Consider the following 68,106-nt stretch of genomic DNA (forward strand, 5'->3'; position numbering starts at 1 on the left):
AGCAGGGCATGAGCAAATTAACTGAGCTGGTGGCCAAATACTCCCAGGGATTTAGGGTCTGGATGGGTCCCATCACCCCCATCATCGTTTTCTGCCATCCTGACTTGATCCGGATCGTCGCCAATGCTTCAGGTACCCAGGCAGAGCTTGTGGTGGTGGGTGCCATGACACCCCTCTGGGCTTCCAGCCCCTCCCTGCCAAGCTTCCATGTGGCCCGTACAGGACCCCAACCCCCTCCCCTCCTCTCTCTGCCATCTTCCTCTTTCCTTCATGTATCCATCATCCCCATCTCACAGCCTCCTCCTTCCTCCCTTCTCCCATCGCCGTTTACACCCCACCCTGGTGTCCTGGGTGAAAGACACCCCCAAACGTAAAGACTCAGATTAGGGCAGAGAGATCTGTGACCTGGTGTGGTCAGGAATTGGCCAGAGGGAGATGAGCTGCGCAAATGCAGAGAAGAAGCAAGGTTCTCTGCTGGGGGATGCTGGAAGGCTTCCTGGAGGAGGAGTTGCAGAAACTGGATCTGGAACAATGAGCAACAATTTTTAAAGCGGAGGATAGAATTATGCAGTGGGCATCCATAACATTCCAGGCCCCCTGCCAGGCATGTCCTCACTCCCACCCATCCCCAGACTGAGAGCAATGAAGGCCTGTGGCTGGTGGAAGATCTGGGTTGCTATTTCCATGGCTATTTACCTCTCTGGTGCGTCGGTTTCTTTGAGCCTATCCTAGGGCTTGCACACTTCTAGTTCGGTGTCCTCCTTCTCCAGTCCCCAGAAATCTTCCTGAGGAGACTTCACCCCACCCTTGCCCCCTTCCCTTGCCCTCTGCCCCTCCCATCCACAGACAGATCAGGCAAGCAGGGCAGCAAGCAGCGTGTGACAGAGACCTGGGTTCAGACACCAGCATGCTGGGTGAGCCCAGGAAGGGCCCATCCTCTCTCTGCCTGCCAACACCTCCTTTAGCTGTTAATGGTGGAAATGCAACCCTACATGATCTATCAAGAGAAAGAAAATCAACTGGTTGTAAAATCCCAGGTGGGTGTCTTCAAGTCCAGGTGGACCCAGGTCTTAAACAGTCCATCAGAGATAGATAATCTGAAGACAAAGAAATCTTTCTCCATCATTTAGTTCCGTGTTCATCCGTGACAGCATCACTTTCATTCTGGTAAAGATGAAACCCAGAAGTTTCATCTTCTGGGTTCAACCTTCATGGAACAGTGAGCTCATTCACAACACTTCCAGGAAAAGATACAGTGTTCCCTTTCATTTCTTTTGCCTGGGTCATAGGACCAATTCCTGCATCTCTGAAACTCTGAATTCCATGTCTTGGGGGCACAGTGTCCTCTGAGCTACTATTTTGGAGCTAAGAATGCAGGCCCTGAATTAAACAGTCCTAGACTAGTGTCTCAGATTTATTATCTGTAAGAATGTGGGTAAGTGACTCCATCACTCAGAGCATCAGTTCTTATCTGGAATAAGGAAATGGAAGAGAAATCAGGGGCACATGGTGTTTGGAATCCAAATGGGGCAAGGCCATTTCTTTCCCCCCACCCAAGGGGCCCCAACGGTCATATATGGAGGATAAGGGGAAGGAGACTGCAGGAGGCTGAGGACTAAGGAGTTGCTGTTGAAGGTAATGCATAGGCTCAAGTCGGGATCACTTTCCTACAGGTGCTCCCCTCTGGCAGCCTAGAAGAGTGTGAATTGGGTCCTATTTGTTCCTCTCCAGATTCAGAGCTGGGAGGAAGGTCTCCTGTACACACAGGGCCTGGCCAGCACCACCAGTGCTGCTGGTGGGTGGGGCCCTGGCACATGATCATCTGCACCTTCCACTCCACCCTCATCAAGCCTGTGCTCTTTGCTCCAGGTAGATCCTTGGCCACAGCTTGTAACCTGTCATACTTTCTGTGTTGCCTCTGGTGTTCAAGTGACCAGGATGCAGGCGGCGGGCATGGCAAAGATGCCACTGTCTCCCACTGCAGAATGCCACCTGCCTGACCTCCAGGCATGTCTGTGCAATATCTGCTGAATGGCCACATCTGGTCACATTCATGTTTCTACCTTGATTCTGGTTACAGCTGATATGTATTATACCTGGTGACACCTGCTGTATTTTATAACTGAGCTCAGAGATGGTCTCAGTCACCTCTGGGGCTCAGCTGTGGCCAAAGACATTTGAGGCATCTTGGAGTCTCTCTGGTTCTTGTCTGTGATGCCATTAGAGACCGTCTGGTTCTCCTGCTGGCCCCTCCTGGGGCACATTTCGGATTTATCTGCAGTCGGGGGCTCAAACCCACTCTGAGGAATGCCTGAGACCTTCTGTGAGTCTTGCCTGATGCAGGTCTTAGGGTGGGTCTGGGTCTTGCCTGGTTCAGGTCTGTATCATCAGTGTATTCAGGCCACACTCAGGTCAGGTCAGATGGTCCTCAGGTCCACGGCAGAGCTGCTGTGTCCTGTCAGGATGTGTCACACACTTTGGGGCTGTGTCCGGGCATGTTAACACATGGAGCCATGTCAGACGTCTCAGGAGGGGTCACTGCTGGGGCAAGTGTGGGGTCCTTGGTCCCCATAATGATGTTTTGTAGAGTGCTGGGTTATGCTTGGGTGTTCAGAAGATGCCATGTCAAGGAATGCTGGGCACGTTGCGTCGTGCTGGGATGTATCTAAGCACATAGAGTTGTGTCTGTGGGCTCTGCCTTTGCTCTATTCCATGCTGTAGCCTGTCTGGCTCCCCCCTCCCCTCACACCCCTTCCACATTTCCTGTGCTCTTGGCCCCATTCTGCTATGGCTGGCTTGGAGGGGGAACGCAGATTCTGGGTTGGGATCCTCCACTGCCCAACAAAAGCCCCTTCCCTCCCCCTCTCCTTGGGGAGAGGACCCTAATGGTTCTCATTCATGTCAGCTGCCGTCGCACCAAAGGACGTGATCTTCTATGAAGTTCTAAAGCCCTGGCTGGGTGAGTAACTATTTGCAAAGAGGGTTGGAGATGACCTTGGGGACCCAGGGGAAAGTTCTGCCTTTTGCCCACTCCCCGTGCCTGTCTCTGCTAGGGGATGGGCTCCTCCTGAGTGCTGGTGACAAGTGGAGCAGGCACCGTCGCCTGCTGACGCCCGCCTTCCACTTCAACATCCTGAAGCCCTATATGAAGATTTTCACCAAGAGCACAGACATCATGCACGTGAGTCACTTGAACCCAGGGTCCCAGCTGGAGTCTGGGGGACACGGAGACTCATAGGCATCTTGTCTATAATTCTGGCTGTTGTAAGTGACTTTGAGTCCATTGTTCTTCCTTTCTGAGCCTCAGTTGCTTTGGCTATAAAATTAGTATAATGTGATCCCTGCTCACAGTCAGTAGAGATAACATATTGGAACCAGGTCCCTGGCACATAGTAGGTGCTCAGAAGGCATTAGTTTCTATTCTACTTTGACAGAAGGCTTGGAATCTTGAGGCATGCTTGATAATAATAATGAACATTGGGCTAGTTATTTCTAAGTAATAAATCACTTGAAAACAAGAAGGATTTTAGTGTTGACAACAAAGGTCAGCCCAGATGGCTCAGCAGTAAAGAAGCCTCCTGCTAGTGCATTAGCCACAGGAGACACAGGGTTGATCCCTAGGAAGATCCCCAGGAGGAGGAAAGGGCACCCCACTCCCATATTCTTTGGGGGATAATCCCTTAGATGGAGGAGCCTGGGGTCACAGAGAGTTGGACATGACTGAGCACACAGGTGCGCTGACAGCAAACCTATGAGTCAGTTGTTTGGTTCTTCTAGATGGAGACGGGGTCACTCATGTGTCTGTGATCAGCTGTGGGTCTGATGGTGCTGCTCTGCACCCTGCAGGCCTGCAAGCCACAGAACTGAAGCAGGAGCTGGAGTAAGACAGAGACATCAGTGCTTTAATGGATACGGGGATCTTGCATGTTTGAAGCAAGGTCCTGGAGTGATACCCCACCATGTGCAGCAGACAGCAGGAAGGGCATGGCAGAAGTCTTCCCTACCAGGGTGGAGAGTGGGAGGTAACCAGCTGTGGGGGAACTGATGTCAGGTTGTTTCACAAGTTACCAAGAAAACTAGTAGAGGAGCCCGCCCCCTTACTACTGCTTTAATAAGCTATTGTGATGGAAATACTTTGATATAAAGATGAGAGCAATCACTATCTGGGGCTGAAGACAAGTATGTAGAATTTACTCATTAGGCTCCATGATTAAGAGGAAAGGTCTGTCATGTGAATAGTGTGTAGGTGAAGCAGGGACTGGTCAAGCCTGGGATGTACAGAGAACAAGAGGATAGCTGTCTTGGGTGGCCTGACCAAAGAGATAGGAAGCATTGCTGGTCTGGGTCAGTCCTCTCACAGGTTTGAAGCTTGGTTGGCTGTAAGCTGATCTAGCATGACCTCAGGTAGGGTAAATAGACTTGCTTTCATGTGATTCTCTGCCTTCAAAGGGCATCTCAGGCTGGTTCAAATGGCAGAGGCAGGGTTTGAGAAGACTGAGAGGAAGCTGCAATGTGCCTTGGGGTCTAGGTTTGGGTTGGTCATCTCATCATTTTCACCACAGTCTGTTGGCCAAAGCAAGTCCAAGGCCAGCTCAGGATCAAAGGATGCTGAAACAGGCTCCACCTCCAGGTAGAGTTATTGAAAAATTACATTGCAAAAAGTTTGGATACATACATAGGGAAGTGAAGAATTAGAGGTCAGGCTTTTGTGAAGTGCCTGTAATTTCTCCATGCTTGCGAGCTGACAAGGGAGCTTGTTACTGTTTCCTGGATTCTGCCAGAATATGTGAGACTCCTGGGTCACAGGCAAAGGTTAGCCCAGCAAACAACACGTGCTTCTTATGGGTTTGCTTTCTTCATCCAAGCCGCCAAATCTCATGCAAGTGACATAGGTGGGCTTCTATGGATGTCTGCTCATGTAGCATGCTTTATCACAGGGGAGGGAGTACTAGGTTTAGGGACTCTACGACTTTTATAGCCAATAGAAACAATCCTGATATTTGTCCAGGAGGAGTCACTACCTCACTTCTCAAGCCTGTCTGCTACAAACACAACTCTGAGAAATGGGCCAGGTAAAGAACATCAGGGCCTTCCAATTTTTTGGCCTACCCAGCAAAAAAGTACATGGATATTCTGGGCCTATGAAAGATGAACTCTTCTAACATAGGGAACATCTTCCTAATCGATTTATAACAATGAAGATGATAAAACCTAACATTTGTTGTTGTTGGTTGGTCAGTCACTAAGTCCTGTCTGACTTTTTGCAACCCCATGGACTACAACACGCCAGGCTTCCCTGTCCTTTGCTAGCTCCCAGAGTTTTCTCAAACTCATGTCCATTGAGTCAGTGATGCCATCTAACCATCTCATTCTCTGTCATCCCCTCCTCCTCATGCCCTCAATCTCTCCAAGCATCTGGGACTTTTCCAATGAGTCCACTCTTCACATCAGGTGGTCCAAGTATTGGAGCTTAAGCTTCAGCATCAGTCCTTCCAATGAATATTCAGAGTTGATTTCCTTTAGGATTGATTGGTTTGATCTCTTTGCTGTCCAAGTGATTCTCAAGAGTCTTCTCCAGCACCAAAATTTGAAGCATCAATTCTTCAGTGCTCAGCCTTCTTTATGGTCCAACTCTCACAGCCATACATGACTACTGGAAAAGCTATAGCTTTGACTATAAGCACCTTTGTAGGCAAGGTGATGTCTCTGCTTTTTAATACACTGTCTAGGTTTGCCATAGCTTTTCTTTCAAGGAGTAAGTGTCTTTTAATTTCATGGCTGCAGTCACTGAATAACAATTGTTAGCACTTAACTTTATTGAGAGTTTACCAATGATATATAAGTATCGAGCACATAGCCAGGATTCACAAACCCAGATCTCCTGGCTCCCAGCCATGGAGACTTCATATACTAATAGTAACACAAGCCCAGTCTTCCCTGGGGCTGGGTGCCTGGGACCAGGAGACAGAGTCTGGGGGAGTGCATCTTGGTGTTTGGGATTAGGGAGGGGCACCAGGGAGGCAGTTCTCAGCCTCAGCTGTGTCTTCTTCTCTGTTCAGGCCAAGTGGCAGCGCCTGATCAAAGAGGGCCACACCCATCTGGACATGTTTGAACACATCAGCCTCATGACCCTGGACAGTCTGCAGAAATGCGTCTTCAGTTACGACAGCAATTGCCAGGAGTGAGTCTCAGCCCAGGACCTGGGAACATAGACCCACGAGAGTAGATGAGAGAGGGAGGACTACCAGGGTAATCAGAAGAGTCTTCCTGGAGGAGGTGGCTCAGAGCTGGATGTTGAAGGACAGGGAAGGGGAAGAGAAGGAGCTATTCCTGCAAGTAGGTAGAACTGTTTGATAAAGGCCAGGTGGTTATAATGAACAAAGTGTGTGCAATAGTGACGAGACACTTTGGAAATGAGGTTGGAGGAGTGGGCAGGTTATATCTTAAGGGCATTTGAAGCCAGACAAAGAGGATATGAACTTTATCCTGAGGTTTCCAGGAAGCTATGAAAAGTGTTTCAGAAGATGAGAGTCATGGTCAAATCTGAGTTCTGACAGCTGACTCAAGAGAAGACTGACTATAATATAGACCCTGGATGGTGTTGACAATGGATCTAAGGAGAATAGGGAGGTGAGAAAGTGAAAGTGAAGTCATTCAGTTGTGTCTGGCTCTCTGTGACCCCATGGACTCCTCTGTCCATGGGATTTTCCAGGCAAGAGTACTGGAGTGGGTTGCCATTTCCTTCTCCAATTGACCCACTAGCAGAAGATCTGAGCTGAGTGGACAGTTTTGGAGAAAAAGGGCAGATACTGGGTAAGAGAGAGAGGAGAAGCTGTGCTCTGGCTGCCTGGGGTATGAAGGCAGCTCCCAGAGATGGGGAGTGGGTTGAGAAGAGTCTGGAGCATCACTCTCCTGGATCATCACCATACTGGAAGCTATGGGCCCACCTGTTCTTGGAGCCTCAGTTTCCTGAAGGGAGGTAGCCTTCGACTTCTGGGCTGCAGGTGTTTTAAGTTGTTGCCTCCCTTCATGATCTCATTCTGCAGGAAGCCCAGTGAATATATCGCTGCCATCTTGGAGCTCAGTGCCCTTGTTGCAAAACGACACCAGGAGGTTTTTTTGCACATGGATTTCCTGTACTATCTCACCCCAGATGGGCGGCGCTTCCGCAGGGCCTGCCGCCTGGTGCATGACTTCACAGATGCCGTCATCCAGGAGCGGCACCGCACCCTCCCCAGTGAGGGTATTGATGACTTCCTCAAGGCCAAAGCGAAGACCAAGACTTTGGACTTCATTGACGTACTCCTGTTGACCAAGGTGGGCTCCTCTGGTTTCTTATTTAAGAAGTAAAATAGACCTTGGGAACTTGATTTGATCAAAGAGCTTGGACTGGATGCAGAGGGCACTGGGGAGCCATGTGAGATGCTCATGGAAGGGAGGGGTGGGTTAGGATAAGTTTTAAAGATGACCAATATGGAATACTGCCTGCAGGAGGGCTGCTAAATCTGAAATTGTGAGGGGCCTAAGATTTCACTCTATTTTCAAGTTAATAAGACAGGTTATGTGCATATACATGTGTGTGAGCTCAGTCACGTCTGACTCTTTGCAACCTCATGGATTGCTCTGTCCATGGGATTTTACAGGCAAGAATGCTAGATTGGCTTGCCATTTCTTCCTCTAGGGAACTTTCCCGACCCAGGGATCACACCCACATTTCCTTGTATCTCCTGCACTGGCAAGCAGATTCTTTACCACTGAGCCACCTGGGAAGCCCCACATGTCTGTATACTTGCATATGTATAAATACTTGTATGTATATACACAGAACCCTAGATAAGTGCAACCTATGTATTATTTATAACAGTAACAGTAGTCAGAGTAGAATTGTAGCCCTGGTTTCCCATCCCCAAATTCCTTTGAGGGCACCATGATGCTTCTATCTTTACATGCACCCATGCTTTCATGGAGGGGAAGTACTGCCAAGTTTTGAATTCTAGAACTCTTTTTTTTTTTTTTTTTTTTTGACCACCCCATTTGGCATGCTGGATCTTAGTTCCCCAACCAGGGATGGAACCTGTGTTCCCTGCAGTGAAAGTGTGGAGTCTTAACCATCATACTGCCACTGACATTCTGAACTGTAGAACTAATGCAAGATATATGCTCCCTTCTCCCCTTCAGGGGTGGTCAGGGAGAGGGAAAGAGAGAAAGAAAAGAAGACGGGAGCAGTGAGGAGGGAAGGAGGGGAGAGGAGTGGAGAAGAGATGAAACAATATGAGACAAGAGTAGAAAAGACAGACATTGCTCTGGAGTTTAAACAAATCCTCACTGGAAAGAAATTGAAGTCTATAGATCCACAGGTTTATAACCCATTCCTTATCTTCAGGAGAGAAAAGGAATCTCTGAATTTACTGGGTTGCCAAAAACCCAAACAAACTTTTTGGCCAACCCAATACAATTATACAAAGTGAGCAAATGGCACTGGGGCAATGCTCAATCTCTAGTTTATAAGTTAATTTTCCATTCAGTCATCCTTTAACCCAGGTTGCATCATGTAGAAACATGAAAACATTTATGGATCTTTGATACCATTCACCAGGGACAATTTAAGAGGCAAAGTGGTCAAGAGGAAGTCTGTGTGGTGGACCCTCTAGTGATAGTGTCCAGGAATTCAGGATGGTCTTGGGTTTCTAGATGGATGATGGAGATGTTCAAAGATTGTCTCAGGTTAGACTCAGGTGCCTTCAGAGCTGGTGTGATTCTGGGGATCTTGCTTTCTCTCCAGGATGAAGATGGGAAGGGATTGTCAGATGAAGATATCCGAGCTGAAGCTGACACCTTCATGTTTGAAGGTGAGAGTCCCAGTGTGGGACTACAGAAGGGGAAAGACCTTGCTGAATGAACCCTGGGCCACCCTATCCCTCCCCATCCTCTCCATGGGCCTTAATGTGAGGGAGCTGTCCATGCTCTGGTGCTGAAGTAACCCAGAGACCCAAGCCTGTCTGGCTGCCCCTCAGGCCATGACACCACAGCCAGTGGTCTCTCCTGGATTCTGTACAACCTTGCCAAGCACCCAGAATACCAGGAGCGCTGCCGGCAGGAGGTGCAGAAGCTCCTGAAGGATCGTGAACCTAAAAACATTGAATGGTAAGTCCAAGTCTCCTGGTCTATTTCTGAGCCCCTCTCATTGGCTCTGTAGAGAAGAGAGGGTTAGTTGGTTCTGTCATTGTTGCTTAGTAGGAATACAATCAGAGACTTGGCAGGATCTAGTACTCAGCATGGATAGTATGGCAAAGTTTGTTGGCTTTTTGGACACAGTCCTGGATTTCTGAGATAATTAACAGCAAGTGATACAACTTAGCACATATTCAGAAAGTGAAGTTCCCCTCCACTCTCTTATTTTTCTCTCAAAATAACATATCTTCAAAAACCTTCATTCCCTGAGTGTTTGCTCATCTCCTGCCCCATAATTCCTCATGTTGTGTAGTCCAGGATTCACAGGGAACTTTTAGGGACTAAACCCATTCAACTCCTGTCCAGAAACACCTGGATCTTCATCCATCCAGTCCCCATTTAGGAAACACTGCCAAACTGCCATCCTATCCCCAGTTCTATGCCATCTCCAATTCATCTCAGCCCCATTCTGTATCCTGGAGACTCAGGAAGGACCAGAACCAGTCTTTATCTTTCAGGAACTCCCATTCTGGTGGAGGAATAGTATCAGGTCAGAACACTTCCAGTGTACACAGGCAAGGCTGGGATGTGGAGCAAGAGAGGAAAAGTTGAGAATGGACAAGAGTGCCCCAGATGAAACCCTGAAAGATGATGAGTAGACATTTGGGTGCATTTGAAGTGCAGTTAAGTCAAGAAGACAGTCAGGTAAAAATTAAATAATGTGGGGAAAAGGAGAGAGAGACAGGGAGAGGGAAGAGAGTGAGGGAGTAGGTTTAATTGAATGTATGATTTGCTTGTGGAAAAGAGATTACATCATAATATTAACATACACTATCCTAGAGTGTGGAATGAATATCCATTTTTGCATATTCACATTAGCCTTTTAAAAGGCGTAGCCAAAAAAAATAAAATAAAAGGCATATCCATTAGCATTTTAATAGTCTAAAACTTTAGTATAAAGATCTTATGCAACATTTGCTAAATTAATCCTTAAGTACTCTTGTTGCTATAGTGAATCATATACTCTAGTTGGACTGAGAACTTTAAGTTCATTTGGAATACTGACATTCACATGTCTTGCTAATTCTAATGCATATATTTTATATCATCATCTTTTCTTACATAATCTATTCTGTATTTCAAATTTTAAAAATTAATAATTTATGGATGTAAATTTCTTGCCCAGTGAACATAGCACTCAGCTAAACCTGGAGTCTCACACCAATAGGAAATATAAAGATTATTTGATAAAAATCTGGAACATGTAGGGAGCTCCATGGAAAAAGTGAATTCAACCTGCTCTTATGTCTTATACGAAAATAACATCTACATGAATCAAAGATTTTAAATATATAATTAAGGAGTCTCAAGGTGGATGGAGGAGCCTGGTAGGTTGCAGTCCCTGGGGTCGCTGAATGAGCGGCTTTGCTTTCACTTTTCACTTTCATGCATTGGAGAAGGAATTGGCAACCCACTCCAGTGTTCTTGCCTGGAGAATCCCAGGGATGGGGGAGCCTGGTGGGCTGCCGTCTATGGGGTCGCACAGAGTCGGACACGACTGAAGCGACTTAGCAGCAGCAGCAGCAGCAGCAAGGACTCTAGAGAAAATAATGGGCAATTATTTTATAGATCCAGAGTAGGAAATGCCCTATTTTTGACACAGGTCCCAAGAGATGTACAAGAGATTGATATGCAGTTACATGAAAAAGGTACAGAGCAATGTGTATAGTTTATAGTATGCTACTATATAATTTTTAATGCAAAACAGTACCCATGGAAGAATACATAAAAAATAACTATTAGTCTTTCCCATTCTATTGTTTTCCTCTATTTCTTTGCACTGATCACTGAGAAAGGCTTTCTTGTCTCTCTGTGCTATTCTTTGGAACTCTGCATTCAGATGCTTATATCTTTCCTTTTCTCCTTTGCCTTTAGCTTCTCTTCTTTTCTCAGCTATTTGTAAGGCTTCCTCAGACAACCATTTTGCCTTTTTGCATTTTTTTTCTTGGGGATGGTCTTGATCACTGCCTCCTATACAATGTCACAAACCTCTGTCCATAGTTCTTCAGGCACTCTATCAGATCTAATCCCTTAAGTCTATGTTAAGAATTTATCATATAGTATCGATACTATGTATAAAATAGATAACTAATAAGAACCTACTGTATAGCATAAGGAAACTATTCAGTGCTCTGTGGTGACAGAATGGGAAGGAAATAAAAAATGAGGGGATACATTCACTTTCCTGTACAGTAGAAATAAATAAAATGTTGTAAACCAACTATACTCCAATAAAAACTTTTTACAAAGGAATTTAAATCACCACCCAAAATGAAGGGGATTAAAGAAAAAGAATTCAGTCTCCTTACTGAATCTTCAATGTCTATAAAAGTTTTCCAGTGAATTCTCTTGTTTACTAAGTATAAAATCACTGTCTGCCAAAAATGACATATTCACCCCCATTTCAAATGGCATTATGCTCCTTTATCCCATCTAATTGCATTAGCTAGTGTCTCTAGTGCTGTAATAGATAAGAGTAAACATTGAATTTGATCTTTTACTCATTTGCCTTTTGACTTTGTTGTCTTGCCATAAATAATATTTTGTTTTCATACAAATTTGTAAATGTGTTTCTGATTGGCTCTTCAACGTTTTGCAAAATATCTCACTAAACTTTTTCTGGTATTTCTATGACATTGCTTTTTTTTCTTTATTTTTAAGAACCATTTTTTTGATGTATGATGGACAAAGAAAAAGCTGTACATAAATAATGTATACAACCTAATGTGTTTGGAGATATTTAAACCAACAATCCAGTTTTGTTATAGATAGAGAGGGTCTTATGAGGCACAAGGAGGGCTGGTTTTGTGTCTCTATTTTTGCTCCCTGGATAACTGTCATGGGGTTTCCTAGGGACGACCTGGCCCAGTTGCCCTTCCTGACCATGTGCATCAAGGAGAGTCTGCGGTTGCACCCCCCTGTCACGGTCATCTCCCGCCGCTGTACCCAGGACACTGTACTTCCAGACGGCCGGGTCATCCCCAAAGGTGCCCACAATGACTAGGAGAGGAGGTTCCTGGTGAGAAAGAGAGGCCAGTCAGGCAGGTGGGGCCTAGACCTGACGGCCCTTCCTCTTCCACAGGTGTTATCTGCCTCATCAGTATTTTTGGGACCCACCACAACCCAACTGTGTGGCCAGACCCTGAGGTGATACCTCCCCCACCCCCCACCTCCCTTATCCTTGTCCACTCCCCTCAGGGGACCCAGGGGAGGGTGCAGGGTTCTGACTTCTGACAAATCAGCCATCACCTCCCCCTACTATACAAACATCTGCCAAGTAACCCTGTCTTTTCTTGCCCCCAGGTCTTTGATCCCTTCCGCTTCGACCCAGAAAACATCAAAGGGAGGTCGCCTGTGGCTTTTGTTCCCTTCTCTGCAGGGCCCAGGTGAAGACAGCGGCCATCTGAGATGGGGGTGGAGAGGTGGGGGTAGGGGACTGGGGGTGAAATTCCAGGTTAACTGTGGGGGCCAGGAAGGGGGAAAACTTTAAGATGGTCGCTTTCTCGCCCCTCCCCCCAGGCATTATGGTAAGGGTCTGGGGAATGGTGGTGGGCTCAAGGAAGGGTTCATGGTGTGCTGAGGGGACCCGCTCCCCTGTCTACTGGTCTGAGTTCAGCACTGGAGAGTGGACTAGGGTCTGGAGATATGCAAACCCACATAGGGTTCCAGGCATGGTTAGCTTCTTTATACTATGGGTGGAAATGGGGGTTGTGGGCCAGATACCAGGCGCTTTGGGGTCCGGGTGAGGGTTCCAGGTGCAGTCAAAGCCCCCACTCCCGCCCACAGGAACTGTATTGGGCAGACATTCGCCATGACTGAGATGAAGGTGGTCCTAGCGCTCACGCTACTGCGGTTCCGCGTCCTGCCAGACAAGGAGGAGCCTCGCAGGAAGCCAGAGCTGATCCTGCGCGCGGAGGGTGGACTTTGGCTGCGGGTGGAGCCACTGAGCGCAGGCCAGCAATGACCCATCACCTTCTTGCCTGGGATCCATCGTGATCCTAGACACCTCCAGATTCCCAGGAATAAAACTGTGCTTGTCATTTCTGTTCCAGTCGCATTGATAGCCAGCAGGGGCGCCTGGGGCTTGGGAGGATCCAGGAGGGTGGGCGTGGCTGTGAACCTGGGAAGTGGGGGAAGGAGGGAGGGGAGGGGGAATGGGGGCAGGTATAGTTATGAAAGCTGGAGCTCCATCTTGGATCATGAGGACAAGACTACTCCTTAGGGAAGGTGGAGCAGATAGCTAGATGTAGTCAGGATCAGATGTCCCTGGACCCACCATTCCATCCCTACAAAAGTCACCATTCCAGTCTGCCATTTACTAGCTGTTTGGTTTGGGGAAAATCATATCACTCTCTAAGCCTCAGTGTCTTTATTACATAACAGTAGCCACTTCATTGCCGTGTTGTGAAGATTTATAAACAAGAGTGTGCAAATGACTGACAATATCTGGTAAGCATCCTCAATAAGTGTTCATTTCCTCCCTTTGTTTTGCATCATTTTCTCAAACTTAACATGTTTTAAAGTTACATTTAAGTTTTCGGACTTATGAGAACCTGCTGTTGAAGAAAACTGTCATTAGAAGATTCAGTAAATTCAGAATCTCCATAATTACATGTTACATAGTTACAAGCTGCTTTGATGTGACACTAGTCTGAAGCTAGGAGACGAAAAAAAATTTCCCCTCAGGGGAGCATGACCCAGGATTTCGTGTTCATCTAGAAGTTCTAGGAAGTGGGGGTCAAGAGGGTCCACACAGCACAACAGTGAGAGGTGGTGGAGGGGGCAGGCGTGGGGCCGTTTCCTTCAGCATCTGGGACAGCGGCTGCTCCAGGACTGGCCCCCCTCAGGCTGTCAGGTGTCCTGGGATAGGGTCAGTGTCAGACCCTTTCAGGGGCTAGAAGATTCACTGATTGCAAAATAAGAAAGAAATATTGTAAAAATGATACAAGTAAGTATTTAACACACTCTAAGCTGAAAGTTGCATATATTTTTCTTTTTCTTGTGTTCTTTAAAACGTTTTTCTTTTCCCACAAATGATACCCTGTCATAGAAGAAACTATAGATAAGAAAAAGTAACAAATAAAAATCATATCCATAATCTAAACATGTCAAAGTAATCTCCATTCATATTCTCTCACATATTCTGCTAAATTTAAAATTCTATGTAATCCTTGTTTTTGCTGTTCGGTTGCCCAGCTGTGTCCAGCTCTTTGTGACCACATGGGCCGCAGCACATGTAATCCTTATAGCAGTAAAAATTTGACCTTGTATCTAAATGTATTACATTTACGTGTAATCTCCTTCTTTTTTAAACTTCTTCTTAATAATGCTATTTTACTGACTAAGAGGGCTTCTTCAGTGGCTCAACAGTAAAAAATCCACCTGCCAATGCAGGAGACACAGGTGTGATCCCTGGAGGAGGGCGTGGCAACCCACTCTAGTATTCTTGCCTGAAAAATCCCATGGACGGAGGAGCCTGACAGATTAAGTCCCTGGGGGTCTCAAAAAGTCAGATATGACTGAAGCAACTGAACATGGCCCAGCACTAAGAAGCACATGGAAATGTACCCAACATCATTAATTGTTAGGGAAATGCAAATCAATGCAACAATGTGATATCAGGTCGCACTCACTAGGATGACAAGACTATAAAACAATGGAAAATAACAAGTGTTGGTGAGGATGTGGTCATTGGAATCCTCATACATTGATGCTGAGAATGCAAAATAGTGTGGTAACTGTGGAAAATTATCTGGTGTTTTTCCTCAATAAATTAAACCTCTTGTCCAACTCTTTGTGACCCCATGGACTGTATCTCACCAGGGTCATCTGTCCATGGAATTCTCCAGGCAAGTATACTGGAGTGGGTTGCAATTTCCTTCTCCAGGTGATCTTTCTGACCCAGGGATTGAACTCAGATCTCCTGCATCGCAGGCATACTCTTTACTGACTAAGCTACAGAGAAGACCTCAAATTAAACCTAGAATTACCAACTGACCCTGCCATCCTACACCTAGGAATGTACCCCCAAAGAATTGAAAACAGGTGTTTAAACAAAATGTTGTACACAACTCTTCACAGTGGCACCATCCACAGTTGCTGAAAGTTCAACTTTGGGAAGCAATTCAAATTTCCATTAACAGAAAAATGAATAAATAAAATGAGATATATCCATAACAAGAAATATTATTGGGTCATAAAAAGAAATGAAGCAAAGATTTCCTTGGCAGCCCAGTGGTTAAGACTCCGTGCTTCCAATGCAGGGGGTGTGAGATTGATCCCTGGTTGGGAAACTAAGCTGTGTGCCATGGCCAAAAAAATTGTTTTAAAAAAAGGAATGAAAAACTACAATGCGAATGATCTTTGAAAACAGGCTAAGTGAAAGAAGTCAGACGCAAAAGGTCACATATTGTGTGATTCCTTTTATATGAAGTGTACTGAGTAGGTTAATCCATAGAGATAGATCTAGGAGCTGGAGGAGGAAGCAGAGAGTGTCTGCTAATGGGTACAGGTCTCATTTTCAGATGACAAAAATACCTTGGAACTAGATAGAGGAGAGCTGGTGGTTGCACAACACGGTGAATGTACTAGAGGCATGGATTTGAACATTTCTAATGTTATGAATTTTGTGAGTATATGAATTTTATGTAAGTTTACCTCAACCAAAAGTGTTATTTTATCTTCCATTTTTCTTGTAATCTGGATTTTTCATATACTAATATATCATGAACATCTTTCCACAATAGACAGTCATCATCTTGGCGGTCTTTAAAATCTTTAAATGTTAAATATTCAAGCCACTCTTTATTTTTGATCTCTTTATGAATTCTCTTTATGCACTTTGATGGCTTGACATATCACTACCAGCTGTAAATTGAGTTACTCTTAATCACATAGCTTTTGGTGTAGAAATTTTATTTCTATAGTAATATTTGCACATATATTCATGTAAGATGTGGATGTGTTTAAGCACTCTTCATACAGCATGTAAGGCTTGGTGACTCCACAGACATTGATGTTTTTGGTCCTATTAAAGAAGTAGACCACAGGAAGGCAGAAGGCAGTGACACTTCAACTCCCCCAGGTAAACATCAATTTCACCTCACATCAGTCTTATGGATTGGAGAGACTGAATCAGTAGCTCAAGGTCATTCAGTTGATGAGTGACTCTGTAAGTGAGGGGTCAGTTCAGTCAGCTTGGCTTCAAATGTCATGCCTCACCTCCCAAGGAAGTAATTTTCAAGGTGTGTCTCAGCTCCACATGCATCAGGTCACCTGGAGAACACCTGTAGGCCTATCAGATGAGATTCTGCTGGGTGGTGCCTAACTTTTTTAATGCAATATTATTGACAGGGAATTCATTCACTCGTGTAGAAAATAAGATGCTCAGTGAAATACATTGATCTTCCATATGGTGTTCATTTTCCCAGTTTTTTCATCTATACTTTTTGTATAGTACCTTTTTCACAGTGTCGTGCATGCATGCTCAGCCGCTTTAGTCATGTCCAATTCTTTCCAACCCCCAGGAATGTAGCTACCAGGCTCCTCTGTCCCTGGGATTTTCCAGGCAAGAATGGGTTGCCATTTCCTCCTCCAGGGCGTCTTCCCAACCCAGGGATTGAACCCAAGTCTCCTGCATTGGCAAGCAGATTCTTTACTCACTGAGCCACCTGGAAAGCCCATCATTTCACAGTATATTTATGCAAATAATATATACGCTTAGTTACCCTCAGTTTCTCTTAAAATTGTATGTAAATTTACAAAATTTACAAAAAGTAAAGTTTGCTCTATTTGGTATACAGTTTTGAGTTCTGAAGTGTCTAGAGTCCTATAACCACCACTAATACGGTTAAAAATCTTTTCACCCAAACTCCTGCCAAATATGTAGGACAATCTGGGAGCCATGTCCAGTCATGTTGGGGCATATTGTGTCATGTTGGGGTGTGTCTAAGCTCACAAGGTGGTATCTGTGGGCTCTGCCTTTGCTTTATTCTGTCCTGCAGCCTGGTCTGGGAAGACCAGGTCTGGTCCTCCCTCCTCCCATTACCCCTCCTTTTAGCTTCCAGTGCTCTTAACCCCATTCCTGCCATGCTGGGCTTGGAGGGGAAATGCAGATTCCTGGCTGGGAGCCTCCAATCCGCACCAAAATTCCCTTCCCGCCCGCCCCCCCTCCCCGGCCCTTGATGGTCTTCATGTCAGCTGCCATCCCACCAAAGGACATGCTTTTCTACAATACTCTGAAGCCCTGGCTGGATGAGTAATTGTGAGTGAAGAGGGTTGGGATGACCCAGTGCATCCAGGGAAAGGTCTTCCTTTGCCCACTCCCCGTGGCTGTCTCTGCTAGGGGATGGGCTCCTGCTGAGTGCTGGTGACAAGTGGAGCAAGCACCATCGCATGCTGACACCCACCTTCCACTTCAACATCCTGAAGCCCTATATGAAGATTTTCACCAAGAGCGCAGAGATCATGCACGTGAGTCTCTTGAACTCAGGGTTCCAGCTGGAGTCTTGGGGATAACAGGGACACAACAACATCTTGTCTGGAATCTGACTCTTGTGGGTGACTTTAAGGCCATGGCTCTTTCTTTCTGAGCCTTGGTTTCCACAATTGAAAAATGAGGATTATGTGATCCCCACTTTGTAGGGTGGCCAAGATGATGTAATGGAGTCATGTTCCTGGCACATGGTGGGTGCTCAGAAGGTGTTAGTTTCTATGTTTCCTTCACAGAAGGCTTGAAATCTTGAGACATGGTTGATGATAATGATGAATATCATGTAGTCATTATTCCAGAGTAACAAATCACTTGAAAACAATAAGTGCTTAGCATTGACAAGTTTGTGAGTCAGTAGGCTGGTTCTTCTGGACATGGATGGGGCCACTCACGTATCTGTGATGAGCTGGGGTGATCGGGTGGTCTGCCGGAGGTCAGATAGGAAGACTTACTGATCTGAGGTCAGTCCTCTCTCATCTTTGTGGCTTGGCTGACTGCAGATTGATCTCGGATGACCTCAGGTGAGACAACTGGATGTCCTTTCATATGATTCTCCCCCTTTAGGCTTGCTCACATGGCAGAAGCAAGGTTCCAACAGACTGAAAGTAAGCTGCAATTCTCCCTGGGGTCTAGGTTTGGGATGACTACTTCATCATTTTCACCAGTCTATTGGCCAAACCAGCTCTGAATCCAAGGATTGTGAAAGAGGCCCCACCTCCTAAGAGAAGCTACTGAAAAATTGCACTGCAAAGGGTTTGGGTATATATGTGGGAATGAAGAACTGGAGGTCAGGCTTTTGTGAAGTGCCTGGGATTTTTTACCATACTTGCAAGCTGACAAGAGAGCTTGTTACTGTTTCATGGATTCTGTCAGGAGACATGAAACTCCTGGGTGAGAGACAGAGGACAATTTATTACCCTCAGAAGGCGACAACATGTGTTTCTCATTGGTTTGCATTCGTCTTCCAAGTCACTATATCTCATGCAGGTTACACAGGTGGGCTTTGATATATGCCTACTCAAGTAGTATGCTGATGTATATGCCTGCTCTGTTGTATTATGGTGGGGGGCAGGGGGAGTTAAGAGAAATTGTGACTTTCATATCAATTAAAAGCAATTCCCCCTAATACCTGTCCAGGAGGAGACATTACCTCACTCCTCAAGGTTGTTTGCTAAAAACACAACTCTGAAATTGTCCAGGTAAAGAATATCAGAGTCTTGCTTTTTTTCTTTTTTTTTTTTTGGCATACGAAGCAAGAAAGTACAAATGTACACAGGACCCATGGAGGACTACCTCTTTCAACATAGGGGACCTTTCCCTTCTAACAATGAAGATGATGAGGTCTGACATTTGCTGTGCAGTTACTTTACGCAGTAAGCTGACCAACAGTGCACAAAATGTAGTGGGAGGAACCAAAGTTATATTAATAGCAGGTCTCCTGATTCCCAGGCTGGGCACTTCATGCCTTAATGTAACAACTTCCACTCCCACTCAAGGCTGGTCATCTGTGAAGATCGGAGCCTAGGACCAGCAGGCAGGGTCTGGAGAGTGCGTCTGGTGTCTGGGGTTAGGGAGGAGGCAGTTTCCAACCTCAGCCATGTCCCCTTCTCTGTCCAGCCCAAGTGATAGCACCTGATTAAAAAGGGCCACACCCATCTGGACATGTTTGAACACACCAGCCTCATGACCCTGGACAGTCTGCAGAAAGGCGTCTTCAGTTTCGACAGCAATTGCCAGGAGGGAGTGCTCGGCCCAGGGCCTGGGAATATGAGCCCTGGACCCAAAGGAGTAAATGAATGAGAATGAGGTGGACAATCAGAAAAGCCCTCCTGGAGGAGATGGGTCAAACTGGACATTGAAAGACAGGAAAAGGGAAAGAGAAACAGCAAACCTTACAGGTAGGTAGAAGTGTTTAATAAATGCTAGGAGGTTAGAATGAGCAAAGTAAGTGCAACAGTAAGGAGACAAATTGGGTATGAGGTGGAAGGAATGTCTTAAGGACATTCTGAAGTAGACAGAGGATATGAACTATATCTGAGGTTTCCTAGGAGCCGTAGAAGGTGTATGAGCAGATGAGGATCGAGGTCAAACCTGAACTTGGACATCTGACTGGAGAGAAGACTGACCACAATGCAGACACTGGATGATGTTGACAACTGGAGGTAAGGAGACTAGGGAAGGCATTATCCGCATTGATCAGCTGGGAGAGGATAAGGTCTGAGCCAAGTGGACAGTATGGGGAAGGAAACTGGGTGAGAGAGAAAGGAGAGAAGCCTGATGTCTAAGCTGTGCTCTGGGTGCCTGGGGCATGGAGGCAGCTCACGGAGATGGGATGTGGGTTGAGAAGAGTCTGAAGAGTCACATCTCCTGGCTCATCCCCACACTGTATCTGTGAACCATCTGTTCTTGGAGCCTCAGTTTCCTGATGGGAGGTAGCCCCCAGCTTCTGGGCTTCCGGTGTTTTAAGTGGTGGCTTCCCTTCCTGCTCTCATCCTTCAGGAAGCCCAGTGAATATATTGCCACCTTCTTGGAGCTCAGTGCACTTGTGGCTAAACTGCACTGGCAGATCTTCCTGCACATGGACTTCCCGGGCTTCCTCACCCCAGATGGGCAGCACTTCCTCAGGACTTGCCCTTGTGCATGGCTGCACAGATGCAGTCACCCAGGAGCAGTGCCAGCCCCTCCTCAGGGACAGTATTGATGACTTCCTCAAGGTCAAGGTGAAGACCAAGACTTTGGACTTCACTGATGTGCTCCTGCTGACCAAGGTAGGCTACTGTGGGATCTGAGTTCAAGAAGTAGAATGAACTTTGATCTGATCAGAGATCTTGGATGGGATGCATAGGGTACTGGGGAGCCACAGGAGGTGCTTGAGGAAGGGAGAAATGGGTCATGGATAAGTTTTAGACATGACCATGTGAAACTGGTCTGCAGGGGAGTGCTAAGTCTGAAACTGTGAAGGTCTGAGATTTTACTCTACTCCCAAGCTAATAAGTTATCTACCACAGAGGTAGACTGTATATATACATGTACAAATACATGCATACATGGGCTTCCCACATGGCTCAGTGGTAAAGAATCCACCTGCAATGCAGGAGCTGCAGGAGGCGTGGCTTCAATCCCTGGGTTGGGAAGATCCCCTGGAGGAGGAAATGGCAACCCACTCCAGTATTCTTGCCAGGATAATCCCATGGACAGAGGAGCCTGGTGGGCTACAGTGCATGGGGTCACAAAGAGTTGAACAGGACTGTGTGACTGAGCATGCATGCATACATATATATACACATATATGTGTATGTGTATACACACACACACACAGAGAAGGAAGCCTGGATCAGAGCAGCACATTTATTTCTCATAGTAGAAACAGTAGTCAGAGTAGAGTTGTAGCTCAGGTTCCCCATCCCCAAATTCCTTTGAGGGCACCATGATGCTTTTACCTGTACATGCAACCATGGTTGCATCACAGAACAGGATTTTGAAATTTGGACCTTATATAGGACAGCTGATATATCTTCTTCTTCCCTTCTTCCCCTTTCCGTTCACCCTAGTGGGTGCTCAGCTGGCCAAGAATCTGCCTGCAATGAGGGAGACCTGGGTTTGATCCCTGGGTTGGGAAGTTCCCCTGGAGAGGGGAAAGGCTATCCACTCCAGTATTCTGGCCTAGAGAATTCCATGGACTATTTGCGACCCCATGGACTATACAGTCCATGGGGTCGCAAGGAGTTGGACACAACTGAGTGACTTTCACTTTCTCTTTAGAGAGTGAGGGGAAAGGAAATAGAGAAAGGGGAGAGAGAGATGGAGAGAGAGAAATAGGGGAAAGGAAGGGAGGGAGAGAGGTTGTTCTGGAACTTAAATCCTTTTCAGTGAGAAAGCAGTTTATAGGTTCTATAGGTTTCTAATCCATTTCTTCCCTCCAGGAGACTAAAGAATCTCTGGATTTACTATCCTAGCCTGTAAGCAAAAGGCTTTGGGACAATGTTTAAACTCTAGCTTCCGTGGCAAGTTGTCATTTAATTATCCTGTAACCTAGGTTGCATCATGTATAAACATGAAAATTTCTATGAATGTTTGATTCTCTTTACCATGGATGGCATAGTAGGCAAGGTGGTCAAGGAGGAGATCTCTGGATGGGGCCTCTGGTGATAGAGTACCCAGGAGGTTTAGGATTTCAGAGTGGGCTTGAGTTTCTAGATGGATAATGGAATTTCAGAGATTGTCTCAGTTTAAGCTTAGGGGCCCTCAGAGTTAGTGTGAATCTGGGGATCTTGCTTTCTCTCCAAGATGAAGATGGGAAAGGATTGTCAGATGAAGATATCTGAGCTGAAGCTGACACCTTCATGTTTGAGGGTGGGGGTCCCAGTGTGGGACTACAGAGGGGATCACGGGACCCTCCATTGCAGGAACTAGGTGTGTGGACCCTGAACTATCCCCCATGCCTCTCCATCCTCCCCTTGGTCCTTTCTGTTAAGGTGCTGTCCACCCTCTGGTGCTGAAGTAGCCCAGCGACCCAAGCGTGTCTGGCTACCCCTCAGGCCTTGACACCATAGCCAGCGGCCTCTCCTGAATCCTGTACAACCTTGCAAAGTGCCCAGAACGTCAGGAGCATTGCTGGCAGGAGGTACAAGAGTTCCTGAAGGACCGTGAGCCTAAAGAGACTGAACGGTGAATGCAAGTCCTCATGGCACTTTTCCGAGTCCCTCTCACTGGCTCTGTTCCCTGGCTGGGAAAGAGAAAAATCTTTTTGTGGACTCTGTTATTATTTCTTAGTGGGAAGACCCAGAGACAAGGTCTGGTGCACAGCAGGTATAGTAGGGGGAAGTTTGCAGGCTTTTGAGACAGAAAGACTTGGATTTCTGAGATAATCAGTGACAATGTGTGAGGGTAGATGATACCACTTAGCACATATTCAGTAAGTGAAATTTCCCTCTACTCTCTTACTTTTCTCTCTGAAATTACATATTTTCCAACATCTTCACTCCTTGAGTGTTTCCTCATATCCTGCTCCTTAATTCCTCGTATTAATTAGTCCAGAATTCACATGGAACTCTTAGGAACTAAAGTCATTCAACATCTGTCCAGGTATACCTGCATCTTCCTCCATCCAGCCCCCATTCAACAAACACTGGAACACTTCTTCCCTCTTCTCAGTTCTATGACATCTCCAATTCTTCTCAGCCATTCTGTGTTGCAGAGACTCAGAAAGAACCTAGACCCAGCCTTTGCCTTCCTAGTCTCATGGAAGAATAGTCAAGAAACTCCCTGTATACATGGGCAGAGCTACAGTTTAGAGTAAGATAGACAAAGTAGAAGGTGGGAAAAAGTGCCTCATCTCAGACCCTGAAAGTTGATCAGTAGAGAGGTGGGTGCATTTGAGGTAAGGTCAACAAGGTAGCTGGTCAAAAATGAAGAGATGGAGGCAGAGGGGCAGAGAGAGGGAGAGAGAAAGGAGGAAAGGAGGGGGTTGATATATGATTGACCTGTGGAGCATAGATTACATCATAATATTAACACACTGTCCCAGAGTGTGGAGCAGATATCCAATTCTGGATATTAAAATAATACTTGGTCTTTTAGTAGAGTCTACAATTCCAGCATAGAGATCTTGAGCAGCTTTTGCTAAATAAACCCTTAGGTACTCTTGTTGCTATGGTGAATATAGTCTATCTGGATTGAGAAACATTTACAAGTTCATTTTGAATACAGACATTCACATTTCTTGTTAAATTTGATCCACATATTTTATATCATCATCTTTTCTAGTTTTTCTAATAAAAAAGTTAATAATTTATGGATATCAATTTCTTGCTCAGTGAACTTGGTAACTGCTAAATATGGAGTCCCATATCAGTAGGAAAAATAAATATCATTTTAATAATAAAAACTTTTGAAACAACAGGGAAACTACATGGAAAAAATAGCTAATTCAACCTGATTATCATGTCTGGCAAGAAAATAACATCTACATGAATCAAAGATTTAAAACATATAAGGGAGTCTTAAAGGCTCTAGGGGAAACTATGGGAAGTTATATTACAGCTCCACAGTAAGAAGGCTGTATCGTGACATAAGTCCCAGAGGGTGTACGATAAGACACTGATATGCTATTACATGATATAGATACAGAGCAGTAGGTATAGTACAGAGTATGCTATTATATAATTTTTAATGAAACAAAACCTTTAATGTGTACAATGGAGCATTACTCAGCCATTAAAAAGAGTGAAAAATGCCATTTGCAGCCACATGGATGGACCTAGAAATTGTCATACTGAGTGAAGTAAGTCAAACAGAAAGAGAAATATATGACATCCTTTATATGTGGATCTAAAAAGAAATTATACAAGTGAATTTAATTACAAAACAAAAACAGACCCACAGACTTAAAGGATGACCTTATGGTTGCCAGGGGGAAGGATAGGGGAAAGGACAGTTAGGGAGCTTGAGATGGGCAGGTATACACCACCATGTTTAAGATGGATAATACACAAGGACCTACTGTGTAACACATGGAACCCACCTCAATGCTACGTGGCAGCCTGGATGGGAGGAGAATTTGGGGGAGAACTGGTGCATGAATATGTGTGGTTGAGTCCCTTTGCTGTCCACCTGAAACCATCACAACATTGTTCACGGCTGTGAGCAATACAAAATAAATACAAAATTTAAAGTTTTTTTTAAAAAATGCCTCTAGGACGATACATAAAAATAACCACTAGGCAAACTGTGAGGAGAAATGAGTGCTGTTGGGCCATAGGGGTGATGGTTGCATTGTTCCAACTTTGAACTATGTTAACTGTATCATCTATTAAGAATTTAAATCAAAAAAAAAAAAAAAACTTAAATCACCACACAAAAAGAAAGAACTTTTTCAAAAAAAAGAATTCAGCCCCATTACTGGATCTTACCTTCAATGTTTATGAAAGTTTTCCAGTGATTTCTCTTCTTTTCTAAGTATAACATCACTATGTGCAAAAAATGATACATTTTCCCCCATGTTTCAAATGGCATTACTCTTTTTCCCCGTCTAATTGCATTAGCTAGTATCTCTAGTGCCATAACAAATAAGAGTAAATATTGAATTTGCTTTTCTTGTTTCTTATGCATTGCCTTTTGATTTTGCAGACTTTCCACAAAGAATGTTTTGATTTTATACAATATTGTAAATATTTTTATTGTTGGCTTTTTGTAGTTTTTCTCAGAAAGTCTTCTAAAAATATGTGAGTATATTTTGTCTGGTACTTCTATGGCACTACTTTTCTTTCAAGAACCATTTTATTGAAGTGTGATAGACAAAGAAAAGCTGTCCATGTATACAACATGATGAGTTTGGAGCTATTTGATCTGTCTGTGATTTTATTATAGGCAGAGGGGATCTTACAGGGTAGTAGGAGGGTTGGAGGGTCTCTGTTTTTGCTCCCTGGATGTCATATGGTTTCCTTAGGGATGACCTTGCCCAGTTGCCCTTCCTGACCATGTGCATCAAGGACAGTCTGTGACTGCATCCCCCAGTCATGATCATCTCCTGCTGCTGGACCCAGGACATTGTGCTTCCAGATGGCCAGGTCATCCCCAGAGGTACCCATAACGACTAGGGGAGGAGGTTCCTGGTGAGAAAGAGGGACTCATCAGTAGGTTGGACTTAGTCCTGACTGGCCCCTCTTCTTCCACAGGTGTTATCTGTTTCATCAATATTTTCAGGACCCACCATAACCCATCTGTGTGGCCAGACCCTGAGGTGCTGCCCCCCTCCCCTTGGGGGATGCAAGGAAGGGCAAAGAGTTCTGACTTGCATAGCAGACATCACCTCCCTCCGTTATATACACATCTGCCTCTCTAAGGATGGACATCCTGAGAGATCCCAGGCAGTAGCCCTGTCTTGTCTTGTCCCCAGGTCTATGACTCCTGCTTCAAGCCAGAAAACACCTAGGGGAGGTCACCTCTGGCCTTTGGTCCCTTCTTTTCGGGGCCCAGGTGAGGGTAGTGGGCTTCTGAGGTAGGGATGGGGGGTGGGGCCTGGGACTTAGATTCCTGGCATAACTGTGGGGCAGAGGAATGGGGAAAACAAAGATAGAGTTCTGGCTCTCCCGCTTCCACTCTCCAAGACATAATGGGTAAGAGTCTGGGAATGGCAGTGGACCCAAAGAGAGTGTGCTGAGAGCCCCATTTCCATCTGCTGGTGTAAGCTCAGGACTGGAGCAGGGGCCAGGTTCAGGGAATATTCAAGCCCACAAAGGGATCCCAGGCACAATTAGCCTCCACCTCTGCTGTCACGGGTGGGGGCTGCAGGCCAGATTCCGGGTGCAATGAGGCCAGAATGATGGTGCATTCCCACTCTTACCCACAGGAACTGCATCGGGCAGACACTCACCACGACCGAGATGAGGGTGGTCCTGGCGCTCACCCTGCTGTGAGTCACTCAGGAAGCCAGAGCTGATCATGCCTGCTGAGGGTGGACTTTGGCTGTGGTCAGAGCCGCTGAGCACAAGTCAGTGGTGACCCACCCTCTTCTGGCCTGGTATCCAACAAAGGATATAGGGAGACCAATATTTTTTTTTTCATTTATTTTTATTAGTTGAAGGCTAATTACTTTACAATATTGTAGTGGGTTTTGTCACCAATATTTTTCATTGAGCATCTTATTTTCTATGTGAGTGAATGAATTCCCTGTCAAAAATATTAAACTTAAAAATTTAGACACCACTCATCAAAGAGTCTCATCTTGTAAGCCTGCACATGTTCTCCAGGTAATATGACACAACTGGGGCTGAGACACACACTAAAAATCACTTCACTTCCTTAGAAGGTTAGGCATGACCACTGAAGCCAAGCTGATAAAATTTACCCCCATTCCGCCACTCATCAATTGAGTGACCTTGAGCAAGTGAGTTAATTTCTCCAATCCATAGACTGGTGAGAGGATGAAATCAGTGTTTACCTGGGGGAACTGAAGTGTCATCACCTTCTTCCTTCCAGTGGTCTGCCTCTGTTAATAGGACCAAAAACCTCAGTGTCTGTAGAGTTATCAAGCCCTATGTGTTGCATAAAAAGTGTTTAACCACACCCACATAAATGTATGTGTATCTATTGCTAAAAAATAAAATTTCTACACTCAAAATTATGTGATTAAGAGTAACTCAATATGTAATTGGTAGTGATATTTCAAGTCATCAAGGTGCATAAAGAGAATCCTTATAAAGTAAGACAAATTAAATTATTTTCTAACATAATGCCATTTACAAAAATAAACAGTGGCTTGAACACTTAACACTTAAAGATTCTAAAGATCCCCAAGATGATGACTGCATGTTGTGGAAGGATGTTCACAATATATTATTATATGAAAAATCCAGATTAACAAGAGAAATGTATGGTAAAATAGCAATTTTTTCTTGTGGCAAAATTCACACAGCATAAAATTTACCATTGTGACCATTATAAAGCTTTCGAGTCCATGCATCTAGTACATTCACAACGTGGTGCAGTCAACACTTCTACTAGTTCCAAGATATTTTCATCATCTGAAAAAGAAACTTTATACCTAGTAGCAGTCACTCTCCATTCTCTCCTCCACCCTCCAGCTCCTGGATCTATCTCTATGGATTTACCCATTCTTCACATTTCATATACATGGAATTATACAATATATGACATTTTGTATCCAGTTCCTGTCACTTAGCATAATGTTTTCAAAGTTCATTCATGTTGTAACATGTATCAGTGCTTCATTCCTTTTTATGACCCAATAATATTCCTTGTTATGGATATACCTCGTTTATTTATTCATTCATCTGTTAATGGATACTTGAGTTGTTTCCCAAATATCCAACTTTTGGCAATTGTGGATAGTGCCACTACAGACAGTCATGTAGAAGTTCTTTGTTTGAACACATATTTTCAAGTCTTTGTGCATACCTAGGCATGAGATGGCTGAATCATATGATACTTGTAGGTTTAATTTACTTAGGAAATACCAGGCTGTTTTCCACAGTGGTTGCACCATTTTACATTCCCAGCAACAATGTATGAGGATTCCAATTACCCCGCATCTTCACCAACACTTGTCCTCCATTTTTTTTTATATTCTTACCATCCTATTAGGACTCGCCTGGTAGCTCAGATGGTAAAGAATCTGCCTTCAATGCAGGAGACCCTGGTCCAATCCCTGGACCAGGAAGATCCTCTGGGAAAGGTTATGGCAACCCACTCCAGTATTCTTGCCTGGGAAATTCCATGAACAGAGGTTACAGACCATGGGGTCACAAAGAATCAGACACAACTGAGTGACTAACGCTTTTACTTTCACCATTCTATTGGGTGTGAAGTGGTATCCCATTGTAGCATTGACTTGCATTTCCCTAATGACTAATGATGCATAACATATTTCCATGTGCTTGTTAGTCAGTAAAATAGCTTTTTAAAAGGATATTACATGTAAATGTAATACACTTATATGTAAAATCAAATTTTACTTGTATAATTATTACATATAAAACTAAATTTGGCAGTATATGTGAGAGAATATAAATGGTGATAACTTTGACATGTTTGAATTATAGATAAGATTTTTAATTCTTATTTTTTATTTTCTTCAATGACAAGGTATCATTTGGGGGGAAAGAAAAACATTTTAAATAAGAACTCTGAAGGCAAAGAAAAATGTATGCAGTTTTCAGCTTAGGATATATTAAATATTTACTCATTCCATGTTACAGGACTTCTTTCTTATTTTGCCACCAGTAAGTCGTCTGGTCCCTGAAAGACTCTGAGAGTAGGACTCTATCCCAGAAACCCCTGCAGCCTCGGTGGGGCAAGTCTGGGGCAGCCACTGTCCCAGGTGCTGAATTAAGTGGCCCCACTCCTGCCCCCTCCACCTCCTCTTATTATTGAGGACCCTCTTGATCTCTATTTCCTAGAACATTTAGGTGAAAATGAAGTCCTGGATCATACCTCTTAGAGGGAAAAAAATTTTTTTGGGTTCCTAGCTTCAGACCAGCTTAACATCAGAGCCCCTTGTAATTACATAATAGATGTAACTATGGAGACTTTGAATTTACTGCATCTTTTAATGACAGTTTTCTTCAGCAGTATTTCCACATGTCTGAAGTGTTAAATATACCTTTTATGACTTTAAAACACTTTGAACTTGAGAAAGTGATGCAAAAAGAAGAGAGGAAATGAACCCTTATTGAGTACTGATGCTTACCGAATATTGTCAGTCATTTCACACATACTCGCTTACAAATCTCCACAACATCGCAATTAAGAGGCTACTATTATGTAATAAATGAGATGGTTGGATGGCATCACCGACTCAATGGACATGGGACTGGGTGGACTCCGGGAGTTGGTGAGAGACAGGTAGGCCTGGTGTGCTGCGGTTCATGGGATCGCAAAGAGTCGGACAGGACTGAGCGACTGAACTGAACTGAACTGAACTATTATGTAGTAAAGGAAAATAAACGATTTTCCCCAAACCAAACAACTAGTAAATAGCAGACTAGGACGGCGACTTCTGCAGTGGGACAGTGGTGGATCAGTGGGTCATCTGACCCTGATTGCATCTATCTCTCTGCTCCACACTTAGCTAAAGAGTAGTCTTGTCCTCATGATCCAAGATGGAGCTCCAGATATCATACCAATATCCGCCGCCAAGCCCCCTCCCTCACCTTCCGTCCCGCCTCCCACATTCACAGCCACGCCCACCCGCCTGGGTTCTCCCAGGGCCCAAGCGCCCCCTGCTGGCTCTTGATGAGACTGGGACAGACTTAACAGCACAGTTTTATTCCTGGGAATCTGCAGTGAGGTGTCTGTGGTCAGGGTGAACCCCAGGACAGAAGGTAGCGGGTCATTACTGGCCGGTGTTCAGTGGCTCCACCCGCAGCCAAAGTCCGCCCTCCGCGCGCAGGATCAGCTCTGGCTTCCGGCGTGGCTCCTCCTCATCCGGCAGGATGCGGAACCGCAGTAGCGTGAGCGCCAGCGCCACCTTCATCTCGTTCATGGCAAACGTCTGCCCAATGCAGTTCCTATAGGCATAAGTGAGGGCTCCGACTCTGCTGGGAAACCCTATCATGTTCGATCGTGCCCAGAAACTAACTGGGACACCCCTCCCCTCTGCAGGGATGGACAGGGAGGCTAACGGTGTCTGAGACACTTCTTCCACGTGGGCTTGCATGTTCCCTGAGCCCCAGCACCATCCTCAAACAATCCCCACCTCACACACCAGCTGGCCTTACCTGGGCCCTGCCGAAAAAGGAATGAAAGCCAGAGGTGATCTCTTCTGGGGAGCTTCTGGATCAAAGCGGAAGGGGTTGAATACCTGGAGGGCAGAGAGAGGCAGGGCTACTGGGTGGGACATCTCAGGATACCTGGACACCCCCAGATGTGAATAGAGTGGAGGAGTGTCTGATTTTCCCAGTGGAAGGCAGCACCTCAGGGTCTGCCCAGACCGATGGGTTGTGATGAATCCCGAAGATGCTGATGACACAGATGTTCCCTATGACAGAGGAGAGGGTGGTCAGGTCAAGGTCTCAGCTGATGGGACCACCAGCCTCCCTCACCCCCATTGTTTTGAGCACCTTTGGGGATGACTCTGCCATCTGGGAGCACAACATCTTGGGTACAGCGGCGGGAGATGACAGCAACAGGGGGATGCAAACGCAGACTCTCCTTGATGCACATGGTCAGGAAGGGCAACTGGGCCAGGTCGTCCCTAAGGAACCCCCAGACAATTATCCCGGGAGTAAAAACAGAGACACACCCCCAGCCCTCTTGCTGCCCTAAAGACCCTCTTTCCACCTCCCTCTGACTCTCATGGGGCTCCCCTGATAGCTCAGATGGTAAAGCGTCTGCCTACAATGCAGGAGACCTGGGTTCGATCCCTGGGTCAGGAAGAACCCCTGGAGAAGGAAATGGCAACCCACTCCAGTATTCTTGCCTGGAAAATCCCTTGGACTGAGGTTCCTGGTAGGCTACAGTCCATGGGGTCGCAAAGAGTCGGACATGACTGAGTGAATTCACTTTCACTTTTCTGACTTTCACTGCTATAACAAAATTAATTCCAGATGAACCAAAGATTTAAGAATTAGGATATCAATATCTCAAGTTACTATTAATAGAAGAAAACAGCCTGGTATTTTTAGAAGAATATCTGAGCAAAACACAACACTCCCAACATACTCTTTAAAGTGTTAACCCTTTAAAGTGTTAATAATTTAAAGCTTTTTGAATTATATATCAGCTTACAATGCAAAAAAAAGTCTCTATAATGGACATATAAGTTTATTTGAGTAAGTAAGTTTATTCTACTCCACACTGTATAGTGAGACAACCTAATATTATTAAGGTGTCAATACTTTCTAAATTAATGAGCATATTCAATGTAATTAAATAAAAATCTAGTTGGTTGGGGGAGGGGGGGACTTGGTAATCTTCAATTTGAAAGAATTGGAATTCATCAAAGCTAGGTCAGTTTGAAAACAGAAGATTGATACAGGATCTAGGGGGCTTCCCAGGTGGCTCTAGTGATAAAGAACCCTCCTGCCAATGCAGGAGACATAAGAGACTCTGGTTCGATCCCTGGGTCTGGAAGATCCTCTGGAGGAGGGCCTGGAAACCCACTCCAGTATTCATGCCTGGAGAATCCCATGGACAGAGGAGCCTGGTGGGCTACAGTCCAAAGGGTCGCAAAGAGCCAGACACGACCTAAGTGACTTAGCATGCACGCATGCATGGGGTCTAGAAAAATGGTACTGATGAGCCTATTTGTAGGGCCGGAATAGAGATGCAGATGTAGGGGACGGACTTGTAGACACAGTGGGGCAAGGAGAGGATGGGAAGATTTGAGAGAGTAGCACTGACACATATACAGTACCATGGGTAAAATAGACAGCCAGTGGGAAGCTGCTGTGTAACACAAGGAGTCCAGCTTGGCCCTCTGTGATGCCCTAGGAGGGGTGGGATGGGGGTGGGATGGGGGTGGGATGGGGGTGGGGGTGGGAGGGAGGGAGGGGATGTGTGTGTATATATATATATATATATATATATATATATATATATAGCTGATTCACATTGTAAGGAAGAAACCAACACAACATTGTAAAACAACTATCCTCCAATTTAAAAAAAAAATTTTTTTTAGAGAAGAAAATAAAAGATAATAGAAGACTGCAAGGTTTCCCAGGGGGTGCTAATGGTAAATAACCTGTCTGCCAGTAAAGGAAATGTAACAGACGTGGGTTCAATGCCTAGGTTGGGAAGATCCCCTAGAGGCAGATCTGGCAATCCACTTCAGAATTCCTGCCTGGAGAATCCCATGGACAGAGGAGGCTGGTGGGCCACAGTCCATAGAGTTGCAAAGAGTCAGACGTGACTGAAGCAACTGAACAGACACAGGAGAACCCAACCTACCAGATGTTAAGGCCTATTACCAAAGTGTAGTAATTTTTAAAAAGCGTGGTACTGTTGCAAGAACAGTAAGACAGACTCATGGAACAGAATAGAGAACTTGGAGATCAAACATGAATTGGTGAAAACCGCATCTGGAAAGGAGGCCCTGTAAACCACTGAGCAGTAGATGGATCACTGGTTGAAGGTATTCAGACAAGCGGTGATGTAGGAACAGAGCTAAATCCTCGGGAACTTCCTGGCAGTGTCGTGGTTAGGACTCTGCACTTGCACTGCAGGGGGCCTGAGTTCAAACCCTGGTCCAGGAACTGAGATCCCACAAGCCCTGTGACTCTACCAAAAAAAAAAAAAAATGTTTAAAAGAACTAAATCCGCATCTATTCAATATACAGAGTGGGGACTTCCCTGGTGGTCCAGTGGCTAAGAACCCACTTTGCAATGCAGGGGGTGTGGGTTCAATCCCTAATTGGAGAACTAAGATTCTGTGTGCTGAAACTAAGACCCAACACAGCCAAACAAATAAATAAATTTTTAAATATATACATATACACAGAATATAATCTCCTCTTATATGTGAAAGATAAAGCCATAATATTAGAAGACAATATAGGAGATATCTTCATGATCTAGGTGTAGGAAAGAATTCTTAAAATCCCAAAAGTACAAACTGGAAGGCAAAAAGAAATGGATAAATATGCACAGAATTAAGGAGATCTTCTAGTTAATAAAAGATACCAGGGGACTAAATTAACATTTATTACAGATGAGATAGCTGCAATAAATATATAGGTCTAGAAAAATACCTTGAATATACACGGAATTCCCACAAATCGACAAGAGAGGTAGCATGGCTCTGGGAGAAAAGTAAGCAGAGGACATGATCTAGGAATTCAGGGAACTGCAAACACTGAGATTTCAAATATGAAGAGATGTTCAGAATAACTGGTATCAGAAAAGGGGCAATTACATGGCAAATAGATGTTCAGTTCAGTTCAGTTGCTCAGTCGTGTCTGACTCTTTGTGACCCCATGGACTGCAGCACACCAGGCCTCCCTGTCCAGCACCAGCTCCTGGAGTTTACTCAAACTCATGTCCATCGAGTCAGTGATGCCATCCAACCATTTCATCCTCTGCCATCCTCTTCTCCTTCTGCCTTCAATCTTTCCCAGCATCAGGGTCTTTTCAAATGAGTCAGTTCTTTGCATCAGGTGGCTGAAGTATTGGAGTTTCAGCTTCAGCATCAATCCTTCCAATGAATATTCAGGATTTATTTCCTTTAGGATGGACTGGTTGGATCTCCTTGCTGTCCAAGGGACTCTCAAGAGTCTTATCCAACACCACTTTCAAAAGCATCAATTCTTAGGCACTGAGCTTTCCTCACATCCATACATGACTACTGGAAAAACCATAGCTTGGACTAGACCTTTTTTGGCAAAGTAATGTCTTTGCTTTTTAATATACTGTCTAGGTTGGTCATAACTTTTCTTCCAAGGAGCAAGCACCTTTTAATGTCATACTTCACATCTATTTGAGGCAAGAATTAATAGGGTGGATAATGGTAAGGAGTGGTTGAGGTTGTGCAGGTAGAGTGCTGGGTGCTGAAATGTGGAGGTGTGGACAGGGACCAAGCAGAGGGCATCAGCATTGTCAAGAAAAGGCAACATGTCTTTTACAGCCCAGCAAGCTGGCTCCTGGGTAGATTCAGAGAGCTTCTAGGACAGGTAAATAAAGACACATACACAAAGATGTTCATTGGGTGATGTGATGGGAGCTTCCTGGATAGCCAGTACTAAGGGATTGGAGAGGGAAGTACAAAGGGCTATTCTGGCCAACTGTGTTAACCAGATCTTCATTGCTTTGAAATGCCACGAAGTAAGGAATATTTGTATTCTCACATGTGCATTTTAGAGATTTTTGTTAGTTATATAAAAAATAAATGTATTGTTTGATATATTTGGTTGATAAATATTAATATGAAGTTTTTCATGTTCTTTGCTATTTTGAGTTCCATTATAGTTTCACGAATAAAGTCATTAGCAGAGGGAGCAAAAAATAAATAAATAAACGTAGGTACAGACTGAACAATGTTTGGAAGGGCACAGAAAACCATTGAAGGAAGAAATGGGGTTGGGACACTGGCATATGACAGAGGTTTATATGAGGTGGTGGATGTGTCAACTATCCTTATTGTAATCATTTTGCAATGTATACATATATCAGGTCATGTTGTACACCTAAAATGTACATAATGTTATACATTGATTATGTCTCAATAAAGCTAGGGTGGGGCTGATGGGAGGCTTAAGTTCATTGTAAATCCTTTCATGCCTTCTGTTTGGATTTTAACCAAGTGCATAATTTTTTGAAGTTTGGGGAAGCACAAAAACATTTTTCCATCTTACAGGACTGCTATGCTGAGCAAAACCGTGAAGTTGAGGGCATGGCCTCCTTTCTCTAGTCTTATATTTCCTCTCTATCCTTCAGTCTTTGGCCCAGAATCTTCCCCTGGACTCCCAGACTACAGCTCACTTCCTCCAGTTTGCCCCTGTATCTGCAAAGAGATATTTCTTTCTTTTTTAAAAAGAAAATGTATTTTATTTATTTTTGGCTGCATTGGCCTCGTGTCACGTGGGATCTTAGTTCCCTGACCAGGGATCAAACTCACATCCCTTGTATTGGAAGGTAGAGTCTTATCCACCAGACCACCAGGAAAGTCCCTGCTAAGAGATATTTCTAATACTCATATCTGACCTGCCCCTCCCCTGCTCAAATATCTCCCAAGGCTCCCCATTGCCCTCCTGCACTAGTCATGGATCTCCCTTCAAGAAAGAACCTGCTGGAGGGCTACAAGAAGAGCTGTCAGCTGACAGCCTCCAGCTATAGGGTCTCTGGGCTCTGCTGCAGGATTCAAGCCAAGTCCACACTTTCCCAGGCAGCTCACAGTCAATGACTGAGCACACTACTGCCTGACCATTTCTGCCCAACTTCACTTTTCCTTAATGGTGGCACACCTGCCCGTTTCTCTCTTTTATCCAATATTGGCTCCCTAAAGGACTTGAACTGATATATTTAAAAATTCTTAACATGACTTTCAAAACATTTAAAGAAGAGCTTCCATTACAAGTTCCAGCCTTACTGGGAGCCCCTCTGATACTCACACTGTATATTTCACAACTATCCAGCCACTTTTACTTCCAAACTCAGGCTCACTCCTGGCCTTTGCACAAGATATCCCCTTAGCCTGGACACTGTCCACTACCTACACCCAGAGCGGTGAATTCATATTCACTGTTTTACTATCAAGCCTTACCTACTTTCTTCTCCGCCCCAGCGGAAAAATCCCTGGACTAAGATGGCGGAGGAACAGGATGGGGAGACCACTTTCTCCCCCACAAATTCATCAAAAGGACATTTGAACGCTGAACAAATTCCACAAAATAACTTCTGAACGCTGGCAGAGGACACCAGGTGCCCAGAAAGGCAGCCCATTGTCTTTGAAAGGAGGTAGGACAAAATATAGAAGATAAAAAGAGAGACAAAAGAATTAGGGATGGAGATCCTTCCTAGGGAAGGAGTCATAAAAGAGGAGAAGTTTCCAAACACCAGGAAACCCTCTCACTGGCAGGTCTGTGGGGAGTTTTGGAATCTCAGAGGACGACATAACTGGGAGGAAAAATAAATAAATAAAACCCACAGATTATGTGCCTAATGGCAACTTCCAGTAGAGAAGTAGCCCAGACACTCACATCCGCCACTAGCAAGCGGGTGCTGAACAGGGAGGTGCAAGCTGCATTGCTTAGGGTAAGGACGGAGCCTGAATGCCCCGAGGGCAATCTGAGGGAGCTTACGTGAGATAGAAACCTAAACTGTGGGATAGCCAGAGAGAGAGAAAGAGAGAGAGAGAGAGAGAGAGAGAGAGAGAGAGAGAGAGAGAGAGAGAGAACTTTCCCGCGAAAAACCCTAAGCTAAAACTCCTTATTGCCAAATTCAGACTTAAACTGAAGAGAGTAGGGATAACCACTAGACCATTCAGGTATGATCTAAATTAAATCCCTTATGACCATACAGTGGAAGTGAGAAATAGATTTAAGGGACTAGATCTGATAGACAGAGAGCCTGATGAAATATGGGCAGAGGTTCGTGACATTGTACAGGACACAGGGATCAAGATCATCCCCATGGAAAAGAAATGCAAAAAGGCAAAATGGTTTTCTGAGGAGGCCTTACAAAAAGCTGTGAAAAGAAGAGAAGCAAAAAACAAAGGAGAAAAGGAAAGATATTCCCATTTGAATGCAGAGTTCCAAAGAATAGCCAGAAGAGATAAGAAAGCCTTCCTCAGAAATCAATACAAAGAAATAGAGGAAAACAACAGAATGGGAAAGACTAGAGATCTCTTCAAGAAACTTAGAGATACCAAGGGAACATATCATGCAAAGATGGATTTGATAAAGGACAGAAATGGTATGGACCTAACAGAAGCAGAAGATATTAAGAAGAGGTGGCAAGAATACACAGAAGAACTGTACAAAAAAGATCTTCACGAACCAGACAATCACAATGGTGTGATCACTCACCTAGAGCCAGACATCCTGGAATGTGAAATCAAGTGGGCCTTAGAAAGCATCACTATGAACAAAGCTAGTGGAGGTGATGGAATTCCAGTTGAGCTATTTCAAATCCTGAAAGATGATGCTGTGAAAGTGCTGCACTCAATGTGCCAGCAAATTTGGAAGACTCAGCAGTGGCCACAGGACTGGAAAAGGTCAGTTTTCATTCCAATCCCTAAGAAAGGCAACCCCAAAGAATGCTCAAACTACCGCACAATTGCACTCATCTCACACGCTAGTAAAGTAATGCTCAAAATTCTCCAAGCCAGGCTTCAGCAATACGTGAACAGAGAACTTCCAGATGTTCAAGCTGGTTTTAGAAAAGGCAGAGGAACCAGAGATGAAATTGCCAATATCCGATGGATCATCGGAAAAGCAAGAGAGTTCCAGAAAAACATCTATTTCTGCTTTATTGACTATGCCAAAGCCTTCGACTGTGTGGATCACAATAAACTGTGGAAAATTCTGAAAGAGATGGGAATACCAGACCACCTGACCTGCCTCTTGAGAAACCTGTATGCAGGTCAGGAAGCAACAGTTAGAACTGGACATGGAACAACAGACTGGTTCCAAATAGGAAAAGGAGTATGTCAAGGCTGTATATTGTCACCTTGCTTATTTAACTTATATGCAGAGTACATCATGAGAAACGCTGGGCTGGAGGAAGCACAAGCTGGAATCAAGATTGCCGGGAGAAATATCAATAACCTCAGATATGCAGATGACCCTTATGGCAGAGAGTGAAGAGGAACTAAAAAGCCTCTTGATGAAAGTGAAAGAGGAGAGTGAAAAAGTTGGCTTAAAGCTTAACATTCAGAAAACTAAGATCATGGCATCTGGTCCCATCACCTCATGGGAAATAGATGGGGAGACAGTGGAAACAGTGTCAGACTTTATTTTTTTTGGAATCCAAAATCACTGCAGATGGTGATTGCAGCCATGAAATTAAAAGACGCTTACTCCTTGGAAGAAAGTTATGACCAACCTAGATAGCATATTAAAAAGCAAAGACATTATTTTGCCAACAAAGGTCCTTCTGGTCAAGGCTAAGGTTTTTCCAGTGGTCTTGTATGGATGTGAAAGTTGGACTGTGAAGAAAGCTGAGCACCAAAAAATTGATGCCTTTGAACTGTGGTGTTGGAGAAGACTCTTGAGAGTCCCTTGGACTGCAAGGAGATCCAACCAGTCCCTCCTAAAGGAGATCAGTCCTGGGTGTTCATTGGAAGGACTGATGCTGAAGCTGAAACTCCAGTACTTTGGCCACCTCATGCGAAGAGTTGACTCATTGGAAAAGACCCTGATGCTTGGAGGGATAGGGGGCAGGAGGAGGAGGGGACAGCAGAGGATGAGATGGCTGGATGGCATCACCGACTTGATGGGCATGAGCTTGAATAAACTCCAGGAGTTGGTGATGGACTGACAGGGAGGCCTGGCGTGCTGCAGTTCATGGGGTCACAAAGAGTCAGACATGACTGAGTGACTGAACTGAACTGAATTGAAGGCACTGCTGGGCCAATCACAGAACAAAGGACTGAGCAAATACCAGAGGAGAGCTAGTGGGCACTGGACCGGCCCATCCCCCTCTGGAGGCAGGGAGGCAGGTGGACGGCAGCCAGAGCCAGAAAGGGGCAATCTGGGCCCCTAGACGGCATCCTCTCCCAAACTGTGAGCAGGCTCCCACTTGCCAGCCAAGTCTTCCTGGGATCCTGGACAGTTGACATCCATCAGGAGGGTCGCAGCCAGAGATCAGTGCCCCAGAAGAGACACAAGGCACACCTGAGACAGCGCTCCCACTGTGCACCCAGGAAACCAAACGGCTGGGACGGGGGAGGTGATAAGATTCCCAGCCCACCTGGGGAGAGTGTGCTCACCAAGCACCTGGTCACCCGAGCTGCTCGGACCTGGGAAGGGCACAAAACGCAGGCCTTTGTGGAGTACCCGAGAACCTGAACCTGAGCAGCTTAGACCTGGGAAGTGCACGCAACCCAGGGTCCACTTTAGACAGTTCCCCTGCAGAGCAACCTGGAGCCTGAGCAGTGTAGACAATGAAAGCACACACAACGTGAACGGGGGCAAACCCAGTGTGGCCCAGACACTGCGAGCAATCCCCACACAAGCCAGTGATATTTGTTTGCAGTGCTCCTCCCTCCCAACAGCACGACTGAACAAGTGAGCCTAGATAAGAGACCACCTTTGCCCCCTTGTGTCGGGGTGGAAATTAGACACTGAAGAGACTTGCAAACAGAAGAAGCCAAAATAAACATAGGGAACCACTTTGGAAGTGACATGTGCAACAGATTAAAACCCTGTAGTTAGCACAGACTACATTGGAAGGGGCCTATAGGTCTTGAGAAGTATAAGCAGAAACAAGGAACTATCTGAAACTGAACTTATCCTACACTGACCGACTCCAGAGAAATTCCTAGATCTATTTTTACTATTATCATTTTTTAATTTTTTTTAATTTTTAAGCCCTCTATTACTCCTTTAATTTTCATTTTTATAACCTACTACTACCTTACCAAAAAAAGACCCTATTTTTAAAGCAAACTTCTTATATATTTTTTATAATCTTTGTGATTTTGTTTTGTTTGCTTTTTTTTTTTTTTTTTTTTTTTGCTTTTTTAATATTGTGTTTTTGAGAGACTAACCTCTCTAGATTTTTAATTTTTGATTTTTGGTGTTTGTTATCAATTTTGTGCCTTTAAGAACCCAATCTTCAGTACCCATTTTTACTTAGGAGTGTGATTACTGGCTTGATTTACCTCTCACCCTTTTGACTCTCTTTTTTCTCCCCAGGTCACCTCTATCTCCTCCCTCCCCCTTCTCTTCTCTACCCAACTCTGTGAATCTCTTTGGCTATTCCTGGCTGTGGAGAACACTTAGGGAACTGATTACTGGCTAGATCTGTCTCACTCCTTTTGACCACCCCCACTCCCTTCTCCTCCTGGTCACCTCTATCTCCTTCCTCCCTCTTCTCTTCTCTATGTATCTCCATGAACCTCTCTGGCTGTTCCAGGCTGTGAATAGCACATAGGGATTTGATTACTGGCTAGATTGCTCTCTCCCCCTTTTGATCCCCACTCTTCTCCTCCTGGTCACCTCTATCTCCCTCCTCCCTCTTCTCTTCTCCATGTAACTCTGTATATCTCTCTGGGTGTTCCTCACTGTGGAGAATCTTTTCTCCATTAACCTAAATGTTTTATCATCAGTGCTGTATGGATGGAGAAGTCTTCAGGCTAGTGTAAGAATAAGACTGAAAACCAGAGGCAGGAGGCTTAAGTCCAAATCCTGAGAACACCAGAGAACTCCTGACTCCAGGGAACATTAATCAATAAGAGCTCATCCAGAAGCCTCCATACCTACACTGAAACCAAGCTCCACCCAAGAGCAAACAAGTTCCAGAGAAAGATACATCACACTAATTCTCCAGCAAAGCAGGAACATAGCCCTGAGCTTTAATATACAGGCTGCCCAAAGTCACTCCAAACCCATAGACATCTCAAAACCCACTACCGGACACTTCATTGCACTCCATAGAGAAGAAATCCAGCTCCACCAACCAGAACACCAATGCAAGCTTCCCTAATCAGGAAACCTTGACAAGCTACTCATCCAACCCCACCCACAGGGAGGAACCTCCACAATAAAGAGGAACCACAAACTGCCATAATACAGAAAGGCCACCCCAAATGAAGCAATCTAAACAACATGAAAAGGCAGAGAAATACTCAGCACGTAAAGGAACATGATAAATGCCCACCAAACCAAACAAAAGAAGTGGAGATAGGGAGTCTACCTGAGAAAGAATTCAGAATAATGATAGGAAAAATGATGCAAAATCATGAAAACAAAATGTAGTTACAGATAAATAGCCTAGAGACAAGGATTGAGAAGATGCAAGAAATGTTTAACAAGGACCTAGAAGAAATAAAAAGAGTCAATTAATAATGAATAATGCAATAACTGAGTTCAAAAGCACTCTGGAGGGAACGAACAGTAGAATAACTGAGGCAGAAGATAGGATAAGTGAGGTAGAAGATAGAATGGTGGAAATAAATTAAGCAGAGAGGAAAAAAGAAAAGAGAATTAAAAGAAATGAACAAACTAGTACAGGCACTATGGAAAACAGTGTGGAGATTTCTTAAAAAACTGGAAACAGAACTGCCATATGACCCAGCAATACCACTTCTGGGCATACACACTGAGGAAACCAGATCTGAAAGAGACATGTGCACCCCAATGTTCATCGCAGCACTGTTTATAATTGCCAGGATATGGAAGCAACCTAGATGCCCATCAGCAGATGAATGGATAAGGAAGCTGTGGTACATATACACCATGGAATATTACTCAGCCGTTAAAAAGAATTCATTTAAATCAGTCCTAATGAGATGGATGAAACTGGAGCCCCTTATACAGAGTGAAGTAAGCCAGAAAGATAAAGAACATTACAGCATACTAACACATATATATGGAATTTAGAAAGATGGTAACGATAACCCTATATGCAAAACAGAAAAAGAGACACAGAAATACAGAACAGACTTTTGAACTCTGTGGGAGAAGGTGAGGGTGGGATGTTTCAAAAGAACAGCATGTATACCATCTATGGTGAAACAGATCACCAGCCCAGGTGGGATGCATGAGACAAGTGCTCAGGCCTGGTGCACTGGGAAGACCCAGAGGAATCGGGTGGAGAGGGAGGTGGGAGGGGGGATCGGGATGGGGAATACATGTAAATCTATGGCTGATTCATATCAATGTATGACAAAACCCACTGAAATGTTGTGAAGTAATTAGCCTCCAACTAATAAAAAAAATAAAAAAATAAAAAATAATTTTTTTAATTTAAAAAAGAAAAAAAAAAGAAATGAGGACAACCTCAGAGACCTCTGGGACAATGTCAAACACCCCAACACTTGAATCATAGGAGTCCCAGAAGAAGAAGATGAAAGGCCATGAGAAAAGACTTGAGGAGATAATAGTTGAAAACTTCCCTAAAATGGGGAAGTAAATAGCCACCCAAGTCCAAGAAACCCAGAGTCCCAAAAAGGATAAACCCAAGGCAAAACACCCCAAGACACAAATTATTCAAATTAGCAAAGATCAAACACAAAGAACAAATATTAAAAGCAGCAAGGGAAAAACAACAAATAACACATAAGAAGATTTCCAAAAGGATAACAGCTGATCTTTTAACAGAAACTCTTTAGGCCAAAAGGGATTGGCAGGACATACTTAAAGTGATGAAAGAGGAAAACCTACAACCCAGATTACTGTACCCAGAAAAGATCTTATTCAAATATGAAGGAGAAATCAAAAGTTTTACAGACAAGCAAAAGCTGAGAGAATTCAGCACCACCAAACCAGCTCTTCAACAAATGCTAAAGGATTTTCTCTAGACAGGAAACACAGAAAAGGTGTATAAACTAGAACCCAAAACAACCAGTAAATGGCAACAGGATTATACTTATCAATAAGTACCTTAAATGTAAATTGGTTGAATGCCCCAACCGAAAGACAAAGACTGGCAGAATGGATATGAAAACAAGACCCCTATATATGCTGTCTACAAGAGACCCACCTCAAAACAAGGGACACATACAGACTGGAAGTGAAGGGCTGGAAAAAGATATTTCACACAAATGGAGAACAAAAGAAAGCAGGAGTAGCAATACTCATATCAGATAAAATAGACGTTGAAATAAAGGCTGTGAAAAGAGACAAAGGACACTACATAAGGATCAAAGGATCAATCCAAGAAGAAGATATAATAATTATAAATATATATGCACCCAACATAGGAGCACCACAATATGTAAGGCAAATGCTAACAAGTATGAAAGGGGAAATTAACAATAACACAATAATAGTGGGAGACTTTAATACCCCCACTCACACCTATGGAGAGATCAACTAAACAGAAAATTAGCAAGGAAACACAAACTTTAAATGATACAATGGGCCAGTTAGACCTAATTGATATCTATAGGACATTTCACCCCAAAACAATAATTTCACCTTTTTCTCAAGTGCACACGGAACCCTCTCCAGGACAGATCACATCCTGGGCCTTGGTAAATTCAAAAAATTTGAAATCATTCCAAGTATCTTCTCTGATCACAACGCAGTAAGATTAGATGTCAATTACAGGGGAAAAAACTACTAACAATTCCAACATATGGAGGCTAAACGACATGTTTCTGAATGACCAACAAATCATAGAAGAAATAAAAAAAGAAAGCAAAATATGCATAGAAACTGGTGAAAATGAAAACACAACAACCCAAAACCTATGGGACACTGTAAAATCAGTGCTAAGGGGAAGGTTCATAGCAATACAGGCTTACCTCAAGGAACAAGAAAAAAAGTCAAATAAATAACCTAACTCTACACCTAAAGCAACTAGAAAAGGAAGAAATGAAGAACCCCAGGGCTAGTAGAAGGAAAGAAATTATAAAAATTAGGGCAGAAATAAATGCAAAAGAAACAAAAGAGACCATACCAAAAATCAACAAAGTTAAAAGCTTGCTCTTTGAGAAGATAAATAAAATTGACAAACCATTAGCCAGACTCATCAAGATAAAAAGGGAGAAGAATCAAATCAACAAAATTAGAAATGAAAATGGAGAAATCACAACAGACAACACAGAAATACAAAGGATCATAAGAGACTATTATCAGCCATTATATGCCAATAAAATGGACAACTTGGAAGAAAGAGACAAATTCTTAGAAAAGCATAACTTTCCAAAACTGAACCAGGAAGAAATAGAAAATCTTATCAGACTGATCACAAGCATGGAAATCAAAACTGTAATCAGAAATCTTCCAGAAAACAAAAGCCCAGGACCAGGTGGCTTCAAAGTTGAATTCTACCAAAAATTTAAAGGAAAGCTATAAAAAAAAAATAAAAATAAAAAATTTTTAAAAAAATTAAAAAATAAAATAAATAAATAAATAAATAAAGGAAAGCTAACACCTATCCTACTCAAACTCTTCCAGAAAATTGCAGGAGAAGGCAAACTTCCAAACACATTCTATGAGGCCACCATCACTCTAATACCAAAACCAGACAAATATGCCACAAAAAAAACAAAACTACAGGCCTATATCACTGCTGAACATAGATGCAAAAATCCTTAACAAAATTCTAGCAAACAGAATCCAACCACATATTAACAATATCATACATCATGACCAAGTGGGCTTTATCCCAGGGATGCAAGGATTCTTCAATATCAGCAAATCAATCAATGTAATACACCACATTAACAAATTGAAAGATAAAAATCATATGATTATCTCAATAGATGCAGAGAAAGCCTTTGACAAAATTCAACATCCATTTATGATAAAAAAAAAAAACCCTCCAGAAAGCAGACATAGAAGGAACATACCTCAACATAATAAAAGCTATATATGACAAACCCTCAGCAAACATTATCCTCAATGGTGAAAAATTGAAAGCATTTCTCCTAAAGTCAGGAACAAGACAGGGGTGCCCACTCTCACCACTGCTATTCAACATAGTTTTGCAAGTTTTGGCCACAGCAATCAGAGCAGAAAAAGAAATAAAAGGAATCCAGATTGGAAAAGAAGAAGTAAAACTTTACCGTTTTCAGATGGTATGATCCTCTACGTAGAAAACCCTAAAGACTCTACCAGAAAATTACTAGAGCTAATCAATGAATATAGTAAAGTTGCAGGATATAAAATTAACACAGAGAAATCCCTTGCATTCCTATACATGAACAATGAGAAAACAGAGAAATTAAGGAAACAATCCCATTCACCATTGCAACGAAAAGAATAACATACTTAGGAATAAATCTACCTAAAGAAACAAAAGACCTATATATAGAAAACTATAAAATACTGATGAAAGAAATCAAAAAGGACACAAATAGATGGAGAAATATACCATGTTCATGGATTGGAAGAATCAATATAGTGAAAATAAGTATACTACCCAAAGCAATCTATAGATTCAATGCAATCCCTATCAAGCTACCAAAGGTATTTCTCACAGAACTAGAACAAATAATTTCACAATTTCTATGGAAATACAAAAAACCTCAAATAGCCAAAGCAATCTTGAGAAAGAATGAACCTGGAGGAATCAACCTGCCTGACTTCAGGCTCTACTACAAAGCTGCAGTCATCAGGACAGTATGGTACTGGCACAAAGACAGAAATATAAATCAATGGAACAATATAGGAGGCCCAGAGATAAATCCACACACCTATGGATGCCTTATCTTTGACGAAGGAGGCAAAAATATACAACGGAGAAAAGGCAATCTGTTTAACAAGTGGTCCTGGGAAAACTGGTCAATCACTTGTAAAAGAATGAAACTAGAACACTTTCTAACACCATACACAAAAATAAACTCAAATTAGATTAAAGATCTAAATGTAAGAACAGAAACTATAAAACTCCTAGAGGAAAACATAGTCAAAACACTCTCTGACATAAATCACAGCAGGATCCTCTATGACCCACCTCCCAGAGTAATGGAAATAAAAGCAAAAATAAACAAATGGGACCTAATTAAACTTAAAAGCTTTTGCACAACGAAGGAAACTATAAGTAAGGTGAAAAGACAGCCTTCAGAATGGGAGAAAATAATAGCAAATGAAGCAACTAACAAAAGGATTAATCTCAAAAATATACAACCAAATCCTACAGCTCATTTCCAGAAAAATAAATGACCCAATTTAAAAAATGGGCCAAAGAACTAAGCAGACATTTCTCCAAAGAAGACAGACAGCTAACAAACACATGAAAAGATGCTCAACATCACTCATTATCAGAGAAATGCAAATCAAAACCACAATGAGGTACCATCTCACACCAGCCAGAATGGCTGCTATCAAAAAGTCTACAAACAATAAATGCTGGAGAGGGTGTGGAGAAAAGGGAGCCCTCTTACACTGTTGGTGGGAATGCAGACTAGTACAGCCACTATGGAGAACAATGTGGAGATTTCTTAAAAAACTGGAAATAGAACTGCCATATGACCCAGCAATCCCACTGCTGGGCATACACACCGAGGAAACCAGGATTGAAAGAGACATGTTTACCCCAATGTTCATCACAGCACTGTTTATAATAGCTAGGACATGGAAGCAACCTAGATGTCCATCGGCAGACATCGGATAAGAAAGCTGTGGTACATATACACAATGGAATATTAATCAGCCATTAAAAAGAATACATTTGAATCAATTCTAATGAGGTGGATGAAACTGGAGCCTATTATACAGAGTGAAGTAGGTCCCAGTGAAAAACACCAATACAGTATACTAACGCATATATATGGAATTTAGGAAGATGGTAACGATGACCCTATATGCGAGACAGCAAAAGAGACATAGATGTATAGAACAGACTTTTGGACTGTGTGGGATAAGGCAAGGGTGGGATGATTTGAGAGAATAGCATTGAAACATGTATATTATCATATGTGAAACAGATCACCAAGCCAGGTTCGATGCATGAGACAAGGTGCTCAGGGCTGGTGCACTGGGATGACCCTGAGGAGTTGGATGGGGAGGGAGGTGGGAGGGGGGTTCAGGACGTGGAACACATGTGCACCCAAGGCTGATTCATGTCAATGTGTGGCAAGACTCACTACAATATTGTAAAGTAATTAGCCTCCAATTAAAATAAATAAATTTTTCAAAAAAGAAAAATCCCTGGAATAGACTATTACATGGGAATCAGAAAAGAACAAAAATTAAGAGAAATGAGAGTCTTTTCGAGGAAAATGCAACTTCAGGCAGAAAATTAAGAGAGGGGGGAAAAAGACTTCATATGCTGAATATATATTCAGTGGCATCTGTTCTACACATATTATCCCAGTACTCCAAATATCACTGTGGGGGAGAGATTCCCCATCCCATTCCCAATTTATAGAGGAGAAAAATGGTATTCATAAAAGGAAACTGATTTTATTAAAGTGGCATAGCAAGTTAGTAAGGACATTAATGTGGATGCTCAGATCTTTCTGTCCCAAAAGCCTACAAACTTTCACCTGCTATTCAGACTAGGTATCAGACCCTGCCTCTGGGCTCTGCTCCTATTCCCACTGGGCAATAATTATAGAATCAACAAAAAAGATCTTTCCAGGTTCCCACCTGGAAAGCAGAGGCAGTGGGAAGGGGTCAGGAGCACACCATGAGGACTTGCACTCACCATTCAATCTCTTTAGGCTCGCGGTCCCTCAGGAGCTCTTGCACCTCCTGCCGGCAGCGCTCCTGGTATTCTGGGTGCTTTGCCAGGTTGTACAGGATCCAGGAGAGGCCACTGGCTGTGGTGTCATGGCCTGAGGGGCAGCCAGACAGACTTGGGTCTCTGGGCTACTTCAGCACCAAAGGGCGGACCACACCAAGCCACCCTTCCCCACCTCCCCACAAAGAAGATGGGAAGGATAGGCAAGATGGGGTGATCCAGCACCCGCCAAGTCCACAGGATGAAGAGACCCCTGCCCATTCTCTAGTCCCACACTGGGACCCTCACCCTCAAACATGAAGGTGTCAGCTTCAGCTCGGATATCTTCATCTGACAATCCCTTCCCATCTTCATCCTGAACAGAAAGCAAGATCCCCAGAGTCACACCAGCTCTGAGGACACCTGAGCCTAATCTGAGATTGTCCCTGAAGCTCCATCATCCAAGCAGGATCCTTCCCTCTTCATCTCCATAGCCCACTCCACCCCCAGGGGCCTCCTCCCTGGTCTCCTGCTTCCTGTTTACTCCTTCCAGGCAACCTTCTACACAGTCACATCTGAAACTTCTCTCTGACCTGCTCCTCCCTTCCTCTATGAGCATCCTCTATGACTCCCTAGCACTCTCTTGATCAAGTCCAAGTTCTTTAATCCGTCCTTTGAAACGAACATCCAGTCTACCTCTTGAATTGAGATCCCAGAGAAGCCCACCTTGAGGCTTTCTGGGTGCCTTAGCAGTAAAAAATCTGCCTGCAGTGCAGGGGCTGGGAAGATCCCCTGGAGGAGGGCATGGCAACCCACTCAGTGTTCTTGCCTGGATAATCCCATGGACAGAAGAACCTGGTGGGCTACAGTCGATAGGGTCACAAACAGTTGTACATGACTGAAGCAATATAGCATGCACACACACACACACACACACACACACACAAGAAGCCTACCTTGGCCAACAGGAGCACATCAATGAAGTCCAAAGTCTTGGTCTTAGTCTTGGTTTTGAGGAATTCTTGGGAACCCTGACTGGTTAGAGTATGACGCCTCTTCTGGATGACGGCATCTGTGAAGTCATGCACCAGGCGGCAGGCCCTGTAGAAGCGCTTCCCTTCAGGAGTAAGGTAGTACAAGAAGTCCACGTGCAGGAAGATCTGCTCAATTCGTTTCGTCACCAGGGCACTGAGCTCCAAGATGGCAGCAATATATTCGCTGGCTTTCCTACAGGGTCAGACCAGAGAAAGCCTTAAGAAGCAGTACTGTGGGACTTCCCTGGTGGTCCAGTGGTTAGGGCTCTATGCTTCTACTGCAGGGGGCACAGGTTGGATCCCTGGTTGGGGAACTAAGATCCCATAAGCTACATGGCATCGCCAAAAAAAAAAAAAAAAAAGAAGAAGGCCATCTCTCCTTAGAAACTCTGATTCCTAATAGGAAGTCTTGGGAACCCTGATCACTTCTGGATTTCAGATGTTTTAAGCTATTGTCTTCCTTCATGATCTCATACTGTGAGGAGCACTTCTGGTCAGTTACCCAGGACCACATCCCATTCAGTCACATTTCTCTCTCTGACCCCCATCTCTGTGAGCTCCCTCATGTCCTAGACATCAGGGCAGAGCATGGGAATCACCCTCATTTCTCCTCTCTCCCACACAATATCTGGGCCTGCCAGTATCTTTCTCAGTTTTCCCCAAATCTGCCCCATTTTCTCCACCAAGCTCAAACTTCCTCCCCTCTGTGGTCTCCTCATATCCTGTGTCTACACAACAGTCTTCTCTCCAGTCAGATATCCAAGCTCATCTTTGACCAAGATCCTCATGTACCCAAAGGTCTTCCACAGCTCCCAGGAAACCTCAGGATGAAGTTCATATCCTCTTTGTCTGGCTTCAGATTGTCCTGAAGATAGAACTCTGCCCATTCCTCCAACCTCATACCAAAGATGTCTCCTCACAGCTACACAGGCTCTGCTCCTCCTGGCCTCCTGGCTTTTATCAAACAGTTCTGCCTACCTGCAAGAATCACTCCTACTCTTTCCCTTCCCTGTCCTTCAGCATCCAGCTCTGACCTACCTCCTTCAAGAAGACCCTTCTGATTACCTTGGTCCATCCCCCCTCACCCTCTGCTCCCTCTGCTCTTCATGTTTCCCAGGCCCTTGGCTGAGACTCACTCTTGGCAATTGCTGTCATAACTGAAGACGCATTTCTGCAGACTGTCCAGGGTCATGAGGCTGATGTGTTCAAACATGTCCAGACGAGTGCTGCCCTCCAAGGCCAGGCGTTGCCACTTAGCCTAAACACAAAAGAGAGCAAGGTTAGGGCTGGGACTTCCCCCTCATGAGTCCCTGCCCAATCCCAACCACCTGGTTGAATTCCATGAGACCCAACCTTTTGGTCCTGTGCTCCAAACACCCATCCCCAGGGAAGACCAGGCTTGAGTGAGAGTGGAATCCCCTACTATCAAAACATGAAGACCCTACAGCTGGGAGTCAGGAGACCTGGACTCAAGGTCCGGCTCTGCCTCTTATGTTCTGTGTGCCCTGGGTTAACTCGTTGCTTTCCATTTGGCTTTTCCACTATCCAGTTCTTAGTAGCAGTTAAGATGACCTGTTCAAACTACCTTGCAATTGCACTCATTTCACATGCTATCAAGGTCACACTCAAAATTCTTCAAGCTAGGTTCCAACAGTATATGAACGAAGAACTTCCAGAAGTACAAGTTGGATTTAGAAAAGGCAAAGGAATCAGCGGTCAAATTGCCAACATTCGTTGGATCACAGAGAAAGCAAAAGGATTCCAGAAAAACATCTAATTCTGCTCCATTGACTACATGAAAGCCTTTGACCAGGTGGATTATGAAAAACTGGAAAATTCTTAAAGAGATGGGAATGCTAGATTACCTTACCTGATGCTTGAAAAACCTGTATGCGGGTCAAGAAGCAATAGAACTGGACATGGAACAATGGATTGGTTCAAAACTGGGAAAGGAGTACAACAAGGCTGTATACTGTCACACTGTTTATTTAATTTATATACAGAGTACATCATGCAAAATGCCAAGCTAGATGAATCACAAGCTGGAATCAAGATTGACAGGAGAAATATCAACAACCTCAGATATGCAGATGATACCACTATAATGGCAGAAAGCAAAGAGGAACTAAAGAGCCTCTTGATGAAGGTGAAAGAGGAGAGTGAAAAGCTGTCTTGAAACTCAACATTCAAAAAACTAAGATCATGGCATTCACTCCCATCACTTCATGGCAAACAGATAGGGAAAAGGTCAAAACAGTGACAACTTTTATTTTCCTGGACATCAAAATCATTGTGGATGGTGATTGCAGCAGTGAAATTAAAAGACACTTGCTCCTTGGAAGAAAAGCTATGACAAACCTAGACAGTGTGTCAAAAAGCAGAGACATCACTTTGCTGACAAAAGTCCATACAGACAGAGCTGTTTTTTCCCATCAGTTCAGTTCAGTCGCTTGGTCGTGTCCAACTGTTTGTGACTCCATGAACCACAGCATGCCAGGCCTCCCTGTCCATCACCAACTCCCGGAGTTTACCCAAACTCATGTCCGTTGAGTCGGTGATGCCATCCAACCATCTCATCCTCTGTTGTCCCCTTCTCCTCCTGCCTTCAATCTTTCCCAACATCAGGGTCTTTTCAAATGAGTCAGCTCTTCACATCAGGTGGCCAAAACATTGGCATTTCAGCTTCAATATCAGTCCTTCCAATGACACCCAGGACTGATTTCCTTTAGGATGGACTGGTTGGATCTCCCTGCGGTCCAAGGGACTCTCAAGAGTCTTCTCCAACACCACAGTTCAAAAGCATCGATTCTTCTGCACTCAGCTTTCTTCATAGTCCAACTCTCACATCCATACATGACTACTGGAAAAACCATAGCCTTGACTAGATGGACCTTTGTTGACAAAGTAATGTCTCTGCTTTTTAATATGCTGTCTATGTTGGTCATAACTTTCCTTCCAAGGAGTAAGTTTTAATTTCACGGCTGAAATCACCATCTGCAGTGATTTTGGAGCCCAGAAAAATAAAGTCTGACACTGTTTCCACTGTTTCCCTGTCTATTTGCCATGAAGTGATGGGACTGGATGTCATGATCTTAGTTTTCTGAATGTTGAGCTTTAAACCAACTTTTTCACTCTCCTCTTTCACTTTCACCAAGAGGTTCTTTAGTTCTTCTTCCATTTCTGCCATAAGGGTGGTGTCACCTGCATATCTGAGGTTATTGGTATTTCTCCCAACAATCTTGATTCCAACCTGTGCTTCATCCAGCCCAGCGTTTCTCATGATGTACTCTGCTTATAAGTTAAATAAGCAAGGTGACAATATACACAGCCCTGACATACTCCTTTTCCTATTTGGAAAAAGTCTATTGTTCCATGTCCAGTTCTAACTGTTGCTTCCTGACCTGCATACAGGTTTCTCAAGTAGTCATGTACAAATTTGAGAATTGGACCATAAAGAAGTCTGAGGGCCGAAGAACTGATGTTTTCAAATTGTGGTGCTGGAGAAGACTCTTGAGAGTCCCTTCGACTGCAAGGAGATCAAACTTATCAGTCTTAAAGGAAATCAACCTGAGTATTTATTGGAAGGACTGATGCTGAAGCTGAAGCTCCAATACTTTGGCCACCTGATGTGAATAGCTGACTCATTGGAAAATACCCAGATTCTGGGAAAGACTGTGGGCAAGAGAAGAAGGGGTTGACAGAAGATAAGATGGTAGGATGGCCTGACTGACTCAGTGGACATGAGTTTGAGCAAACTCCAGGTGATAGTAAAGGACAGGACAGCCTGGTGTGCTACAACCCATGAGGTTGCAAAGAGTCGGGCCCAACTTAGCGACTGAACAACAACAAAGATAACCTGCATTGGTGTTGCACAAACCAAGTTAGAATACCTGCTTCACTAGGCATAGCTCACTTACTAAATGAGCTATCTTGGGCAATCTCCCTAACCTCTCTAACCTTCCATTTCATTATCCTTAAAGTGGCAATTATAATCATCTCTACCTCATAGGATTGTGAAAATAAATTAGACAACACATGTCATGGACCTGGCTCACTGTTCCATTTCCTTCTCCAGGGGATCTTCCTGACCCAGGGATTGAACCCATGCCTCCCACATTGCAGGCAGACTGTTTACCCTCTGAGCCACCAAGGAAGGCCCTTCTGATATACAATAAGTGTTAAATAACTTTTAACTATCATCATCATCACTATCATAGTGAAAGACAACTGCAAACGGGTCCCCATTTCTTCATCCTTCCTTTTACTTTCACTCTTTGCAATGAGATTTCACAGCTCTTTCATTAGGAGGTGCAACCTCTTTCTCCACCTGTTGAATCTGGACTGAGCTGGGACTTGCTTCAGTCAACAGGAGATGGTGTGCTAGTTCCCAAACTAGGTTTCAAGAGATATTACATGTTTCTGCTCATTCTCTTGGAGCCCAGTCTCCACCATGCAGTCAATCTCAGGTGATGAGAGCTACAAGAAGATGAGAGACAAGTGCAGGAGTCCATTGTCCCACCAAGGCTATCCTAAACCAGTCGACAGCTAGCCAAGCTCCGAATACATGCCAAAGCTAAGCCCAGAACATCAGAGCTGTCTATATAACCCACCCATGACCACAAATGCATGCATGATTCCAACCAGGATGAGAAGAATGACTCAACTGATGTTTCATCTCATGAAAAATAATAAGCACTAATTCTTTCAAGTCCACAAGTTTTAGAGTGGTATGTAATGCAGAAAGAACTGCTGTGCAATGTTCATCATTTCTGTCCTAATTTACAGAGCTTCCATGAGGCAGACTAGCAACTAAAACTTTCTGAGTACCTAATATGTGCCAGGAACCTGATTCCATTATGTCATCTTGATCACCGTTTTGTTGTTGTTGTTCAGTCGCTAAGTCCTGTCTGACTCTTTGCAACCCCATGGACTGCAGCACGCCAGAATTCCCTGTCCTTCACTGCCTCCTGGAATTTGCTCAAATTCATGTCCATTGACTCAGTGATGCTATCTACCCATCTCATCCTCTGCCGCCTTCATCTCCTTTTGCCTTCAATCTTTCCCAGCATCACGATCTTTAAAAAGGAGTAGCTCAAATGGTAAAATGGCAACCCACTCCAGTATTCTTGCCTGGAGAATCCCATGGATCGAGGAGCCTGGTGGGCTACAGTTCATGGGGGTCGCAAAGAATCGGACATGACTGAACGACTTCCTTTCACTTTCAAACAGTAAAGAATCTGCCTGCAATGCAAGAGACCCCAGTTCGATTCCTGGGTTGGGAGGATCCCCTGGAGAAGGGATAGACTACCCATACCAGTATTCTTGGGCTTCCCTAGTGGCTCAGCTGGCAAAGAATCTGCCTTCAATGTGGGAGACCTGAGTTCGATCCCTGGGTTGGGAAGATCCCTTGGAGAAGGAAAAGGCTACCCACTCCACTATTGTGGCCTGGAGAATTCCATGGACTGTCTAGTCCACGCGGTTGCAAAGAGTAGGACACAACTGAGCGAATTTCACTTTCACTTTCATCCCAGTTTTACAGATGAGGAAACTGAGGCTTAGAGAGGAAAATCAGGAAAATCAGACCCCCTCCCCAAAGCCATCCAGCTGAACCAGGATTCCAGACTACATGTGTTTGAGCCCATTCCCCCTTTCCCAAGGCTCCAGCTGGGACCCTGGGTTCAAGACACTCACATGCATGATGTCTGTGCTCTTGTTGAAAATCTTCATATACGGCTTCAAAATCTCGAAGTGGAAGGCGGGTGTCAGCAGGCGACGGTGGCTGCTCCACTTGTCACCAGCACTCAGCAGGAGCCCATCCCCTAGCAGAGCCAGCCACGGGGAGTGGGCAAAGGAAGACCTTCCTCTGGGTCCCCAGGGTCATCCCCAACCCCCTTCACAAACAGTTACTCACCCAACCAGGGCTTCAGAAAGTTGTAGAAAAACATATCCTTGGGTATGATGGTGGCTGACACAAGAAATAGAACATCAGGTGCCATGGTGGATGGGGGAGGGGGGGAGGAATAACTTGTGGTAGGGGCTGGAGGCTCCCAGGAAGGGTTCTGAATTTCTCCTCCAAGCCCAGCATAGCAGGAATGGGGCCAAGAGGAGAGGAAGCTGGGAAGAGGTAGGTGGGGGGGGGGGGGGGGGGGAGGGGAAGGGGGACCAGACCAGGCTGCAGCACAGAATGGACCCCATCAACACAACCCTATGTGCTTAGACACACCCCAACATGACACAACACATCCCAGCACACCTTGGCATGGCTCCTACGTGGCCCAGAATGTCCTAAAATCCCCAAGCACAGCACAGCACTCCGCAAAATGCACTTTTAGGCAACAGGGACAGCATGCTTGCCCCAGCACTCTCTGACCTCTCCTGGAACATCTGACATGGTGGACCAACATTGTTGATTTTCCACCACCCAAAGCTGAGAAAAGACGTTGACAACCAGAGAGAACTTGAGACTTTCCCAGAGTCACCCAGCAGGTCTCTGTCATTGCTGTCCATTCTCCTGCTCAACCTGGTCTGTCCAGGAGTGGGAAGGGCTTGAGAGCAGGGGCCAGGGAAGAGGCTGGGAGGGGGCGCTCCTGGGAGAGATACCTGAGGCCTGGAGCAGAGGGGCAACGAAGTTAGGGTGGACAAGCCGCAGGATGGGGAAAAGGGGCCCCATCCACCAGAGGTGGACGTCGCGGAAGTAGTGGCCCAGCTCCTCCACCAGCCGCATGCCCTCCTCACTGCTCTGTGCCTGGGAACAGGTGGGGTTGAGGCTAGGCTTGGCAGGAGGTACCAGAAGCTACACTCTCCTGCTTCATCCCCCTACCCACCACACCCACTCACCCCCTTATCCTCTTCTGCCTAGATTGTTGATCTATACTCTCTCCATCTGAGTCAGCTTTTCTCTGTTCATCTCTGTCTTTTTTCATGTCTCTGTATGTGCCTCTCTCTGTCCCCTTATTCTCTTCATCTCTGTATTTTGACTGAGAGAGAGGGGAGAATGGCAGGGAAGAGAGAGAAAGAGGGCAGGGGAGAGAGGTGGGAGGAGATAATGGGTGGATGGATAGATAGATAGATAACCTACTAATCCACTAATCATTAGATGATGGGAGGATAGATGGATGAATAGAAAGATGGATGGATGGATGACTAGATGATAGTTGGATAAATGATAGATGGGTAGGTATAGACAGATGGTAGGTGACAGATAGATGATGATGTATGGGTAGATGGAAAACATATAGATAAATAAGCAGATATGACAGCTGTGATAGAAAGTGGGTAGATGGATTGATAAATAGGTAGAAGATAGATATATTTGTATCTATGTATATGTATATCTGTGTATATATAAGACAGGTACTCACGCTTTCACTTCCAGGCCTTTGAGTGCACTAGTCCTCTCCACAGAATATACTTTCACTTCTTTGCTTTAAAAAAAAATGCCTATTAATTGTTCCAGACCCACTTCCAACAACTCTTCCTCCAAGAAGTCCTCCAGCCTGCCCCAATGGCAAAAGCCCTACTTCCTCTCTGGGCTCCCCCAGCCCGTGTCTCTCCCTCAGACCCACCCAGACCACACAGGATCAGGGATATCTCTAATCCTGTGTGACCAAGATTGGAGGGTCCTCCACAACAGAGCCCAGAGCTCAGTCTCTGCAAGGATCCGCAAGCAATGTTCAGAACACCAGAATGGGGTTGGCAAATAAATGAAAGGGGGAAAGAAAAGATGACCAAGGGTGCCCAAGAGCAGGAGGGACCCTGGGACCTGCAGGAAGTGAACAGAAGTTAGCCAGTGAGGGGCTCACCGCCCTCAGAAACTGCCATGACACCCACTACCACCTGTCCCAGGTGGACACCTGTGGTGCTGGTGACAGATCAGGCAATGTCATGGTGGCAGAAAATGATGAGGAAGATGATGGAGCCCAGCCAGATCATAAGTCCCTGGGGGCAGGTAAGTGAAGTGGAGTGAAGTCCCTCAAGCCCTGCACCATTGGGAGGACCTGCAAGCAAGGCAATAGCCATCACTCCCCCAGAAGAAGCTGCTGCAGTGAACAGTGTGTGGGAACCTGCACAGATGGAGGGGATCTCTGCTTCCCCTGCTTCTTCATGCCAGAGATGGGAGGGACATGGAGGCTCTCCAAGTCCCAAGGGGGCACCCCAGGGCAGGGAGAAGACATTCTTTGCCTACAGGGAGGATGACTTTAGCACAAAGAAATCATTTTTCTCATCCTGGGAGTGGTGCCAGCCCCAGGGGTGGACACAGGAGAAGATCCCTATGGAGGAGATTTATTAGTAGCAGGGTGGACTCAGGACTTGTCCCTGGATTTTGAGTCCACATCCTTTCATGTTCTGGCCCATCCACATAGCCTCAAATTCCTTCCATGGTTAAGGGTCTACAGTCCTGGGGCTTTCCAGCCCTGGCTGACCCCAAGGGACACAGGTTAACTCTGCCCATCAGTCAAGACATCCCCTGTCACCTTTGAACCCCTTCTGCTGATGAGGCTGTATGCATAGTGCATCCTCTCTCTCTGTCTAGCTAGCTAGCTACTGGGTTGGCCAAGGAGTGCGTTCATGTTTTCCATAACATCTTATGGAAGGTTTGAATGAACTTATTGGCCAACCAAATATCTATCTAGATATAGACATCTATCTGGTACATCCTGTCTATCTATTTCTCACAGTACATCCTAGCTATCTATCTCTGTCCTGAACCTATGGACACTCCCATGCTGCTACTATTGGTCTTTAGTCTCTCAGTGGTGTCCAACTCTTTATAATCCCATGGACTATAGCCCACCAGACGCCTCTCTCCACAGAATTTTCCAGGCAAGAATACTGGAGTGGGTTGTCATTTCCTTCTCCAGGCGATCTTCCCAACCCAAGATCTTCCCAAGAAGCAGGGCTAGAACCTGCTTCTTGGACACTCCCATAAATCATGACAATTACAAATGAAGAAACTGAAGCCATATCCCCCAAAAGAAGAAGAAGGGAGAGTTGCTTTCTGGTGAGGCACCCTCTCCAGTCCCTCAGGACACCCCATGCAAGCCCTCAGGTGCTCCAGGCAGGTGACCATAAGTCATTTTTACCTTTGTGACCTGCTCCTTGCTCACTGGAGACTTCCCAGGTGGCACTAGCAGTAAAGAATCTACTTGCAAATGCAGGAGACACAGGTCCAATCCCTAGGTCTGGAAGATCTCACTCAAGTATGCTTGCCTGGAGAATCCCAAGCATAGAGAAGCCTGGTGGACTACAATCCATGGGGTCGCAAAGAGTTGGACGTGACTGAGTGACTGAGAGCGCACACACTCTGCTCCCTGAGGACCCTGAGGCATTTGATAAGTTCAGCTCAAAGAGGGAGAGGAACTTAGCCAAAGTCACACAGCAGGAGATATTGGAGGAGAAAAGCATGATTAAGACCAGCCTCCACAGTCAAGCTTGGATGGGGAGTCAGAAGAGTAACTTCATAGCATTCCCGCTGCCTCTGGAGCTCTCTGAGAACATTCCAAGTGAGAGGGTAACAGGCAGGAAGGCCAGGTGTCTCCAAACGGAGGAAATAGGCTGCAAGTGTCAGACATTTTTATCTCTCTCTTAAGTGGCAGGAGGAAACAAACTAGTGATATATATATTTTTTTCCTTTCTCTATAAAAATTTAAAAGGAGGTTTCTCTTAAAATACTATGTTGCCATAATGACACCTGGTTCCATGTGAAGTTAACTATTCTCAAACCTTGAGTTAACCAATGCACTTTTCTTATGGAAATGTTTGTCTTAAGCTATGTTAATGTACTGTGCATTTACCCCAGACTCTGTCTTCAAGTCGGTTTGCCTAACGGCTCAGAACCAACTTGTCAAAGGAGTATGTTATACTCAGACATTGTTCCCCTAAACTATGTAAATGAAACTATTTGTATTGTAATCTGTCTCTCTACAAGATTCAAGTTAATTGTTTTATGGCCCGGGGATGACTCATCTGGTGCCAAGATTATCCCAAAGTACATCTTATGGATGAGGGGGCTGATGCCATTCTCTGAGTTTCAAGACACTCCTTTCTTTCATTAACAGACTGCTAGTACCTATATAACATCCAGCTAAAAACTAGCAGGGGGGCACTCTTTCTGCCCCCTTCTGATGTCTATGTCAGAAGCTTTCTCTACCTCCTTTGTACTTTAATAAAACTTTATTACACAAAAGCTTTGAGAGATCAAGGCTCCTCTCTGGCCCTGGATTGAATTTTTCTCCTCCGGAGGCCAAGAATCCTGGCGTCTTTTCAGTTCCAGCAACAACCTTTCACAAGCCCTGTAATCTCAGGCAGACAATGTGCTTGGGACATACTGTTCTGTGAGATGCTGGTCTGGGGGAGGAGGAGAGAGGAGCTGGACTCTTATGCCTTTGGCCTTGGATGAAAAAGGGAAGTGATGGCAAGTTACCCAGGCCTCCATCACAGTATTACCAAACATTTATTTAACAAGATGGGCCACTGTGTATATCATGTTTGTCCGCAGAGCAAACACCTAGTGTGAGAGATGGATAATAAATAAGTAACGAACAATTAACTATTCAACCATGAGCAAGGGCAAGTCCATAAAACTGTGTTCATTTCACATTCTAGCAAGGTAATACTCAAAATCCTTTAAGTTAGGTTTCAACAATACATGAACTGAGAACTTCCAAATGTACACGCTGGATTTAGAAAAGGCAGAGAAACCAGAGATCAGATTGCCAACATCAGCTGGATCATAGAAAAAGCAACAGGATTCCAGAAAAACATCTACTGCTGCTTCTACACTAAAGCCTTTGACTGTGTGGATCTCAGCTAACTGTATAAAATTCTTAAAGATATGGGAATACCAGACCACTTTACCTGTTTCCTGAGAAACCTGTGTGCAGGTCAAGAAGCAAAAGTTAGAACTGGACATGAACACAAGACTGGTTCAAAATTGGGAAAGGAGTACAACAAAGCTGTATATTATCACCCTGCTTTTTTAACTTACATGCAGAGTACATCATGAGAAATGCCAGGCTGAATGAATCACAAGCTGGAATCAAGACTGCCCGGAGAAATATCAGTAACCCCAGATTGGCAGAAAGCAAAGAGGAACTAAAGAGCCTCTTGATGAGGGTGAAAGAGGAGAGTGAAAAAACTGGCTTAAAACTCAACATTCAAAAAATTAAGATCATGAATTCTGGTCCCATCTCTTCATCGCAAAGAGACGTGGAAAAAATGGAAACAGTGACAGACTCTGTTTTCTTGGGCTCCCAAGTCACTGCAGATGATGACTGCAGTCATAAAATTAAAAGATACTTGCTCCTTGGAAGAAAAGCTATGACAAACCTAGACAGCATATTAAAAAGCAGAGACATCATGTATCATATATCATGTATAAACATGTATATTATCTAGGGTGAAACAGATCACCAGCCCAGGCTGGATGCTTGAGACAAGTGCTCGGGGCTGGTGCACTGGGAAGACCCAGAGGGATCAGGTGGAGAGGGAGGAGGGAGAGGGGATCGGGATGGGGAATACATGCAAATCCATGGCTGATTCATGTCGATGTATGGCAAAAACCACTACAATATTGTAAAGTAATTAGCCTCCAACTAATAAAAATAAATGGAAAAAAAAAAAAAGCTCCCACATACAGCAAAGAAGACTGAAGATCCTGCATGCCACAACTAAGATCCAGTGAGTGAAATAAGTAAATTTAAAAAAGAAGAAGAAGAAGAAGGAAGGCATTGAAGCATAGGATAGACAAAGAAGAGAGGACTGGACCCAGTGGGTGGGAGGTGAGGCAAAAGGTTTCCCTTGCCACCATAGACCCCAGCCTAATCCCAGACTCCCAGCTCTCTAAGCCCCATTCCTGACCCTCAGGAAGTCTATCCACCCTGATCCCCCAGACCTATTCCTGCTGCTCACACTCACCTGGCCCAGGTGACCCCAAAACCAGCTCCGCTTGGGGGGCTGCGGGAAACATCGGAGGCGACAGCAATTGTCATAGAAGGTGTAGGTCCAGGCCAGGATGCGGGCCAGTAGCCAGGAGGCCCCGACCAGCAGCAGCAGCAGCCATGGGGAGGCTGCCACTGGTCCAAGTCCCAGCCAGGACAGGCTCAGCTCCAGCATCCTGTGGTCAGATGGGGTGGAGGGTGAATCCTGAGGATGAAGGAAGAGGCAGTGATGGTGAGCTGTGAGGCAGAGAAGGATAGAGGGAGAGGAGCAAGGGAGTGAGGGGGAGGGATGGGGAGTGCTGGGGACCGGCAAGAAGGGCTCAGAGACAGGCAGACAGGGGCTGGGAGAGGGGAGGGAGAAGCAGATAAATTCAGAGGAAGAGGGAGAGAGAAAGAGAGAAAAAGAAAGAAAGAAAAAGGCAGGGGAAGAAAGGGAAGGGAAATGAAAGGAAGAGAGAGAAGAGAGAAAGAAAGACAGATGAAGAACCGAATTAGTGGAAGGTTGCCAGGGGCTCCAGTTGCGAGGAAACCACCATCCCCGGGGGGAGAAGGAGCGGGTGTGCAACTCTCTCTCTGGAGCCACCCTGTCTAGGGCAGCACCCACTTCCTGCCCCAGGCCAGAACCCTCAGCCCCAGCAACACCAGCCCGGCACCTTCGGTCAGGAGCGCTTGTCCCACACAACTTCCTCTCTCCTCCTTCTGGGAGGTCTCTCTCCCTCTGGCCCAACCTCTGAATGGCCGCAGAGAGGCTGGGCTAGGCTCACAGCCAGTCCCCGCCTGCCTCCTCCCCAACCTGGCGTCCGGCCCAAGATTTCAGACCGGAGGTGTCTGACCAGAGAGACCAGCTCAGGGTCACATGGCGCAGACCCTGAACTCTCAGGACTCAGTGCCTCCCGCGTGGCTTTGTTGGGGCGCGGGCAAAGGTGACTCTGGGCCCCCAAGTTTACAACCGCCCTTGCCCTTCCAAGGCTAGGGTGTGGCGCTCAAAGCAAGAATGCTCAGGTGCCAGGTGAGCAGGGCCTGGCCCAGCCTTGTCCCAAAACATCTCTGCAGCTCCTCTCCATGCGTGTGTCAGGAGGGCATCGTGAGTCATTTTTCAGCGCAGAATCAGGAAGCTCAGAGATCTGAAGCCTCTGCCCTTTGGGGCACACAGCCTGGCAGGAGATCAAGTCCTTTCTCCAGACAGCCCAGGGTGTGTGTTCAGCCATGACTGCAGGGAGCAGGAACAGAGAATCCAGCCTGACTGGGAATTACCCACCTTAGATTCAGAGGAAAAAAGACTCAGTCGGAAGAGAGCATCTGGAAGCATGAGGTGTAAGGCTTGCAAGGCACTCGTAGAGAGCAGGGTTCACACAGGGGAGGGCAGAGCAGGGAGATCCCGAGGGGGGAGCCTCACTCTCACAGTGGTTTGTGCCCACTCTCTCTGGGCTCCCCTGGTAGCTCAGACGGCAAAGACTCTGCCTGCAATGCAGGAGACCTAGGTTCGATGCCTGGGTCAGGAAGATCCCCTGGAGGTGGACATGGCAACCCACTCCAGTCTTCTTGCCTGGAGAATCCCATGGGCAGAGGAATCTGGCGGGCTACGGTCCTGGGGTTACAGAGTCGGACACAACTGAGTGACGAACACTTTCACTTTCTCTGGGCTCAGCCTTCCCTTCTGGGACATGGGATGTAAGCATTAAAGGGAACACAAATTCTTCCAGATCCCATTCCCAAATTTCCCTGTAAAGTGGTCTCAGTGGTAAAGCCCGACGTGCTGTTCTTGAAACACAGTCCCTTGGAACTCAGTCACCATGCTACAGAGACACCCAAGGTGGGTGGATTATCTCCCAGCTGACAGCCAGTGTCACCTGCTGGCCACAAGAGGGAGCCATCTGTATGGTCCAACCAGCTGAGCCTCCAGATGATCACAGCCTTGGGTGACATCACAGTGTTCCCAGTTGACAAGCAGAATCATAAGAGAAAATAAAGTAGCCACTGTTTTAAGCCATGAAGACTTGGGGACTGATTATGGATGGACCTAGAGACTGTCATATCGAGTGAAGTAAATCAGATAGAGAAGGACAAATGTCGTACCACATCCCTTACATGTGGAATCTAAAAAGAGATGATGCAAATGAAACTACTTACAAAGCTGAAAGAGACTCGCAGACTTAGAGAATAAATTTATGGCTGCTGGCAGGAGGGATCAGTGAGGATGAGGGGGAGGGATAGTAAGGGAGTTTGGGATGGACACGTACACACTGCTATATTTAAAAGTGACGTGAAACTGAAAGTCACTCAGTCGTGTCTGACTCTTTGTGACCCCATGAACCATAGTCCATGGAATTCTCCAAGCCAGAATGCTGGAGTGGGTAGCCGTTCCCTTCTCCAGGGGATCTTCCCAACCCAGGGATCAAACCCAGGTCTCGCATTGCAGGTGGATTCTTTATACCAGCTGAGCCACAGATAACCAAATGGACCTACAGGAAACTGCTCAATGTTATGTGGAAGCCTGGATGTGAGGGGAGTTTGGGGGAGAATGGATACATGTAGATGCCTGACTGAATCCCTTAGCTGTCTATCTGAAACTATCACAACATTGTTAATCGGCTACACCCCAAAACAACATTTAAAGGTTATTGATTTAAAATAACTACAAAAAAGATTTGGGGGGTGTCCATTACCCAGTGACAGATCATTACTGTAGGATTGTACTTACCTAATCAGAATTGATGTTTTAACCAGATTCCAGGGATTCCTGTGCTTGTTAAAGTTTGATAGTCACTGCTTTAAGAGACCTGAGTCAGGCTCTGCAATATATGTCAGGAAACCATACCCCGTTTGTCTCTCACTTTTTTAATCTGTAAAATCAAGAGAAAAATCTGTCCTTGCCAGGCCTGGGTGGCTGTGCGTTCACTGAGTGTCTACTATGTTCCAGGCACAATTCTAGAGGCTAGGGTGTAGCTGTAAGCACAGCAGACATTGTCTCTTCTGTCAAGGACTCCTCTAAGGGGGGAGAAGGGCGATGATCAGATAAACGATCAAGAATTACCAGACAGTGACAGGGACACGAGGGCTTCCAGGAGGAGGTGACCTTTGAGTGGGACCCAAATGAAGAGGGGGAGTGGACTGCATGGTTAAAAGGGCCCCATAATCACAGAGTAGGCACAAGCAAGCCTGTCCTTGTCCTTTCAGTACCCACACTATGATGGCAGTTGCCAAGTCCTTGGGGGAGCCAGCTAATGTGAAAATTTTGGTCCAGCATTCTGTCCAGAAGCTAGGGTTAAAGACTGCTTCACCGTGTGGCCAAGAACTCAAAATCCAGCAGGCCTAGGGGCAGGATCCATCACCCGGCTTCCTGGATCAGATGGTAGGAGAATAAAGGGACCCAGCATGGGGGGACAGGAAGCTTCAGATGAGGACCTTCGGTTCTGTGCCTGAAGAGACTGGAGCATCTCCCATGGTTTCTCATCAAAGAACATCTCAGCTGCCAGATCAAACAAGCCTGGCTTATTGAATGTCCCCAAGCCAGTGTTGCAGAAAGGAGCCACTCTCCCTCTGTCCCTTTGCCAGAGGTCCTTCCACCCCCACCGAGAGCCAGGCAGTGGGCAAGCCTGTGCAAGACCAGCTGTGGTGGTTGCTTGGAATCACCAGCCCCTGGCACAGTCCATCACCCCTCTGAACCTCACTTTACACATCTGTTAAATGGATTGATGGAACCTCACAGAGAGTTGCAAGCATCCCATTAGACACAGGCAGAAAGAGTAGGAGAAAGTATGTTTCAAAACAGTTTGCAGGCGGCACAGTGATTAAGAATCCACCTGCCAATGCAGGAGATGCAGGAGGCATGTGTTCAATCCCTTGGTCTGGAAGATCTCCTGGGGAAGAAAATAGCAACCCACTCTGGTATTGTTGCCTGGAGAATTTGGTGGGCAGAAGAACCTGGCAGACTACGGTCCATGGGGTTGCTAAGAGTCAGACACAACTGAGCAAGTGAGCAAGCACAAAGGTGAGATTATAAACAAAACCTGTGAACGCATGTGCATGTATGCACGTTTGTATGTGCATTGAAAAAATCCAGAAGAATCCACACAACACAGTGGAACTGAGGGAAGTAAATTGGAGTCTCGAATGCATTTTCCCCCACATTGAGCTGCTAGAATGTTTATCACTAAAACACAATTTTCAAAAGAAATAAGGATTTAGCACAGTGAAAGGCACTTAGCTGGCCACACAAAACAGATGAGGAGCTTTTATTTGTTGTCATAATAAAGACACACCTCTCAGGAACCAGCCTGGAGTCTCTCTAGAACAAGCATGTGGGCTGCCTGCTGGCTGGCATTTCACCTCTCCTCTCTCACCTATTAGGAAAGAACAAGTTCCAGACTCAGAAGAACTGACTGAGTTCAAGTCTCAGCTCTGCTACTCACTGGCTGTGTGACCTTGGGCAAGTCAATTGCCCTCTCTAATCTTCATGTCCTCCTCTGCAGATGAAGAGAGGATTTATATCTCCCAGGTGGTTCATTCCTCAACAACAAGCTGTACTTGCCCATCCACTCTATACCAGGAACAGGGCTGGGACCCAGCACAGATGAACAAGACAGACAAGGTCTCTGGATCACTGAGCTCACATCTAGTGGAGGAAGTCAACAGGAAATAAGACCAAGTTGGATGGTGGCAGAAATTAGGGAAATTAACAGAGTGAGATGCACTAGAAAGTGACCAAGAGCACTGCTCTGGACTGGGCAGTCAGGGAGGGCCTCCCTGAGGAGGTAGCTTTCAAGCAGAAACCTGAATGAAAGTGGGCCATGAATAAGAACCACCCCCTGAAGCCATACCAGGACTATAAAGATCTGGCACAGGGTGGGACACACATGTTCATTCTTGCTTCTGTCTTCAAATGGGCTAAGATAATCAGGGCTGGTGGGAACAGGGGGAACCAGCCATGCTGGAGACCCATAGTGGAGCTGATGCAATCTGACTCAACACTCCCAGCCCTGAAGCAGGTTTGAGATAAAAAACCAACAGGTCCCTGAGGCCACACGGTAGGCAGAACCAGATAGCAGAGCTGCCAGATTTCTGGCCCAGGTGGCAGATGATCAAATAAACTGGCTTGGGAGCCAGAAAGCCTGGAGTAAAACTTTGGAAAAGTACAGAGAACACACACAGTTAGGAAAAACCACTAGGACGCATTATTGTTGACAATACAGTTATGAATAGTCTCCTTCCTCCCCACATCCCTCCTCCTCCCCTTCCCCCTCCTCCTCTTCATCATCTGCCCCGTCTGCTTACTGGGTGATGATTGTTCACAAAAACTAGCCTCACCATCAAGGAAATACCACAAGCCACAGGAGGGAGGCTTGGAGAAATGACCCTTGGGAAGTGTCGTGCTATAAAAAGAGATCATTTGTCCCCTTCTAACTCCCCAAGTAGTAAATTAAAGATAGCAGTAAACTCTTTGCCACCCCTCCCCTTAAGAGATTATGATGATTTTATTTTGTCTGTCAGCTAGACTGGGGCAGTTGTCATGGCTGTTATTCAGTCACTAAGTCGTGTCTGACTCTTTGCGGCCCCGTGGACTGCAGCACGCTAGTCCTGCATCACGCTAGTTCCCTGTTCCTCAGCATCTCCCAGGGCTTGCTCAGATTCAAGTCTATTGAGTCGGTGATGCCATCCAACCATCTCATCCTCTGTCACCCTCTTCTCCTCCTGCCTTTCCAGTCTTTCCCAGATGTAGGGTCTTTTCCAATGAGTCAGTTCTTTGCATCAGGTGGCCAAAGTATAGGACCCAGTTATTAAACACTTATCTAGGTGTTGCTGAGAAGATGGTCTTTTAAGTTTGCCAGGGAGCTAAAGTTTATTGTTTTAAGTTACTAAACTTCCTGGAGGTTTATTACACAATTAAAGTTAACAAACAGATATATTTCCCAACATGTTTACAGTCCTTAAAAAATAGTTATGTGTGCACAAATGTGCACAATGAAAATGCTCTTATATGCAGTTTTGTAAAACGAAAAAGAAATCACACTACACTGCGGGGCTGGTGGTTGGGGAGCAGGAACAGAGTGAAAATATTTCCCATGTAATACTTGGAGAGAAAGGAAGGGGGAGAGAGGAGATAAATAATGAGGTGCTTACAACAATGTTCCTGACACACAGTCAGCACCAAGCATGGTGTTTGCCGTTATTCCTCTTATTTTATGACAGAATGGGACATGAGTGCAAGGCAAGAGCTTTGGGTCCGTCCAATACACACATCAGTGACCTACCAGCTGTTTACAACCTTCACCTCATTTACTCCCCGAGCCCTTATCAAGGAGGAGACTCCCAGAGGGGAGAAAGCACTGGGCTTGGGGTCAGACAGCACATGGTCGATGTCCATCTTTGCCTGATCTCCAGCTGTGTGACCTTGAACAAGTGACTTGCCTTCTCTGAGTCTCACTTCCTTCTTGGTACAAAGAGGCATAAGATTAGGTCTACAGATGGTAAAGACTCCACCTGCAGTGAGGGAGATCAGGGTTGGATTCCTGGATCAGGAAGATCCCCTGTTGAAGGGCATGGCAACCCACTCCAGAATCCTTGCCTAGAGAATCCCAAGGACAGAGGAGCCTGGTGGGCTACAGTCCATGGGGTCCCAAAGAGTCAGACACAACTGAGCAACTAACACTCACATGGGAATTGGAGAAGCAAACCCATATATGTGTCTTAATTTGGGCTCTCCAGAATTTAACACTGATGTAAAGATTCAAGTGAAAATTTTTTATTTGGAAGTGACCTTGAGACAAAAATTCAACTGTAAGTTGTTTCTTTGGGAGGTGATTCTAGAAAATGCCAGTAAGACAATGGGGAAGTGAGGCAGAAAAGAGAAGCCAGCAGGTAAAGGATGCTTTATCAAGGAAGCTTACACTATGAGTTCCTGGGGCACAGTCCCTCTGGGAGACAGCAGAGAACATGTACCCCCCCCCTCCCCCGCTTCCAGTCCTTCCTTAGGGCTGCTTCCAAAGGCATTATTTCTCCAGAATGTCCTGCCTGAGGGAAGTTTGGACAGTAGCTCCTGTGATAAGCCCAGCCTGATGTGAACAGTTGCAGTCATTCCCAACACACCCATCCACACACATGCACACATGGGTGCAAGCACCCACAATCTCACACAGCACACAATCACACACTGTGCACACATTTTGACTCTTACACACGTACACACACTCACATACTTGCACACAGTCACATGGATGCTCGCATAGTCACTCAAATGCGCCCTAACATACCAAGTCACACACGACCTCGCGTGCACTCACGCTCACACACTAAACTGGTGGAGACTGGACGCCTTAGAGCCTGTTGTTCCCGAACCGTCCAGCAGAGAGAGCCTCCGACACACTCAGGAGAGGAAAGAGATCTAAAAGCAACTAGTGGACAGCACCAGGCCTTAAGAATCTCACACACGGGTGCACCTGCGTCTCAGGGACCTGGTCTCTTTCCCCTCCTCCTTGTCTCTTTCATTCACCATCCACAGCCCGGAGCGGAAAGTCAATCTGCATTAATTACAAGGATGATGAGCCTGTAAAATCCACACGATAAGAGAGAACGGAGCAGCAGAGAGGGGCAGTCCTGCGCCAAAGCCCACTGCTAGGAGGGGGCAGAGCTGGGGTTTGAACCCACACCTCTTGCCTCCCAAGGCCAAGTTATCTTTGCCGGCGGATGACAAGGTTGCAAGCGAAAGGGTGGGGCGAAAGATGTCGCTGCGATATTTAGGGAATGATGTGTGCCTGGAGACCCTCAGCCTGAACAAGGATGTGGAAGACGGAGCACCATCAAAGCCGAGTGACCGCTGCAAGGCCGGGAATCCCAAGTTCCCCGCTTAGACTGCGAGGAGCCTCTGACACGGGATTCCGATCAACGACCCCACTTTACGCCACCTGAGGGCGCCCCAGGATCTGCTTGCCAGGTTTGCCTCCGCTCCTCCATGCCCCCAACCCCACCCCATTCCCTAGCACACTCCTTTCCAGGCAAAGAGGGGCTAGAGACCCCGCTAGGACCAGGAGCCCGAAGCATAGGGTAGAAAACGACTCCGGGCCCCCTCTAAGGTCCCAAGGACATCGTTGTATGATTCGGGGCGAGTCATTTCATTCTGGGGAACTCAAGTTTCCACCTCCGTGAAACGAGATTGTGCGTATGTGCTCTGCTACTAAAT

General features: G+C 45.2%; 2 protein-coding genes across 7 annotated transcripts in view; one reads left to right on the plus strand and one right to left on the minus strand.

The window, feature by feature from the left end:
• LOC122700863 (cytochrome P450 4F2) overlaps nt 1-13,275 on the plus strand; it is a 15,823-nt gene extending 2,548 nt beyond the window's left edge. For all 4 annotated transcript variants that reach the window (XM_043913888.1, XM_043913891.1, XM_043913889.1 and 1 more), the window contains exons 3-13: nt 1-132; nt 2,906-2,959; nt 3,054-3,181; nt 6,060-6,181; nt 7,047-7,317; nt 8,783-8,849; nt 9,015-9,144; nt 12,085-12,218; nt 12,314-12,378; nt 12,535-12,617; nt 13,018-13,275. The exon at nt 1-132 is cut by the window's left edge and continues 13 nt beyond it. In XM_043913888.1, coding sequence (XP_043769823.1) covers nt 1-132; nt 2,906-2,959; nt 3,054-3,181; nt 6,060-6,181; nt 7,047-7,317; nt 8,783-8,849; nt 9,015-9,144; nt 12,085-12,218; nt 12,314-12,378; nt 12,535-12,617; nt 13,018-13,195 — 1,364 coding nt within the window. In that variant the 3' untranslated portion in view covers nt 13,196-13,275. The remainder of the gene's footprint in view (nt 133-2,905; nt 2,960-3,053; nt 3,182-6,059; nt 6,182-7,046; nt 7,318-8,782; nt 8,850-9,014; nt 9,145-12,084; nt 12,219-12,313; nt 12,379-12,534; nt 12,618-13,017) is intronic.
• A 16,218-nt stretch (nt 13,276-29,493) lies between these two features.
• On the minus strand, nt 29,494-60,684 carry LOC122699324 (cytochrome P450 4F6-like). Of its 3 annotated transcripts, XM_043911139.1 has the most exons (13): nt 60,584-60,684; nt 59,908-60,135; nt 54,592-54,736; nt 53,903-53,956; nt 53,683-53,810; nt 49,128-49,249; nt 47,914-48,184; nt 47,267-47,333; nt 46,943-47,072; nt 30,304-30,437; nt 30,157-30,221; nt 29,962-30,044; nt 29,494-29,751 (listed from the first exon to the last, which is right to left on the minus strand). In XM_043911139.1, the coding sequence occupies exons 2-13, from the start codon at nt 60,103-60,105 to the stop codon at nt 29,577-29,579; spliced, it is 1,572 nt and encodes a 523-aa protein (XP_043767074.1). In that variant the 5' UTR covers nt 60,106-60,135; nt 60,584-60,684; the 3' UTR covers nt 29,494-29,576. The 3 variants fall into 3 exon arrangements, with proteins under 3 accessions (XP_043767074.1, XP_043767073.1, XP_043767075.1); XM_043911138.1 differs by lacking the exon at nt 60,584-60,684 and having other exon boundaries at nt 59,908-60,442; XM_043911140.1 differs by lacking the exons at nt 54,592-54,736; nt 60,584-60,684 and having other exon boundaries at nt 59,908-60,103.
• Nucleotides 60,685-68,106: the final 7,422 nt, after the last annotated feature.

Source organism: Cervus elaphus, chromosome 9, assembly GCF_910594005.1.
Source record: "Cervus elaphus chromosome 9, mCerEla1.1, whole genome shotgun sequence".
NCBI lineage: Eukaryota > Metazoa > Chordata > Mammalia > Artiodactyla > Cervidae > Cervus > Cervus elaphus.

What these genes read in the sequence shown, in the direction of transcription:
- LOC122699324 (XM_043911139.1), bottom strand. Translation starts at nt 60,105, where the DNA reads ATGCTGGAGCTGAGCCTGTCCTGGCTGGGACTTGGACCAGTGGCAGCC. An exon ending in TGGCAGAGTCATCCCCAAAG is followed by an intron (nt 30,222 to 30,303) that starts GTGCTCAAAACA and finishes CCTCTGTCATAG; the next exon opens with GGAACATCTGTGTCATCAGC. An exon ending in CCTTTTTCGGCAGGGCCCAG is followed by an intron (nt 29,752 to 29,961) that starts GTAAGGCCAGCT and finishes TTATGCCTATAG; the next exon opens with GAACTGCATTGGGCAGACGT.